This window comes from Corvus kubaryi, unplaced genomic scaffold, assembly GCF_017639235.1.
Source record: "Corvus kubaryi isolate FWS band 111438036 unplaced genomic scaffold, C.kubaryi_AGA036_p1.0 137, whole genome shotgun sequence".
In the NCBI taxonomy this organism is placed as follows: Eukaryota; Metazoa; Chordata; class Aves; order Passeriformes; family Corvidae; genus Corvus; species Corvus kubaryi.
In genome coordinates, this window is record NW_024580671.1 from 24310793 (window position 1) to 24382881 (window position 72089).

The 72089-nt window shown below is 37.3% G+C and overlaps 2 long non-coding RNA genes across 2 annotated transcripts; both read left to right on the top strand.

The window, feature by feature from the left end:
• The first annotated feature begins 2111 nt into the window (after positions 1-2111).
• On the top strand, positions 2112-31823 carry LOC121659755. The gene is made up of 8 exons (XR_006014435.1): positions 2112-2259; positions 3742-3837; positions 7013-7087; positions 14880-14983; positions 15692-15778; positions 22345-22598; positions 23009-23206; positions 30241-31823. It is a non-coding gene; the product is annotated as an uncharacterized LOC121659755 (long non-coding RNA).
• An 8797-nt stretch (positions 31824-40620) lies between these two features.
• Positions 40621-50150, top strand: LOC121659756. Its single transcript, XR_006014436.1, has 3 exons — positions 40621-40700; positions 46407-46474; positions 46565-50150. It is a non-coding gene; the product is annotated as an uncharacterized LOC121659756 (long non-coding RNA).
• The last annotated feature ends 21939 nt before the right edge of the window (positions 50151-72089 follow it).

The window sequence follows — 72089 nt, forward strand, 5'->3', positions numbered from 1 at the left end:
TCTGACAAACTACTTCATCAATTATCAGTCTTCATTTAAAAATATCTGCAGAAAAGTGAAGCAAACTCCCCAAGTCTGACTGGATGTGCAAATGGTTTTAATCCAAGTATACTCTCTATATATATTTATGCACTTTCTGCTTTGCAAAAATGAAATTTTCCAATTTTCATCTTTGCCACTAACCCTTCAGCTTTTAAAAATTAGCTGCTCTTTCAGTAAATATTTAATCTGTTCAGTTTTTTCCCAAGTATTTTAAATATTCCAAGTATCCATAAAAATTACTGAAGTTTCAAGGTAAGAAATTGGTTGCAAGTATTTCAAAGCAAATTTTAAAACATAAAAGAAATGAAATAACATCCCCAGTTCTTCAGCTCAAGACTCGACACATCTTTGAAAGATAAGTGTTAGGTAGAACAGAAATTGTTGAAAACTGTACAAGAATAAGGATTTGTAATTCAAAGATGTGTTTCATGCAAGGCATCTAATGGGGCCTTCTGGCCTTGAAAATATGAATCCATGAGTATAAATCTCTGAAACATAAAATGAAATGTTATCAAGATTTTGTCAGGCAAAATATTTTGTCACTTTTGCACAATGTCAGCTGCAGCATTTTCCTAGGATATAATTCTCAAGAAGATGCCACTTTATTTGCAGAAAGAAGTTTTCATTTTAGCTGGTTAATGAAGCATTGTGTTTAGAAGCGCTTCTTTTTGAGTAAGCTGTCAATCTGCTTTGCTTAAAGGGATATAAAAGCATTTATCCCGTGTGTGAATTCACACTTCCAGGTTTTTTCAAAATCTGTTTTCCTCATCACCATCTAGGAGAAAAAAGAGGAAGGGAAGGCCTTAGGGACATCACAGACACTCTGTGGTATGATTATTTGAAGTGTGAATGGACCTTGGCATGCCCTGGCCCTTCTCCTGTATCTCATTTGCCTTTTTGACAATACAAGGGAGGAAAGAAAGCCAGAAATCTTGTCTGTCAATGCACATTACCCGGTCTGAATTCTTACTGGAACAATGTGGAGAGGTGTAACTAGATTTTGGAAAGAGCTCTGGCTTAGACTACAGCTGAAACTAAGCAATATACCTAAAAGAGAGAATGTGGCAAGTTGGGACGCAGCTATAATAACAATACATTTATTCAAGATATATGAGATCTCCAATTTAATACCATAAGGCCTGTGTAGTCTAAGAACCCTCAAGTAAGAATTTGCTGTAGTGCCTGTCCAAAATATCTTGTACTTCACGCCAAGATTTATATTTCTAGACATATGTTCATCTAGTTCAGCCCTCTTGATCAAGGTCTTTTCCCGCCTGGTGGATTCTGCATTAGGAGGTGCCAGTCATCTCCTTTTGTGCCCCTGAATCCTATCTGAAGTCTTGCATTTCTTTCTGCAGTGATGCCAGTGGTGAGTGGCATCGAACCTTTCAGTTCAAGAGGCAAGCAGTGCCACCTCCCCCAGCTTCCCCTTGGACACCTAACAGTGAGAAGGGAGCTGGTCATCCCCTGCCTGATGATGGGCTAGAAGACTCATGTTCAAGAAAGGCAGTCAGACAGAAAGCCCAGTCTAGTATGTAAGGAAAACTTCAGGGGACAGGCAGAATCGCATTGGTGATACTCTTCAGTAATTTTTCTGACCAGCTTGATCCTCTGCTCTTTGCACTAGCTGTGGTGGTCCTGTTCCCAGTTTGTGTCCCACCCCAGTCTTCATGGTGTGTTGTAGCGGTGCAGGTGGCGGCAGATACTCTGTCTCCTGAGAAGAACTCAGACAACCAGCTGTGGTGGTCAGCAACCCAAGTCTAGCACGTAACTTTCAGTCATGGTGAGAACCCATGATTCCCTTGTTCTATCTTTTGCATGTTTTCCCCTGATTGGTTAATATTTTGTCTCCTAGTTTTATGTATGAAGTTATGTATATTCATTTCCCTTCTTTAATATGTATTAGTTCTAGAAAGTTCTTTGTTCCTCAATGCCCCATTGGATCCTTCCCTGAGTCCCTCCTATGTGTTGTTCCCATTGGTTCCCTTCCTGTCAACCCCACCTGCTTGTCTCTATCCCATTGGCTGAGATCCCTTTCCCCACCTATTCTGTACCCAGTATAAGATCCCTGGACCCTCCCCCCAATTGGCCTCTTTGTCCCTGTCATTTCATGGGAATAAACCTGCGTGGAACACATACGGAGAGTCCCCTCTCTTTTCTTCTTTGCCTTCGCCTGCGTGCCTGCAGAACAGCGACAGAAGGATGCAGCCCCTTTGGGTGAGGAGCTCTGCCCCGTTTTCACTGTGTGTTGGGCACTGAGTGCCGCCTTCCAGAGGGGTTTCAGCGTTGACCTCCAGGCTTCTTTGTGTCGGCATGCGAGGGGTAAAACCCCCTTCTGCCAGCTCCCAGTGGCTGAAAACCCTTCCAGTGTGTGTTGTACAGTCTTCGTGAGGTGGATTCCAGGACCAGAGCCACGAACCCAAATCCAGACATGGCAAGGCTTCAGGTCTTGAGTCATGGTGCAGCCCAAAATCTTTCTGAGACTAATTTGAGTACCATTTGAGTGGTATTTTAATGACAGTTGGTATCTAGATCACGAGTGTTAAAGGCCTTGGCTTTACAATATAGCTGGTTTAAATCACACATTTGTGTACTTGTACTATTTAAAGTATACCATACTTAAATTGTTAAATATGACACGAACATTACTTTCTAGAAGTACTGTCCTTTTAGGAAAACCTTAAACATTACAAAAAAAAAAAAATAGTACTGGAAAGGGCATGACAGATTAGAGTTACATAGATATATATATATATATGTGTGAAAATTCCCTCCCACTAAGGCAAGAGGAGTCTGTTCCAGACAACTACATGGGAAAACCATGCTATTATTTGAAGCTATACAGTTTTATTAATGAAAAACTGAGGTTATAATGTCATGTCTTTTAAGAATAATATGTAGAGGTCTTCTAAATCAGGGAATATAATGAAAATATAAGCCTGATAATGGACCAGTGCCTTTCTTTTGTCTACCAACAATCTCTGATCTCCAATATAAGAGGCTTCAGATGTTTCTTTTTACTGAAAAATGATTTAAGACCTGTACCTTTTTAAGCGTAACACTGAAAACAATGTTAAAAATAGCAGTTCAGTTACCACAGGACAATAGATTTTTGTGGTTGGGTGATGTAAAAGCCCTGGGGCACTGAGAGCAGGCATTTTAACAGTTTAAAGCAAAAAGGAAACACTAGATCATGCATTTTACCTTGATATGTCAGATGGAGAGATTTCATCCGGTAGGGCATGCTCTGGGCTGAATCAGGGATGATGCTGATCTATAACTTGCTTTTTTGAGTCAAACTTTCCATCCAGACACATCAACAGTTAGGGAATAAACGTTTTCTCTTGATAGTTTCCTCCATTAACTTATCCCTGCCAATTTCAGAAGAGTGCTCATAATTTCTCATTTGAATTTGTCTGGTTTCAGTTTTTTGCCACTGGATTAGACACTCTTCAGAGAATTTGTCCACAGGAAGGTTTTATACAATACATTCAAATCCCCTTTCTGTCTGCATTTTTATAAAGTAAACAGAAGGACTTGTTACAGCCTCTCACAGATATTTCTTTCCACCTTTAAATATATTTATGGCTTGTTTTCTGAATGATTAGTCAATGTCATTTTTAAAACATAACAATAAGAAAATGCTAGCCTTAACCGATTCTGCAGTGTTATAAGCATGCTTTTTTTTTGCCATTGCAGTAGACTGTTATGCAAACCACTGAGAATGAATATCAAATTTCTCATCCAGCACTTCCCAGCCGAATCTCAGCTTTCCAGGATATAGTCCATCATCCTGTAAGTATAGTCTGCATCTTTCTAGATTTTTTACCTCGCGTTCAGTGGTGTTTAAATTAATTCTGTGAATTTACTAAGCAATGCAAGAATTCTTTATGTGATTGTCTTGATCCACTAATTATCCATTCTTTCTGAATGACTTTGCAAAATACACTGGAATCAATACTATGTTTAATTCCTGATCAATGACAGAGGTGCTCAATAACGTAGAGTACTGATCACCATTAAACTGAGTTCCCACACTGAAAGCTGCCCATGGCCAATTCATAATCTGTTCAATGTACATCTTGCTTATTTAGTATAGACCTTTTTTTCTAAAGGAAAAGTGTGTTATGCAGTACAGAGTTAAACCCCAATACTCCTGACAGCTTATGTTATGCAATGCAGAGGCAGATGGAAATAAAAAACTGAATGGAAAAAACCTTCGTCAGGCACTTCACAATGAACAGCTGAGAAATCATGCTGGTTTGACAAGACATTTGAAACAAGCATTCTGACCAGCCTTAAGTATATCCTTATCTTTCCTGACTTTTTAGTCGATTCTCAGGTCAGATTTTTCCATTAGTCTTATAGAATATAGTAAAACACCTTAAATGAGAATTAAGGACCCTAAATTAGGATTAAATTCATGTTTACTTTCTGCAATGCTTGGTATACTTTTTGATCCCCATCGGTATAAAGAAATCTATAGGATGATTGACACTTTCAGTCATATGCTAATGATTTGAATTAGAAGTTTTTAAAAGAAATCCTGGAAAAAATTAAAATTTATATTAAACATTTTTTTTTCCCTGTAAGAAGGGATCTTCAATGTATTTCACTTAACTTTTTAAAATTAGGGGCTTTTTGTTTTGCAGTTTATTACCAGTTGTTTGCTATGGGCAGTGCAAATCTGGTTCCCATTGGCTACAATGGCAAAAAATTTAGTTTTGCTGGAGATTCAGGATATTTAATGTGGTACAATATCAGTTTCATATGGGAAAATACCCTATGCTGATCTCCTCAAATTGTAGTTTCACAGTATGTCAGCTTCCATGACGACAGCAGTTTAATGCATTTCCAACCTCTTCATCTCTGCTGTGCTAACATGAGCTTTCATGAAGTTGGGGTCTTGACTGAAACAATGAAGCGATGCAGGTCAAAGATACCCCAAGGGGTATTATAATAAAAAACCATTTTATTTTCAAACCAGGTGAGTTCAGTGATCTTGGTGACAGTGAAGCCCCACAAAGAATTGTGTCAGCTCAGCTGTGCCTGGAAATGGTGTGAGGGCACACACACAAGAAGCTGGGACAGGGATGCACACAGGGAACTTCTTGCTCTTCCAATCTGGTTATACAAAACTGGCAATGTTAAAGTAGTGTGAGTTTTAGTTAAAGTTAGTTATTAGCCAGCATCAGGCCAACTGTCAAGTACAAACATTTAAGATCAAGATTTGCCTCAATTCCTGGGAGGGGAATTTGTGTTTAAATTACTATCTTAGATGAGCTGCCGTGCCTGAATGCGATACATTTGTGTCCAGTCGTGACAACCAAAAGTGGCAGCACAGGTCTTCCATTCGTATGTGTTGTTTAAATCATTCAGGTCATATAAAAGATCCTGAGATCTATTCTTCTAATGTAAAGGAACCTTCCCTGTCCAATCATCCACTCTGGTAGTCACTCTTGCACTGCTTCAAGGCAGTGGTATGGGATCAAACCCCCTTTGCACCTACACACCCCATACATACTCAGACCAGGTCTCGTTACTGGCTCCACCCTAGGTTTCCCAGAGCAGAGTCTCAGATGATTGAATCTAAAACGATTTAGTCATTGTGCAATAACTAAATAACAAAATAACAGCTTGAGCTGGGTGACTTTGAGAAGGGGCCCTGAACAAAGGAACCCCCATGGGCTTTTATACCCTTACAGTGCAAGGGTGAGAAAGCCTGTGCTCAGGCCTAGGCTTCTGCCCCCAGAGCTCAGCCTGCATCTCTCACTGCAGCTGCACACAGGAGTTCCTGCACCAAGGGTATTCCTCCACGCCAAACAGCATCATGCAGTGTAAATTCTAAGTGCAGTGAATGTGGCAGCATTGAATAAATGTAGCTTAAAATGCATATATAAAGAATTCAAGATCTGATACCATCTTTCTGAATTTCTGTATAGCTGTAAAAAGCAAAACTTCTTCATTTAACTAAAGTTATTTGTGTTTGCCTAAAAACTACCGCAAGATATATAACTTGTATGGCCAGTGGACATATGCATGCATCATTTCTGCTGTTTTCTGTCTATTTTTGTTTGTTTAAAAGATGATGATGTAGATTTCAAAACGTAAAACCCCAGGCTCAGAATTTATATTGGATCATATCCAAGTTATCCATCCCTATTTCAAAGCATCCAAATTTTATATAATGTGTTTTCCAATTAGATAGCTTTTTGAATTCTTTTTCAGATTTCAGTAATGTAAAATCCTTGTCCAGAATATGCCATACTAATTCCATGTAATCAGATTACATGTGTGTGGCAAAATAGGTTTTTATTCCCTTCTATCACCTAACTAACAAGATAAGGAATTCATCTAGTAGGTGGTATAGCCACCAGTTTATAATATTCTAATCACCCTGTTAATTGCTGAGGGTTTTTTTACTTTTCATTTGCTCAAAACACTTGTGTGTGAATGAACATAAATATATTTTCCCTTTATTTTGCAAGGCTTAATTGCATAATTCTTCAGAGTGATGTTAACTAGTGTCAGAATGATTTTTATAACTATTCTTCTACCTGTCTGTCTTGGTTTTTATGTGTTACTGTTATGATGCCCTTTACCATAACGAAATAGCTTTGTCTTGCCTTATATGAATTTAGCCACCCATTCTTCTCTCAGTCTCTCTCTGTAAATACTGAAAATAAAACCGGATGTTTGAAACAATTTTTAAACAATGCATATTGCATATATTTATGCAGAAAATAGAGCCACTTAAGTAATAACTGGCAGAGAAACATATCATGAGCAAATTTTAGTGGCATAATTTTCCCCTCCGTTATATGTTTGGCTTTTCTCTTCAGTTGATTTCAGGTAATTTAATGTCCGTTTTCTTCCTATTGTTTGTTAACCTGTTTGTTTGTGTGAAACACTATAAATACTGTCTCAGCATGTTGCCGTAACAATTGTTTTATTTTCACGCATGTGGCAGAATCCTGATGACATTGTGAAACTACCATATAAACACTTTGAAGGACAAGTGTCTGAGATGTATGATCACAAAGAAGTAAGGGTCCATGTTTTCTATATTTTCTATGCTGTTTTATTACAAGACTGATACTAATTTGAACCATCTTTAAGCTTACTAATAACTTCACTATAATGCTGTTCATTAGAAGAAACAGAAAGCAGGCTAAATTTCATAGTGGGCCAGTCTGACATATATGATGGTTTACTTTCTCTTCCCACCCTTCTTCAAGCCTCTGATGAGAGTATGGCATCTGTGGGTTCAAAAGTGCCATATGTAAATGACTGAATTCTTCTGCAGATGTAGCTAGACATGGTGGTTGCTGTTTAAAGGTCTGGCTGACACTGTGATGACTTATGTATGTGACAGCTCCATTGATTTCAAGGCCAGTTGAAGTCAGTGGAAATACTCAAAATGTGTAAAGGCAAAATGCAAATTCTTCCTCCATCTCAAAGAAGTTTCGCATGAAGAAAGGGCTGCACTGTCAAATGGCAAACACAAGCTTTAAAATGGTAGTGTTCTAGAAAGAGAGTATCTGAAACCAGAAATTATTCATTCAGTGCAGCTGATCATTGTTTGAATAGTTTTTCTAAGTGAAAAGAATTTCTGCTAGTGGTCAGTATGGAAATCCTAAGCAGAAATGTTAAACTGTGTGCATATTTATCATGTGAATTTTGTGGTTGAATTTCTTTTTGTGCTTTTGTGTATTTTCTAGTTAGGTGTTTTTAGGGCAATATCATACTCTTCCTAGACAAAGTGAGGCATTGAGTTAGTGTTTGCTATTGACCTAGGAAAGGTCTACACCCATCTAGAGAAACAATTCTGTGGGCTGTCACTGTGTCTGGACTGAAATCAATTACGCATTAATATATTTTGAGACAATACTAAAGACAAAAGCACCTGCTGCAAAATCACACTTGCTCAAAGGAAGTGATAATGGTGAACCTTAATCCAGCAGTTTATTGGCCAGTTCAGCATGAATTTTTATCTCCGTGTTGGTGCTGTGGATTGGAGAAGGGATTTGGAGATTTTGCCATTCACACAATCATAATTACTTCCTTGGACTTTAACATCAGAAGAGACCAATTCATGTAGTCATTGCTGCCCACACAAACCCCTAGTATTTCCTCTGAATCTGCCTTCAAGAATAATAGTGATGGGTTATCTAGCAAACACCTTTTGGAATTGCAGGCAATCTTGGTACTTAAAATTTGCATAGAGAAAAATGCACACATCTACTGGTGAACTATTAATTTTAAATATTTCTTTCATCTTTCTATTGATGGAATCTTAACTAAGCTTCTCTCTACCAGATCTTTTTCTGAGGAGCTGGAGGGTCACACTTGAGATCCCCTTGAGATCCCCTTCAATCCTTCAGTGGGCTTCACCAAGACTAGAGGCTTCTGCTGCACCTCCACATCAGCTTTCTGTAACTCATAATTTTGTGTCACTACTTTATTTCTTCCTCTTGATCAGCAATGTTTCAGGTTGCAAATCTGCTATATCTCTCTGAAAATGAAATTCCTTAAAATAATGTGTATATGGGTTTTTTTTCCATTTTACATGTACTTCATATAAGTGTGTACAGATGTGGTCATCCTGATTTCTTATGTAAATGAACAAGAAAAACCAGCACTAGATCTGAGCCCATTTAATGTTCTACCTATATGAACATGACCTGTAAGCACTGCTTATGAGTTGTCAGTGACAACTAATACCTCTTCATTTTCCTTCCTCCTTTTGTCATCTGATCCCTTCTAAATGGTTGAAGCAGTGGTTTCTAAATTTTTTAATCACATAAAACTTCCCAGCAGAATTAAGTAGTATTTTGTAGAATTTACAGAAATGAGTGAACAATTCTACTTTCTGTCCTGTTTATTATATTGGTGGACAGGCAGCTAGAACTGCTGGGGGATTTTGTTTACTTGCTGGCATGTTTTTGAGGTTCCTCTCAATGAAACCAACATTCGGGTAAAAAGATTAATGATTTCTTAACCTAAGAAACTGACTGTACACTGAAGTGGAGACCTGACAATGAGGGCACAGCAGCTAATGTGCTATGTGTTGGTGTCACTCACCTTCCAGGGAGTCTGGACATATGCCAGAGATGCTAGAATTGCAATATTTTCCCGAAGTTGTTACTGAAACTCAATAATGCAAGCCAACACCTAGTATCACCTGCTTCAAGCAGTTCTTTGCCTTGCAGATGCACCTAAAGTCAGCCATGGGAGGCACAAGTTAGTTTAATATACAGTCAATGCATTGAAATGTGACAGCTGTGAAATTGGGAAATATGAAAACCAAGAGCAAATGGATCAACAGCAGCATAGAAGCATAAATGCCTGATTAACTGCAGGCATTTTGATGATCATGTTCAGGACAGGTTTCTGGAATCTTCCCTCAGCAGCAAAAGCAGAAGTCTTGAGGGAATAGTTCTCAAATGGTAGTTTCATAATGGTAAGGTATTTTACAGCAGGAGAACTTTCTGAATGTAGTAACCTTGCTGAAAACTACATAATTGTGGACTGGAAAATGATGCTTAAGGGTTTTTATTGTCTTTCACTCACTAATGTGACATACCTGTATAAGACATTTACAGAGTAAAATATATTAAAAATCAGAAAACAGGATATTATCCTCATTATGCCATTACTTTAAAATATTCTAAAACAGAAAATAAATCTGGAAAGAAAAAAGTATTCTGCTTAAAACTGTTGAGGCTTTTTTGTTTTTACTCTCCACCTTCACTTAGAGGTCAGCATTTATAAATGTTTAAGAAGTCAGGTTTAAGACTTGTTTCATGTAAAAATAGAATTAATTTCAAGGTCATGAAACGAGAGAGAGTTTTAACTGTTACTTATCCCAGCTGTTTACAAACTTACTGAAAGGGTTAAGTAGCATACTATCAGTCATGCATATGAAATTCGGAGTGAGAGGAAGCAAGTGGATTTGAGGTTGTTCTCCTTCAGTTCATTCAAGGTTCACTGAACAGGAAAGTGAATTTTTATTATCACTTCCTGTGAAAGAGCAGTTGACAGGACCCATCAGGGAACTGCCAGAAACCTCAAGAGTTTTGAGTATGAAGCCCAGAGTCCATTGCAAAGTTTCCATGACAACACACTCATTAAAATAAAAGGAAATTGTGCCTGATATTTACAGCTTTCAGCATACAGTTGAAAGCCTTGTATTTCAGATTTCCAGAGTATTTACACCTGGGACCCAAGAATGCAGGCTGTCAAGAAATAAAGGGTAGTTGTAACATTTAGCTGTGAAAGTGGAAAGGTTGTTTGCAGGTTAGATTTCAGAATTCTTCAATTTCTTGAATTGGAGTGAACATTTCTTCTGTCTCTTTGTGTGGTGTGCTAAAGGGTGAAATGGACTTAATATTAGCTCAAAAACAGTCTTAAGGGAAGGTTATAGTGAGAGCAGTTTTACTGAAGACAGGGGTATTCTTCCAAGAAAAGGGACTTAGCTCTGAAAATAATAAAGTTAAATTTATTTAGCTACAAATATCTAAATTGTGAAAGATAAATCATCACTGATACTTCCTCAGGTGTGGCAGCAGTCATCAACATTGTGGTAAAGAACTGCAGGGATGAAGGGAGACAATAATAACATAGGTTGTTTATTTAAGGTACTGAAGTCCCAGTGAGTTCTTTTCTTTAGTATCCCTACTGCTTACACTGCCCTTTTACACCCTCACCCTTAACAATCATGTTGGTTCCCTCTTTGTGACTTCTATGCCAGGTTATTTTATTTTTACACAGGTGATAAAGCTCAAAATGTGGATAAAATAACTAGGTGAAAAGAGCAGGGATGCCAGGGTAAGGCCAGTAACAGAACTAGAAAGTACTGTCTGACCTGGGCCAAGAACAGCTCTTATTGTCCCTGATTCTTCCATTTCTGTGAACATACAAGAGGTCAGGCTATAAAATTACTATTGTTTATTTTGACCTCTGAATGGGTGAATCTCACACTTATCACAGTACTTATCACATTTACTTTACAGTAATCAAGTACATTGCTCTTAATAGATATTGTAACAGAGTTAAAGAAAAGAAAAACACCTTACAAATAGACACAGGCAGATGTATACTTCAAATTACATAACTGCCCAGCGTATACATTAATTGTACATTATACTGAGTCCTTTTTTTCCCTGACTACTGGCTTTATGCCGGCTGCTTGCCCAAACAGGTATCAAATTGCACTGTGTGAATAACATCTGAGATGAACAAAAACATCAGTGAGGGATGTGTGTCAGCTGCTTGGGAGGATATGTTTATGCACGCGATTTTATCAGAATTAGCCTGTTTATAGCTTCTGATTTGGTAAATTGCCTGCAAGGTCAGACAGTTGGACTCCTTGCTTTCCCTTGGTCTCAGTGCTTGGGCTTTGATGTCCTTTGGGGCTGATTCAATGCAGCAACATTTGTTGCTGCCTTTTTTGCATCTGGTCAGATGGAATAGAGACTTGGCTCAGCAAGAAAGTGCTGTCCCTGACACTGAGGTGTCAACAATTCTGTGCCTTCAAAGGAAAGGAACACATTTTGCTGTCTTCCCAATTCATCAAATTTAGCAATTTCCACAAGTAATTCTTGAAGGAAGATTGCAGTTTCTCTCTTCTCTACCCTGAGTTTGTAGTCTTCCCTTGTTAGCTATAGCTGATTGTGTTCATTTTTAGGTGGCCACTTTAATTTCTGTGGTTTTCATATTCAGTTGTCTTTCCCTTGCACACTAAGACAACACTCTTTCCACTCTGGCTTCCTAGAAATCCTTGCTCTAGTGCTTTGGTCACTGGGTTATTGCAGATAGAGTAGGAGCACTCTTTTGCCTGCTGGAGGAAGGCAGAACTCCTTCTAATCTCAGGATGGTCTTTTTCTCACCTGCATACTCTCTCTGAATGATATCCCTCTGGCAGGACCCCACTAATAAGCCCCTGAACTCTTCACCTCTCTTTGTCAAAGAGAGTGCACTCCAGTCCCATCTAATAATTTTCTTAATTTCACCACCTTCATACTGTTAGACCACAAACCACAGCCACTGTATCAACCAGACATCTAGCATATATGCAGCTCTTTCTTCCAGACATATAAGTGTGACCCTCCAGTTCCTCAGACAGAAGATATGAGACAAGAATACGCTAAACCTGTTGTGTATTAGAAAAGAGTCAGCCAGTTCATAAAACCCAGTTGTAATTTCAAACTGTTCACAAATCAGTTCTCACACATAAGCAAAGAACTTTTTTTCAGAGTAGAGGTTCTTGGCAATGTTCTTCCATTTCTAGGCCCTATACAGAACAGGCCCTATACTTGTTTCTCAAGACTTTCTGCTTCATTTCAAGGCTTGTCTGATCTCTGACAGAGCTTCTGACAATAAATCTTATTGGGGCTAAAAGCCCTGTAGCCCTTTGCATGGTGCTGGCTTTTTCCCCCCTGTCTATGAAAAGCAGCATCAATCTCTCCATCCTTCAGTCATAAGATATATATCCTTGAGATATGCTAGGAAAGAACAGGAACTGGGCTTGGAAAGACAAAACAAAGTGATGAAAGTTAGTGTGGGAAACGAGCTGGGGGGTCATCTGGAGAGCAAGGGGATCTCAATAATAAGTATCCTTTTTATAGTTCTGATTTTTTTAAGACTCAGAAGGATACTTAGAATAAATTAAATATTTGGTAGGTTGTTTCAATTATTCAAATGGCTTTGAAAATATCAGAAATGCTGACAGTGTTTCTTTAAATGTTCTTAAAATGCTTTTCAACACAGAAGCCACTGACTGTGTGGAGGCAGGTATAAAACATACAAGAAGTATATTAGTGAGAGACATGAGGTCTTTTAATACAGTTCAGCCTTTTAAAAATTACTGTTGTCAGGTGAAACCATTAGGTATCCCGTGGAAAATATTTTTACAAGTAAAATCCAGCAGAGCTAGTACTAAAAAAACAGTATTCTGTTTTTACAGTGATTTCATTGTCTTGATGGTGTAACTCAGTGCAGATTGAGTTTCTGTTTTCCCAAGATCATACATCAGTTTTGCAGAAGCACTTCACAGAGTGGAAAAAAAAGTTAGAAAGCTTTAAAATATGACACCATAGTGAAGGGATTCACTAACAGTGCCACTGTGAGTATTACAGATGTCAATAGCTCTTTGAACTCTAGTGTCATGCTTACTGTTGTGTACTGTAGCATCATCCACTCCATGGTGCTAGGGGGAAATTCAGGAATGTACACAGAGTGGCTTAATAGGTCTCTTATGGACTTGAAAGGTTAGGAGATTATAAAGATCCTGGATAAATTCTGTTCTGAGAACTCTCATGGTGCTGGGGAAGGTCAATAGATGTTGCAAATACTAGCAAATTTGTGGTGATGGACTTGCTATACTGGCTGAAGGCAGACTTACAGGATGGATGTAGTAGGTGTCTGCAAGGTCAGGTGCCCCTTTGCCAGCATCTTTGGAAGATTCCCCATTTTCTGAGCTAATACATTCATCTCACTTCTTGGGTTTTGAGCTTTCTTTTCATCACAAGCATCATCTGCCAACACTCAGCCAGTCAGCAGCTTGTAATTAGCCTCTTCCCATAATAAAGGCACCCAAATTTCAGGGAGCAGCCACAGGCCTCACAGATCCTGCTTTTCTGTCTGTGTGTAGCAGATTCTAATAAAAACAACTGCTCTTATTATTCTTTTTTCCCTTTTCTATCTGAAAGCTGTCCACAGAAGTCTGTGAGGTGATTTGAGTTTGGGATGTGGAATTTTTGGATCACAGAGTGAATAAAAACATGTGGGTGATGAGGATCAGAGGGGCCTCACCATGACTGAAGAGACATACACTTCATGCACAGAAATCCACTCATGTTGTCTTCAGTACTCTTCTAGGATGCAGTGGACAGGCACCAGCATATTCTCCTAGTATTTATGTTGTGGAGTGGTGATCAGGGTGATGGACAAATTTGCCCATTTTAAGTTGTAAATAGGTTAGAAATGCCATTTTGATGGGCTTTGGATAATGCATGATTATAAGACATAAAATCCTGATGTCACTGAGCTATTAGTAACATCAGCTAATTCTGCTAGAATTCCTAGAGACTCAGCCGCTCCTCAGGGCTGTGCATCTAAGGAGTAGGAAGCTGTGAAGGTAGGAAGTTAAGTTATAGGAAAACCAGGAGAGCTTCTCTTTGATGTCCTGTGCCCATAGCTACTCTCTGCTGCAGAAATCTTCATGCTGTCCAAAATACAGAACAGTATTTGCCATTTGATTCAGTTTACTGGTTGAGTGGGTGACCTGTCTCCTACATTGCCAGATCTGAAATGGAAAATGATGGTTGCAGGAAGGAGTGAGCTTAGTTAGCATCATCACCCTAGAAAACAAATTTTTGGGGTAATATATCCAACTCTCTAACATAAACCTTAAAAACTCTTTTTTTGCATAAACTTATTTTCAAGTATGTATTGTTCTGGATGTGTTTTCAAAAGACATTTTTGAAAGTTTTGATGAAAAATGGCTGTGTAGAAGAACTTCACAGAACCAGCCATCCAGTTCTGGCTTACACTAACCATATGCCACTACAGCTTGGAAAGAGTACTGTTCAGAGGAATTGAAAATATTGGGAACTGGATTTTAAACTCCAACACATTAATACAAAATTCTGTCATTAATATTTAGTTTAAAAATACTAAAGCTGTCAGTATTGTCTCCTGTGTTTAAATAAACCCATAGGGACAAGAGCTTTGTTTACTATTTTTGGTTTTTTTTTTTTTCACTTTTTAATTTTTTCTTTTTTTTTTTGCTAATTGTTCATGAACTTAACATCTAACTAAACCTTCATTCACAGATGGGGACTTGTGCATGTGATTTTCAACACTTACCATTGTGCAGGCTCTGTGAAGAAAAGTAGTCCTTTTCCTTACATTATTTATGGCTTTTTCTTGCAGAGAGGTGAGATACTTTAAATGGTTCAATAACTGTCTTCTATTTAATTGTGTCAGCAAGAAGAGTCTACTCTTTCCTGTACTTTCCATTCCCTGGTTCTCTGATTTTCTTCTGGCTGTCTCTGATCTGTAAAGACACAGTCCTGTCTTCCTGAAATTGTATCTTCAGCAGGGATAGCAGGTGAATTGGATCAGATAAAATAAAACCTGATCTGTACACAACCCTAAAACTCAAGCTGAATCAGAATAGTTCCAACTGGCTCCAGTGGCTATTTGACCTTCAAAATCAATGCAGCAAAGAAGTTACTACATTCCTAAATTGCATGGATGTCATTGTTAGTTAGGCACATTTCAAAATATAAACATACACAAAACAGTTTATTAAATTTCCCACAGACCTGGAAGCTCAGAGTAAAACCAGCCATGAAAAGATACTGCAGATGTATCAGAATTCTCATGGCTTGGGGGAAGATGAACAGACAAAGCAAAAGCATTAAAAATCTTCTGTGGTTCTTTTGCTACTAGGGCCACAATCTTTAAAATGCATACACAAAATAAATTTTTCTTTAGTTTCTTACTAATGAAAGAATCCGTTTCCTGGTCAGTGTCATGCTACAGTAATTAACCTACTCTTAACCCTTACCCCACCTTAAAGGATAGTACTGTAATCACTAATTTCTTTCTTTCATTTGGGCTAACATTATGTTTTTCAAAGTCCAGTGCTCTATCAGATGAGAAAACCAGCAGTGAGAAGGATGTAACTGCACCCATCCTACCCTGTGTCATGAGAAAGCCTCTGGAGGTGAGTCTGACAGGCGGTGTGACCCCAGCATGGGATTTCTTCACCATCATATATGTCCTCTTAAGTCATCAGTGTGCAGGATCCTTTTTTTTCCTCTTCATGAAAGAGAATGAATGAGAGTACAACTAATAAAACATAAGAGTAGTTAATATAGAAAAAGTGTGATTTTATGTTGCCTCATTTGAAAAATTTCTTTGAATTGTGTTTATAGAACCTGTTAACCAATCTGATGCTCACAATAATAATTGTACTAGTGATAATAACTGTAGTCATTCTACTATGAAATGAACATTGAGGAAAAAGGCTGTGCTACCAATAATCACTGGAATAGACAGCCACTGGAGCATGTAATCTAACAAATCACTGAAGAAATCACCATAACACTTCCTAGATCAATAATACAAATTGTTTGGTACTTATATAAGTGAAAAGAATGAGACCAATTAATGCTATTGTTGCAAATCACTGATCAGCTGCCTTAAAAAAAAAGTGTTAATTTAAAATCCTAAATCTAAAATATGCCTTTGTGTCACAGGTCCTGGTAACAAGCCATTGAAATTTGAAGTATGTTTTCAGCTGGTGTAAAGATATAAAACTTCATTGAAGTTAATGGTATCACGCCATTTTAGATCAAGGACTAATTACCTTTAGTTTTGATAGCGAAGCCTAAAAGAACACCACTAAGTGGGTACTTCAGTTCATCTTTGATGGCAATGAATGTCTGGATATTGTTTCACTCCTTAGCTAACAGGATGCCTTGGTAGATCTGGAAAGGCCTCTGAAATAAGGGAAAGAAAATTGCCAAATGGCTGCAACAAAGGAAAAAAAGTAGAAAAAAGTATCATAACTGAGAGAACAAGAAGGAGAGAAGGGGTAGAGAGTGAGCTCACAGGGAAGGATTTTCAAAGACACCTTGATGTATCTGCTTACCATAGAGAGCAGTGTGATTTTCAAAAATGTACATCTTTTGGGGTAGCCATGTTAACAAGAACACCTGTGTCTAAACACCATGCTTGGGCACGATGTAACAGAGGTTAAAGGTGGCTGAACTCTTGTCAGGTCACTGCAAGTCCGCTGGCAGCTCAGTTTGAAAAGATGCTGCTTCTCTTTTCTCACGTTTTTTTGTGGACAGGAAAAAGTTTGGTATCACTTGGCCTGTGTCAGGGACCTAGGCAGAATGGGAATGAGACAACACCTGGCATTTAAACAGCTGTGAAAATTAAATGCCTTCCAAGTTTAACAACACCTGACCAGTGGTCTGTGGATTTAAAATCTGGGGATATGCTCTGAAGTCCTAGCAGGGTGCACAAAGTCCCTTTGTGGATCATATCTAAAATGTCTTAGAAAATCGTGCAAAGTGTCTAATTCACTTCAGCAACGTTGTACTTAGGTTTAGTTTGGATCTTTGAAACCCACATAATAAAACAAACTTACGAACAAACAAAAACCTTAGTTGAAGATTATTTACCAACCAGTTCAATATGCTTATCTACATTCTTTGTGCAACAGGGATATTAATCCAAAATTATGAAGTGTTTTGTTTTAAAGGAACATTTGTGTTTGATGTCTTAGACAGTTGTGATATTTTCAGCTACTGGGTATAATTATATCTTTAATAAAATTATTGATGGAGCAAAATTGGTAAAAAAAGTTACAATTAAGTAGTAAGACATTCAAGACCAGTGACTGGGATGACTGATTTTTAACAAATTTTTACAATGAATTATTTTGCAGCTTATAATCACTTGTATCAGTTACAAATCAGAACTTAACATGTTTCAGTAGTTTGTATGATTTTTAGAGTTACTTAGATCCTATATAAGTCTAATCATAGATTTTCAATCTTGGAAAGCTTTGTCAAGAAGGGCAAGCTTCCCCTGATATAAAAAAAAATCTAAAATGATAGGGTCTTTCATCTATATAAAAAGACACCAAACTTTGTCACTGTCTTTCTGTGATATGAAAGACAGTTGAGGCAGAACTCAATGGTAATTTTTTGTCAGAAGGGAATTACCTGTATATACATTGCCAAGGTAGCAAGATAGAGCTGTAGAAGATTCTTTACAGTAATTGCATTAGTTGTGTAATAATAGCAACAAAGATACCATAAACAGCATTACAACAGAAACAAAAGTCCTATTCTTTCAGTTATATTGGATCCAAATCTTTAGTGAAACATTACTTTTTTTAGCAACTTTCATAAGCAAACAAGATTGACAAAGATTAGAAAGGGAAACAAAGGTAAAACAAGTTGTTCATGATTACGAAACAAACCAGTGGCACAAGACAGGAATAAGATAGCCAGTCTTCTTTCTTACAGACTTCTTTTCATATTTTCCATCATAAGAATAGCATAAAATTATTAAAATGAACTAATAGAATGCAAATTAAATTAGCATCTGTAGGATTACCATTAGCAAATCATGCATGCATTTTTGCCTAATTGCTACTTACTCTAAATGTAAAAAAGAACAATTCGTCTGCTTAATGCTCAAACCTCGATTATGTACTATTTGAAGCAGTGAAAATAAAAAAAAACATGCTAAGGGCAGTTATCAGCTGGCTAGATCAAAGATCACATTCATAGAGGTCTTAGGTATTTATTAGGTAGGTTTCTAGACTCTGATGTCCACCTCTCTCTGCTTTATTAGGGGAATGCATTTGTAAATGAAAGAGAAAACAGGGAGCAACAACAAAAGATTAAGTGACTTGCTGATTTAGGGAGAAATAAATTGTTGTGTAAGAAGTCAACCTAAAGAACTGTGGTTTCCTATTGACCTGTATGCTTTAAATTTCTGTACTGGCACTGAACTACTCAAAATCCTATTATGTTCCTATATTATCCTTTCTTAGCTCCTCTTTCTCCAGGCTCATCTAAGCTGTGCATTAGCTGATTAAACAGCTGGTTGGTGGCAAAAAAAAAGTGTGATAAGCAAGCTGAATTTACCTTTTCTCAGTAAGAGCTGAAATTGGTCTTTATTTCCCATGCTTAGTTAACAATTTCCACAAAATTTGTTGAAGTGACTTTGTTACCTTTATCCCTCTGTCAAACTTGACTAAAATTGTCCAGTGGCTTCCAAAGTCATGGTGTCCTGGGTTGCAGTGTATTCTATTGCCATCCTCATGAGCTGTTGAAATCAGGTGGGGCAGTGTTTCCTTGCCTCCTCCCCCCAGACTATCTTGCTGTTAATGGCCCATCATTGTCCTGCTGCATGACTCAGAGATAACTCCCTCCGGACTATCTTCTGTTAATGAGCCTATGAGCAATGTCAGCTGACTCTTTTACTACAGGATCACTGCTTCAGAGGACTGCAGCCACCATTCCACCAGACTGCTACCACCACCCTGCCTAACAGGGTGTCAGGTTGTACCTTGACTCTGTCAGTTTGAACCAGTGTTTTCTTTTACTTTTTTTTTCCTTTTCTTTAATTTCCATTAAATTGTTATTCTGACTTGGTGCCTCCCACTGGTTTGTTTTCAAACTTGTACACATGGGAGACAGTTGGACAGATATCTGCACAAGCAACACAAATCACATCAATATTGATTCTTTAGGAAAAAATAGGAGAAAATAAATGTAGCAGATCTTGGTTTATTTTTGCATTTTCACAATTTGCTTCTTAGTTTCATTTTGCAAATGTGAATCATAAATGGGTGGTGGTTATTGTTCTCATGGAAGACTTTGGTTTCATCTTCATGCTCTGGAAGATCAATGTGGCTTTGGTTTTTCTGACAAATATCTGGGCTGATTCAAATTCAGCTACTAGATTATACAAAGCACTGAAGTGTAATTAACTAATGATTATTGAAAAAAAATGAGAGAACTTAATAATGTTATTTTTTAGAGCCAATGTCCTAATTGTATCATTAAATAACCAAGAACTTTCATCTCAGTTTTCTGCTTATTAATTTAAAAATAAATGTGAAATTTTGCCAAATTATGGACCGAATATTTTCTTCAGTTCTTTCACTTTTATTTTTTTCTTGAATGTCTGGAATTTATCTCAAGACCAAAAGTGCTGAAATAATGAGGGATAATATTTGACATGATGAGGGGATGGTGTTCAAGCCTGAACCTTTACAAGAACGTTGCATGACAGTTCTAGCCCAAATTTGCCAAACCGACAATTATTTGTCTCAAGTTCCAAAGAACATGCAAAATGCTGTTGGTTTCCTGAGAAGGAAGGAACACTTAATGAAGGTGGTATTGAGAAATATAACTGCTTTTGAAAAAAACAGGATTCCACAGAACAAAGGGGAATGGTGAGTAAATGTCATATTTACTAACAATAGTCCTATTTGCTAACGAAATATTCTGTCTAGAAGAGCAGCAAAATTAGTCTGGATGAAACACCAAGGAAAATATCAGAGGGAACAATAATGTATCAGCAAAAAGGACAAGATGATCTACCCAGTCGGTGCTTGCAACTGTTACAATTCAAATCAGAGTAGTCTGCTGTAACTGAGAATGTCTGGAGTTGTTGTGTTTCTTTTAAAGAGGCAGAGATGCTGCCAATTATGACAATTGTCATAAAGTACTACATTCACTGAAAATCTGTCTGATATTTTTGATGTTTTTGAAGGGTAATGCAGATGTTTCTCCATTCAAGGCTTCATTTATTTTCATGTGAAAAGAAGGAAAGAAGAAGAGTGGAAGAGAGACATTTCTGTTCATGTACACTATATCCTTCAAAGGTGGAGACAAGGCAGGAAGACTCTAAAGAAAAAATTCTGGAATAAGTAGTGGAATCTGACATGTATAATCAGCAGCTGATCCTGAACCTGAGGAGGAGAGTTTCATTATTGACAAACCTTTCTTTATAATTTAAATGGTTTCACCATTGAAGAACTGAGCTGCCCAGGCTCTCCAATGGAAAGTTTTTAATAGTGATGTAAGAGCTCTATCTCATCTAAAGCCATGTTCAACTGATGTTTCTTTACCCTCCATATTGCAACAAACCTTCTTGAACGCTCCTGCCCCCAGCTCCCTAAGGCTCCTGTCCTTATGTCCTCACTTGCTGAGCAGGTCCTGGCAGGAACTGCAAAGCTTGCACAGGTGATGGGCTCACAAAAGCTGCTTTCTTACTTAACAGCAAATTAACCCCAGTATCTTTGCTCTGTAACAACTGTCCACGTGCAGGATCTTGTGATACCTGTCACCCAGTTTTCTCTGTCCATATGTCAGGCAACTAAAGTGAATAATTCTGTCTGACACTATGATCCCTAAGGATACAGAAGCCAGCAGGGGACCATTCATCACATTTGATAGTAGGTATTCAAATGCAGTGAAATGTTCTCAGTTTGTGAACAGCTCTGCTCCACTAAGTGTAGAAGATCTATATGTCTACAGATATCCATCTATATCCAACTATATCCATCTCTCTCTCCATCTCCACCATCTCCCTCTCCCTCCCTCACAGTCCTCCACCTTGTATCTTTATCATCTCTATAAGTGAATTAGATGATACAAAAAGTTTTCCAAAAGTTAAAGATCCCTGAGGTAAATTTGAGCTTCATTTGCATATTCTGCCTTCCATGTAGGATAATTTGAGATCACTCTTACAACAAATGGGGCAAAATGGTAATTAAGAAATTCTGGTACAGGAGTTTGGAAGCCCTGGTTTACCTTTTGTCTGCGACATCTGGGAAAAGGGTCACATAGTCTTTCAGGCATACAACTCCACAGGGAGTGGCAGACTGAAGAAACTGGACCATTTCCACTGCTTTATGCAACCCTTGGTTTCTAGGAACTGCATTGAAAGGCTTTCTAAAGGGCAAAATGGTGGTGAAAGGCAGGTTTGCTTTCCCACAATATTATATGCACTAGCTCCTCTCCAAGAATATCTGTGCAGGAGGACATGGAGCAGTCAACTGGGAAATGAAAAATGGGAGTACAGAATTAGATTAGCAAGGTAAAGATATTCTGATCACAAAGGGATCTTTTACTTATAAAGTAAGGGCACTGCTGAAACTTGAATCGAGGCTAAAGTAAATTTGACCAGTCTCTTGGCCACAGACATGCTAATAAAAACCTGAAAGTCTCATGTTAGCAATCAAGAGACTGTAATTTGCAGTACAAAATAAATTCATGAAATCATTATGTAACTTCAAAACAAGATCTCATTCAGAGTCTCCAAATTGCCTTCAGTAACTTTATTTCCTTTACAAGGGATAGGAAACTGTAAGGCATTGAAGCAGGATAAAAATGATGAAGGTTTTTCAATGGGCTCATTGTAGGAATAAAGAAAATAAACTATCAAACTGGCCTTTATTGTCAAGGTAAATAGACATTTTTGTGCTGAACATTTCTACAGTGATTTGTGAGACACACTGTCTCCATGTAAAGTTTACATCTATATCCTATTCACGTTTTGGTCCCGAATACAGCAAGAAAAAATAGGTTAAAATAACTGTGAATTATTCTCCAAAAAATTATGTCACCATTACCTCAGAGTAAATGTGTCTTTAGTTTTTTGTTGCTCCTTAAATAGCTTTTTTGTGCTGCTAGAGTTTAAGCACTGCTGGAACTCTGTCAATTCTTGACCTTATTTTTTTTCTTGCCTAAGTAAGGAAAACTCCCAGCTGATTGTAAGAGTGCTCTGTTGCCATTACAAAAGACCCTCTTCTTTGGGAAAAAAAAAGCTGAATTTCCGGTGTGAGATCATCAGGTTCAAGAAAAGGAGAAAAAATGCCCTTAAAAAAATAGCTGAAGCAGACAGCAGAGCAGGAATTGGTGATTGTCTGGCAGACAGTCAGATCAACAGTCATGGCAAGGAACGAGGAACACTGGCTCTGCAGCTGCAGGCTAAAAAAAAAATTGGTGAGTCTCTAAACAGTGAGCATTTATCAACAACTGGAAGCATTTAGACAAAGCAAGTAATTTTTCATTGTTCTCTTTTTATAAGCATTTTTTTGCTACATTTTTCTCCATTCAAAAAGGCAATTAACATACTGAGTTCTCATCACTCCTTCTGAGAGCTTTCTCTCCTTTCTAGGACTAACAAAGTAGTCTAGGACTGCACACAAGCAGTTTTTGGCATGACTAAAAGATCTGGGGGCAAGGCAGATAGTCTGAATAATTTATTTATTTTTAATGGGATAAAAGAGGCACTGTTCCAAACAAGCTGAATTCTGGTGGGAAAGAGCTTGTTCCTCCCCAGTTATGCTCTGTGTTCGAAGTACTCTTTAGAAGTTTAGGACCTTGGCCAAATAATACTTGGTCCCTTTCAGATGCCTTGGACTACACTGCTGAGACAGAGAGAAGCAGAGTTCATGGACTGATCACTTTGCATGGAATTTCAGTTTACTGTCATTGAAGACCTCACAAAGTTGAGAGAGGCATCACAGGCTTGCTCTCTCCTCTTACTACTGTGGCTTCTCAGAAGGATACATGCACTGCAGTTGTTAAAAACTGGGGTAGAAAGAAACGTGAGTATTAAAAGTAAGTTATGAGTGGTGGGATGTGACACTAATGACAAAGTTTTGCTTTTACTCTTACCAGAAGGATAAAGTCACAGAGCAACCACACTGTAATCATGAGATATCATTGTCTTACCCCTTATGATTTCCTTTGGCATGAGGGCCATGCTGGTACAATCTGTCCCTATCCTCAGCATGCAACAGAGGGCTTTTTCCTTTCTTCATGAATTCAAAGACTGCACATAACAGGGAGGCAAAATGCTTTGTAAAGTGCTGCAATACAGAGGGAAAGCTCAGCATACATGGGAGTGCATCCTAGGCAGGAGCATATGTTGATTGGAGGGAAAACCCTCCCTGTCAATATGCCGTCTGGGGCCTGTAAAAGAAAATTAGATAAACACAAAAAAATGTGTGTCAGAAAGCAATTTTTTCCTAGGGGAAAAGTGACTGGATGTTCTAAACATTTTTTATTATCTCCTGTGAGATACATCAACTGAGGGCTTGGCCCTTCATTTATACTAGTTGTATGTAATTCATTGCTTTGAGAATTAACTAGGTGGCAGTAATCACTCAATGATCTCAGATGTATATCATAAAACTTATGGGTTTCTTGTCAGATTAAAATTGGGGGAGGGGAAGGATGGACAAGTTTCAGGTCTTAAAAGAATATTCTGTCTTAATTGAGCTTTGCAGCAGCTTATGTAGCAGATTTATGACTAGCACAAAGAAAGCATTCATGGATCCTAGTTCATCACTGACATTGCAGATGCACAGAGCCTTTAACTCTATGTGCTGTAAGGAGCTGCTGAATTTAGAGAACTTTATGTTTAGTTCTCAAACTGTTAACAGAAAATACACACTGTGCAGAATATTATCCACTGTTGCTTCATCCTCACAGGAACATCAGTGTTCCACTATTCTTTACATGAAATGTGTGCCACATAGGAATGCACAGGGAGAGAAAAATAGGAAAAAAGAGGTGGAGCTCTGGTGGAACTGAAAAACATAGTTAAAAAAAGAATACAAAATATGGTGTAAAACTTGATACAAGCCTGTGTCTCCTATAATGCATTTATTATGAAATTACTGTAGACAAAAAAAATTTTCTTCAGTCTGTGTCAGTAGCAGCAACTGGGAGGACAAGAATAAAAGTAAATTGTAAGGTATAAGAGCCTCTCTAACTGTACAGCGTCCAGGATAGAGGCTCCACTAGAAATACAACTCTGTAAAGATCTCACTTCAAAGTCTTTTGGTGGTAAGGTGGTCAGCTTCTGCCTGTGAAAAGTCTAGAGTTAATTTTTCCCTTAGTCCATAGTTTCCTCCTGAATGTTAGGAGATTGGCTGATTTATGGACAGATTTGAGAGATTGCTTGATTTTACTTGTAAGGGTTATTTAAAGTTTTCTCAATTTTGAACTAATGTGATTCAGTCAATATCTGTCTAGTCTGGGACTAGATATTTTCAAATGGTGTCTGTGAGTTCATGCTACAAAGCTCCTATTAGTTCTGTGGTGACGCTTTAGAATATACTACTTGACAGGTATGAAAAAAGAAAATAGAAATACAGTACACCAGACAGAAATTCCTCTGAAGGAATGTGAAAAAACTACACCGATATGAGGGCATTGCCTTTTATTCATGACCACATGTATGAATGAAAGGAAGCACAACATGCACATCTCAGTAGGTCATTAAGTATGAAAATTCTCGAGTAAGTTATGATCCTATTTTGGAACTGGCTGTACTACCTCTGTACTATGAGCCCTTGAAATTCATTATTATTTTTGGAAATAAGTGTACATTTGCTCCAAATTCAATGGTAAAATTAATGATTGGTTGCATCTGTACTAATGAGTAGGAAGTTGTGCCCAGTCTTGTTAGAAGTGATTTGACAAAGTTAACTGCAGAATGAACCTCCTCAGAATTTTGACTCAGGAATGGAGAAACAAGAGGAGAGAATATTTTTTGACTCTTTGAGCAGGGGAAGAAACCACTGGCATGCATTTTTGTGGAAGAGCTATTATAACAACCAGCACTAGCAACAGAACATTCATTCAATTTGCAGCATGGAAGTGTTTTGGACTGATGCTACTAAAGAATCAAATGCGGTATTTTAGTAAATATTTATTAAAATAATTATTATTCCTGACTAAGGATTCCCTGTGAAATTCACAATAAAACTCTAGAGTCAAAAGGAAAAGAATCATGAGTAAAGACTTTCAGGAAACTTCTAAAAACTAAGGGAAAGGAAATGGTACCATTAATGTAGCAGATTCTTAAAATAGTGTGTGACTGAGTAGAAATGCTTCTATACAAGGAATGCAATATAACAAAGATACTCACATCACTGTAATGAAATTTCCCTGTCTCACATTTTCCTTGGTTGAGTTCATATTTTTTGTTTTTTTCATAATAAGATCATGAGGAATCAAAGAGTTTTTTTCTGCTTTATTCATACACATTTGTCACCTATTTTCCCACTGAATATAAATGGAGCATTGGTTGTGCTTCACTGAGTCTGCATGGTGATTGAGAGGAGGTTATTTATATTACTACCAATAAATAAATAAACAAGCAAATAAAAATGACTGTATGCCAGAGGCTGTTCCACGTATTTATTCAAGGCTCCAAATTATGAGAGAATTTACAAGGATCAGTACAACACCCAAGGGCTGTGCAGAGCTGACAGGGAAGAAGTGAATCTCAGCCAGTGTTAAAGGGAAGGGGAAGTAGGAGATGAGGGAAACACAAGCTCTGCAGTGCTCTTTGACATTACTTTCCACTTACTACACACTGACTTATTTACTCCACTGCATATCTGAAAAGTGTCGGGTACATTTGTTTTTATCCGCAGTGGGTATCACTGTGGATAGTTTACTGCACACACTGTGAAGCAATGGAGAAGATTGCTATAGTCTTTTGTCATATCCCAAATCCATGTTGTTGTGCTACAAGGTGTGACATTTTAGTCATTAGCTTTACCACAGTGAAGATAAAACATATATTTGGAGGAACATGCATAAACATACATGTATGTATACAGATATATTTGGAGGAATAGTGACTTTGGTTTTTTCAGGGTGTTGAAGTTTGAAAATATCTTTTTCTCATTTTGTCTTTGACTTTTGTGGTTCTCTCTTTACAGCACTAGATTCAGCATTTGTATTTGGAGTTTTATACTTTTTAAAAATATTGCAGTTTAAGTAATATATTTATCCACCAGATTAGTATGTTGTTACCACACAAATCCTTTATTCTAGAGAAGCATTTTCCAAAGTATGTTGCTAAATAAAAGCTGACTTACTACCCCCAACCTTAGGAAAAAAACCCCTTTTTAAAAAAAAAAAAATTGTCCTACTTCTGCTATGAATATCATATATGACTTTTAGTGTGCGTTTTCATCTTCCTTAATTTCTTAAAGTATCTCTGTAACAACCCCCTCTCTTGTTTTACTATTTACCAAGATAATAGAAACCAACCTGGTATTTTCTTGTAGGATTTCTTCTTAATCAATCCATGTGATCTTTCTTATCTATGAAAGAGAGAGAGAGATACATTCCTTTACTCATGGGATGCTGTATTGCTTAATTATATTTGAAGTATTTTGAAATTCATCAATTGTCCATGCTGCAGAATAGTTAAGAATGTTGAACTTGATGAAAATATTAGAGGGCTTTATCAATGATTCAGTGAATACAGAAGATCTGTGTTACTTTGCTAGACCTTTGAGAACATATTTTAAGTACCCCCAAATTCCTGTTTACATAAGGGCAGGTATGTAATACTTACAATATTATGCACAATTTTATGTTAAGCCTGATAATGTCTTTTTGAGAAATCCAGTAATGAGGATTGTTAAAAGCATGTTGTAACTAGCCCCTTACCAGAGAGGGAATTCAAATAGTACAGATGATTAGCATAACAGCTGAAAGAATAGAAATATATGAAGCTACCTTATGATTTGCTTTCTCTCTTCTTCACTGCAGATCATGGGTTCATTAACCTCTGATCATGTTTGGTTCCCTCAATTCAGTTTTCTCCAAATAGTTCTCATCTTTGTAAGAGAGGCCAAGTAAATGTTAATATAGAAGAAATATCTGCTCTAGATAAAACTGTAAAATATATTTCAATTGGCTAATTATTTCGGTCTTGAGTGGCCAGTGAATCAGTGAGACTGCTTCTGAACACATCTTTCTGTTTCTATGAGCACGTCAAGGACTCTTCAAATTATATGGTCCCTTTCACTATGAATAAAAGCAGTGTTATAATACAGATAAAAGAAATTAAAGAAAGTAGCCACATGATAGTGCTTCTGCAAGTTATATTACTGCAAACAAAAACTTTAATATAATGATGGGATTATCATATTAATGTCTTATGATTTAATATAATGATGGGATTGTCATATTAATGTCTTATGACACAAAGGTATTGCAATAAAAAATCTTAATTATAGTCCTTCCACTAATTGCTATTATATATTTTTAGAGCATTGGTCAATTTAGTTTTTTTTTCTTTTTTTAATTCCTGACACTCCCTGCAAGAAAGGAGAGAAAATTGGACTACATTCTAGAGTCACCTCTATTAGACCCTATTGTCTTCTGGATCTACAATTTAGTATTTTTTTGCTACAGCATTCAGAGATCACTAGAGGTTCATCCATTTAATATTAAGACTTCATAATGTCTGCAGGATTTTGATTCAATTTTATTATCAAGAAATCATTACAGGAGAGAGAAACACAACTAAGCTTAACTTTTATTTTGGCTCTTTTCTAATCTAAAATAGACACTTTCTGACTGAATGCTGAATGCCTCTTGTTGTGAAAAAATATTGCTAAGAGCTGGGGATTACCGTCTAGACTCTATGGCTTGCTGCAAGGGTGCAGTGTTTTGTGAGAAGGGGAATGTGCTGAGTCTTGAAGTCATGCTTGCAACTGATTTTATGCCTGCATTTCCCTTCATAAAAGTTATTGCTTGTTCAACTCTTAAGAGAAGTTTCCAAGTTGAAACAGGCAAACTGATGGAAGCCAAGACATCACTCAAATGTTCCAACCTTAAACATAAAGTCTAACATTTTATGTTTATAGCAGTTTGTTTGGGGTTGCTTTATTTTTTAATTCCTTATTATTTGGGGACCTTATTATATGATCCTTCATCTTGGGATTAAAATGTCATTGCTGTACCTTTGGGCATCTTTGGACCTGCACAGAATTTAATGTGCCAGGAAGACACCAGGATATACTGGATTTTTTTCTTTGGTAATATTTCCAGATGAATTTTCCAGGCTCAGGTGCTTTCACTAAAAATTATTAAGATATGTAATAATAGATTATTTTGAAGTTATGAATTATCATGAATGGATCTGAAAATTCAGAACTGTTAAAATCAGCTAGCCAAGATCCAGATTCATACTCTGTTAAAATTTCATCTGATTGAATAACAATTGCAGATATATTTGCATCAAATTTTAAAGAATTTAATGACTGCATATTGCCATTTTCAAGACAAAGAACAGTAGGGTCATAAAGGCCTCATTCTGTTAGAGGTAGCCAAGTCATTCTTTGAAAGAAAGAGTTGAATAAGTTAGAATATATAATTTTTATGTGAGAAATGATGTTTGAGGAGGGATTTGGAAGAAAAATGGCTGAATGACAGTGGCACTAGTTTGGAAGTGATTTGCATTTTATTATTCTGAACTCTCTGCACCAAGATTATAAATTGATAAGTTACTGAGACTCATATAAATTATATACAAAATCTCCAAAGAAATCCTGCCACATTAAAAAAACATGAAAATTAAAAACCGTAATTTCTGAAACAGAAGAATGTCACTACTTGAATTCTATCCCTGTGCACTTGTGTATTACAGAGCAGCCTTAAAATTGCATGACTATTCACTAGCATAGTCACAATACTTTGTGATTTTTCCATCCACTGGGTCAGACTGCTAATTTATATTCTTTATTTTCTCTCTATGCTTTTGCTCTATCTAGTTTACTTATCTGGCTCTATACTGTGCTCATCCTCTGATTAACTGATTGCTTTCACATCTCAAGTCACCATCAGTTTGGTTTTACTTCCTTTTTTGTTTTCTACTATGATTTTAGAACCATCTGCAGAAGTATTAACCATTTACTCTACAAGTGCTTATGCACAAATCAGCCCTTGAGGTAGTGGTAGGTAAGGAGCCAATCTTATCCTAATGAGTGCATTCAAAAGCCTAATTTTGTCCTTTCCTCTGAAAAATGTAGGCAGTAAAATTTTTTCTGTCTTATTATTGATAGATACTGCATCTCTGTGACCAGATCCAGTCTGGGAACCAGAAGAGACTACATGAATGCACTGGGATTGGAGAACTCTGAAACTCTTTGGACCAAAAATCCCAATCCTGTGCTGAACTGTTCCTTTACTGAGGAAAAGTCAGGAACCAGCATACTCTTTCCCTAAGCAGCAGGGCACTGTGTTCAAAAGAGTGCTTGCGAGAGTGATCCTTTATTTCAGACATCCACACACCATAGGTGCAGGTCTCTGCTGTCTGTCCTTGAGGAATGTAGTTTGCTCTCCAGCTGGTTAGCATTTATGCAGCAATCAGCAGGAAGAACTAAGTGGAGCTGCAGTGTTCCTGTGTAGCTCAGCAGAAAAAATGTTCTCTGCTCTGCATTTGTTTGGACTGCTCAGATAAATTCTAATCGACAGGCTTCAGTAGCACAGCCATTACATGTGCACTCACCACTGCATTGGCTAGGGAAAGATTGAGCTGCATGGAGTGCTGACAATGAATAGGCCAAAAGTAACTTGTGGAAATGCAGTAGTGAGATTGTAGTATTACACACTTTCATTGATTTCCACAAAGTATTTAAATGATTTCTTTTGTCAGAATAGCCAGGAATTATCATAACATAGGGTTTGCTTTTGGTTAGTTGTTTTTTTTGGAGGGGGGAAAAGCATAAATGCTATGGAAGGAGGTCTGTTAATTATTGTATATAACATTACTGAATTCATAAATGACAAGTTAACTTTTTTTCCCCTTGAAATTATTTAGGGCAGCTACACCTCCGCCACTGCAATGGCTGATGGGAGGGAGTTCATGCTCTCTGACCGTGCTCTGAGATAGCTGCATGAACCTTACGATGCCTGCCCTTTAACAGAAAAGAACAAGTTTGTAACAGGATGAGGGATCCACCCAAGAAGAATCCTTTGAGTGATCAGCAGCACTGCACTGTCTTGTTACTTCAACCTGTTCATCGTGAGACCTTTTGCTCAGTCCTTCCAGAGTGCAAAAAGCATTTCTGTCTCACCTACTTGGCTTGAAATAAAATTCTTCAATGAGCATCAAATTATCCATGGTATATTTCTATCCAGTGCAATGCATTAACTTAATCTGGATAACATGTAGTTTCATGTAATCCCTAGGTGATAATTTGACTGAAATATTCTAGGGATTCATTATAAGTGTCTTATCCACAGTATCAGAGAGGGAAATAATTGTATGCACTTGACAGAATGAAATGCTTGTAAAAAACAGTGATTTTATCTGTTACACTTGAATACAAGACAGATTTTGTTTACTTCCTCTAAATGGAAAAGAAATCTCAATGAAAAATCTTATATTGGTCTTAATTTGGTTTAGTTGCTTAAAGGCTGGGTCCCTACACTCCCCACTTAATATCTTCTTCTCTGCCAAGATAGTGTAAATTCTGCAGAAACAACCAGTATTCTGGCACAATGCCCTGTAAAATTCTTGTCTCCCAGTTTCACTTGGTGATTTTTTTTTTTTTGCCTAAGCACCTAGAAGATAACAGGTTTACTCTCAACTTCACCAATATAGTTCATGGTGACAATTTTCCTTTCTTTCACTTATGTATTGGTTTAGTTTATTCTTGCTGTCAATCTTTATTGATCACAGGAAGAAGCACTTATTATTATTGGCATTTAAGCCATTAGAATTTACTGGACAAAATTTTATTGCTTGCTCTTTCAGAATTTACAAATATTGGATGGCCTGTCCTCTACAATCATTTTATGTTCTCTGTCTCTCATAACATGTAATTATGTATAAAATGGGTTCTGTAGTGGCACAAAGAAGCTTTGTGGATATCCCTACCAACACCATAAGACAGTTTCTTTGTAGATTAACAATGCTAAGAGTGCACAGGAGTTCAGGGTTCATAGATCTAATGCCTATAAGTGGCTTTCATTTAGAAGTCTAAGTGCTAGCTACTCACATTTTTATAATGAGTCTGCAGCTCTGAAAAGGAAAGAAAATAATTATTAGCAACACTGTATCAGAGAAGAAAGAGAATTCCCTCTTTGGGAAGAATATTATTGTGCAAGTGAAAAAGAAAAAATTAAATGTTTAATAATATTCCTTGTTGAATGACTATTTCTGGAAGCCTGCAATCACAAATGTAAAAAAAAGGCTGATATAAATATTACAATGTATAATCTCAAAAATGTGTAGAAGGGAAACACTTTTATCCTGTTGAGTGGGCAATTAGACACACCTACTGAATGCACTCAGAAATTGTTCTTCACTGATTTCTCTGCTTATTATTATTTCTTGGTATCCTGATAATGCTGTGGAGTTTTCCCCTTTATTCATTCAAGAAAACATAGAAACTTCTGTTTGTAAACAATCCAAACCAAATAACTCTCACTATCCTTTCTATTATATGGAAATGTGGAAGGTATCTTTTCAGCTTTATACCGGCTAGCGCTTGTATTTCAATGCCTTAGAAAGCCTCGAGCAGCCTTGAGAGGTAGCAAGGGCGATCTAGCACTTTAGTAGCTCTAGAATCGGTACCTGAATCAGCTGCAGAGCAAATACCATCAGCAGAAGCAAAGAGGGAGAAATATAGCTCCCTGCCCGCTCAATTCCCTGCAGTTAGAAGCTTTCAAATGAGACAGACGACCAGAGATGTTTACAGGAAAGTAGCTGAGCTGAGAGAGAGCATTTGCCTCCCCTCGACCATCTTTATTAGGAGAAGGGGGAAGGGGAGAACTGGGGGCGGACCCGGGGTGACCGGCCAATCAGACACTGCTAAAGAGTCTGAGTTACATTTGGCTTTGCCCGCGCTTGGAACAAAGGAGCTCGGAGCACATGTCTTTGGGAGGGGAAGCTCGGAACAGGCAGCAACATGGAAATATTATATTGTATAGGTATTTTGCCTGAGAGGCAAAATTTTCCTAGACAGACAAAATTCCCTTACATTTATAGGCAAAAAAAATCAGAAGGGATAGATTTAGGGGCTATTTTCCTATCCCCAAGGTTTGTTTGTTTTTAGGTTTAAAACTACGTAAACTGAGATGGCTTTGCATTTAATTCCTAATAGTGTTGCTGGCTGTAATTTTTTATGATCACGACACTGTTCAGAACCCGAGGCACATTATGACCCTATGGTGTTTGTCAGTGCAGAAATACAGAGCAGATAAATGGTCTCTGAAGCACTTTTAGGGTCCCTACCTTTACATCCTATTACCTATAACAGAAAAATGGAAATACAAGTTAACAGAGAAGCAGAAAAAACCAGTGATCCGGTCTTGTCCTTGGCATATTTGGAGTTTAGCAGTTATAGGGTTTTTATATGTATTACAGTTATAGAGAGTATAAAGAGGGAAAACAAAAAAAAAAAAAAGAATGTTTGTGGAGGCTTGCAGGGAGTATGGAAGAAAGCTCAGACAAGAAAAATGATGGTGGACTCCCACAAAAAGAATAAATGGTAACAACAACAGGAGACATTACAAAGAGTGGAAACAAGTAAGTACCCTTTCTTCAATGCAGCAGAGAAGTTGTGAAGAATTTGCACCAGATGTGCAGTCTAAACTGAAGGCTGTAAGAATGTTTTTGATAGCTGCTTCATGGATGGCTGTGTGCGTGGTAAGATTGCATGCATCAGTGACAGAGTAATCAAGCCACAAAATAAGGAACAGAATTTGACATGTTTAGTTGCCCAAAAGGATAGGAAAGCCTCCAGTGTTTAGCCTTAATGAGGAGGTGAGGACTACAAAAGATCTTAATGTAAATTTTTATTTAGCTTATGATCTTCAGTGGCAGTCTCTAAAATGACATTCTATAATATATTACTAATAATACTTTTAATAATTAAGTTTAGCCATACTTTCTGTAGCAAATGTTTTTCTATATTTCATAACATTTTCTGAAATAAAAATGCTGGACATTTGTGCTGTTCCCTTCTGGTTGACTCACCAAGCTAATGAGCACAACACTTCAAGAGGTAACTATGGCTTCCAAAACTACTTTCTGAGTATAGTGCACTGCATGCACAAACTTTGTCATTAAAGAAATGCCAACTCAAATGGCATTACTGTGAGATATTTAAAAGGGTGGCTATGAAGTTCATATGACTCCCTCAAGATTTCATGTGGTATACTCTGTAATGATAATAGACTCCTTCCCACTGTGTGTTTGGTGTCACAGCTGAAGCATTTTTTTCTCAGTCAGAAAAACATGCATGTCCAGGTGGGGCCATGCCAGTTCAGTAGGAAGAAATAACCGAGAAAGTATAAAAAATTGGATTAATGTAATTTTTCTGTTATATATAGAGCTTTCATAGAAGAAAAGTGGCTATTCTGGGGCGTCATTGATAAAGAGACATAAACAGCTTTCTTTTTGCAAGATGTGCCTCAGATGTATTCGCTATGGTTTCTACCGGTGCCTGGCAATTTCTTTGTGCTGGCAGGTTTTTCATTCCCAATTTCCACCCTGTTAGACAGATGTGCAACATATTTCTACTCAAATGTTTTGTCAAAATCTGTAAGCAATATAACATTAAAATTCAGCAAAATAATATGCATTTAGACATTAGATCTGCTAATGTTTTGCTATTATCCCCCTGTACACTGAAAGTATTGGCCTACATGTACAGAAGTTATGTTTATGCATCTTGAGTTTTGTTCATGAAAAGGTAATGGGCTTAATTCTGTAAGGTAACGGTAGCTTTACTTCTGGCTGAAACCAAAATCAAAGCAAGATACGAATGAAACATGCTGAAAAAACATGAAAATCCTAAGACAAACCATCAAGAGGAATAAGTTTTTAAGCAAAGTTCAAGACATAAACAAAAATCTTAGCACTTCACAACAGTCCAAGAAGGTTGTAAATTCAGAAATCAATGTATAGATTACACTGATCTTTACATGACAGTAATATTGATACCATTCTCCCTGCTACATAAACATTGCAGAATATTTTAATGAAGTCAGCAACTTTTTTCTACTGCATTTCTTAATTGGTAAATCCTTTTTAACAAAATAAGCAATTAATCTAAACCAGCATCATCTTGGAGACTACGGGAAGGACAAGCATTTATTTTGATCAAAGAATTGCTAACAGGAATATTTATAAAAATTAATAATGAAACAGAGTATCTTAATTAATTACTCTGTGGAAACTTCAGATGATCATACCATATGCACTGGGGAAAAAGAGTGTCTTGGTAACTTGTCATTATAACAGGCAGAAAAATATAGAACAATTATGAATATGGTTCACTTCATTTATATCCCCACTCTTGCATCTTAACTGTTACAACCAGTTTATAAAATTTCAAACTTTAAATTCTATTTATCGCAATTAAATTATTGCTCTCTACCATGGCTTGGGCCTTTTATACACATTATGTGCACATATAGATCATGAGTGAGGGATAGAATATTGGGATCATCTATCAGGAATAGCTGGGTTATATAGGAAATGGGAAAGTAGATTAATCTGTCCTAATTCAGGCATTTAGAGAACTCACTCTTTGGTCCGTGGAGAGAAATAAGGGTATAGAGCCAATGATTCATTTCTTCCTAAGTCTGAAACAGATCAAACTTATCACTCTCTCATGAAACCTATTTCTCTTCATTGACTATCACAGGAGTCCAGGATGCCTGGTTGCTCCTTAAACACCTAGTATGAGGTGAGAGAAACCCATACCTTGGGACTCTTTCCTAGTCAAATCACCTTAGCAGTAAGGTTGTGTTTCTATTTCAGCTCTGAAATTGGAACTAGCTCTAATCCCTAGACCCATCATTACTTAAAATATTTCTTAGAAATTTCAATAAATTACAAATTATCAGTGTGGAACAAGAGAATTGAAATGAGGACTAGGAAGGTAGAGCCATAAATCAAGTCACGACATTATATCAAGTTCAGATGTTACGGTATTGATGTGTGGACAACCATACGGGTAAAAAACTCTTTCCATGATTGGGCTCAGAGGACAGTGGTTAATGGTTGATTATCTACCTGGAGTTTGGTAACAAGTGGGGGATCTCAAAGAGTCCACTATAATCTTTTATCAGTGACCTGGAGGAAGCATTATGTGCAATTTTATTAAGTCTGTAGATGACACCAAACTGTGGAGGACCAGTCAAGATGCTCAAGTGCAGGAGCACTCTCTGAGGGACCTAGATAGGCTGGAGCAATGGACTGATGGGAATCTTATGAAATTCATAGAGGGCACATGCAAATTCCTGTACCTAGGGAGGAAGATGATACAGGCTAAGGACAGAGATCTGGGGAGAAGCTCTGTGGAAAGGGAACTTACGATCTGCTGGACAGCAAGGGGAGCATGAGCCAGCAGTACCCTGGCACAACAGCCTCTTGGACTGCATTAACAGGATCAAAAACAGTACATAAAAAGGAGGGATTAGCCCCTCTGCTTAGTTCTCATCGGTTTTAGTCCCCCCAGTACAAGATAGTCATCAATATCTGGAGTCAGTTCAGCTCCTGGCCACCATGATGGCTCAGGCCTAGAGCACTTGTCCTGTGAAGAGAGGCTGAGGGAGAGGGGTTGTCCACCCTGAAGAATAGCTAACTTTGAGGAAACAGAATCCCATCACTAAATACCTATGGGGAGGCTATTAAAAAGATGGACCCAAGCTTTTCCAGAAGTGTATAGAATCAGAGAATCTGAAAATCATTAAAATTGGAAGAGACAAACCTCAATTATATAGGCCAGCATGTCTGCTGAAGTAGAGTCAGCTAGTGAAGCCTGCCCAAAATTATACAGTGAGAGAATGACATAAACTGAACCCAGGGAGATCCAGATGGATGTAAGGAGAAACTTTTTTCTCAAGAATACAGCCAAACATTGGAAAAAGTTACTCAGAGAGATGATGCAGTCTCTTTTCCTCTTTAAGGGTCTTCAAGACTCAACTTCATGTTGGACTTCCTGAGGTTCTTTATAATGTGAATAATCCCATAAGAAGTATCCTTTTCTGTATATACATGGTCAGAAAAAGAGCTATAGCGTGTGGTCAAGTTTTTGACTCATTAATCCCTACTTAGGCACATCATAAATTTGTCAGGGTATGTAAATTTATCAGGTTCTACTTAAAAAGGTGTTAATTCTCTTATTAAAAGGCTGTTATTGCTGAACATCTGTGCTTTAATTGTTAGAAATCTCTTTCTAATTTGTAGCCAAAATATTTGAATGCTTTTTGTGTTTTGTTTTTGTGCCAACTTAATGCTTAGACTTAAGTGACTTTTGTTCATCCCAGGCATTTGCCTGCTTGGTGCCTTTATAGGCAGCAGTGATGTTACTTTTGGTTTTTATTTTGTTAGGCTACATAAAGGAGACTATTATATATCCCTCTCAGGAGAAATGTTCTCCATTCCCTTCTTCATGCTAGCTGCTTATTTCAGTACCTGCCCCATTCATTTTTCCTGAACATGCAGCCAGGATTTGGTGCTGGTCTGTGCTCCCAGAAAGATTTTAGTAGTACAGGATGACACATGCTACCTTCTCAGACAGACAATCTCTTCCTCCTTGAACAGTGGCTTACAGTTTTGTACAGACATTGCATAATGCTGGGTGAAACTAATCAGATTTTGGCTCCCCTGTTCTGCCCCCTTGCTTAGCCTTGTGTGCTGCGCTAACAAGAGGGTGCTTGAGTATGTGGAGCCTTAGGGCCTGTTCCAATCTGTGAATTTGCGTGCATCAATATTTACATGTTCAGTATATGAACTCACAAAAGAAATAAGCTAACTTGTAAACGTGTCATCTCACAACAGAGCAGTCGCTATTTCGAACATTTTCGTCTGTATTGAAAATATTAAACTTTCTCCAAAGCCAGCAGTGGCTGGGAAAGAAAATTACTGAAGGCACTCACAAATCAGCAGGCATCCAGATTTTCTGGCCTCCTCAGTGAGTTTTGACAATCTGGAATACCTTTGAATAATGAAACATCTATTGTGCAAGCATGACAAACCCAGTGACCAAAACACTTATGACACAGATCCCAGTTAGCAATGTTTTTTATTGCATTGGCAAAATGCTAACATATAGAGTCTCTTCTCCTCTTAAAAATGTGTAAGAACTGGATAAATTATTCATGTTGAACTTTTGTGAATTGCTTCTGATTCAATTCTTTAAAGTCTGAAAAGCACATCTAGACATGCACCAGTAAATAAACAGGCTAGGCTTCCCTTGAAACAGCTTGTACTTTGGAAATATCCACATAATTTGAGATCAGGATGACCCTGGTATTTAGTTGAATAGTGTTAAAGTATTCCATCAACAGGAATTAAAAGATCCAAGCTGAGATCAATTTGCTGACCTGATGAAAACTGGGATTTGCTATGCCGATTGGCTATAATGGCAACAGCCTTATCCAGTTAATTGCATGAATAAAATTATCAGTGTTCCCCTTCAATATTACAGTTTTCCTTAAAAATTCTCAAAATCAGGGCATTTGCAAGGCATTCTGGAGAAAATAATAGCTTACAGTGTTCAAGTGTGTCAGCATATCTAGACTCATATTAGTATGTCCAACAACAAAGGATTCCAATGGAAATTGTAATGATTATAATCCTACAGCACTCACATTAGATATGCTTCCTATATGTAAAGTTTAGATTTTTTTTCACAATTTTTATTTTATTAAGATGAAATAGAACATAGGTTTAAGAAGGAAAAAAAAAAAAAAACAACCTGAGGTGACACTAAAAATAATAAGGATTTGCAACTACTTATACATTATTTGAAATTTTCAACATTAACTTACATATATTCTCATTTATATGCAAAAGGGGGGAATTAAGAAGTCACTTTGTTAGTTTTTTTTAGGACTAAATATTAACATATCTTTTTAGAAATAATATGGTTTTTCTGTATGCCTTAGGTTTCCTCCTACCCACAATTTAATTTAATTTAGTTTAATTTAAGACAATTTAAGACAATTTCATTTTTAATTAAAAATAAAAACTAAGGATTTCAATATGGTTTGGCTCTGAAGGTAATGCACACTAAAGGCCAATTAGGCCTAAAATGATGCAGAAACCGCACATGAATTGCTAAAATCACAATCATGATTCTAAAAGTTGTTGCTCAGTTGTCTTTTACTGTGGTGATCCTCTAATTTCTTCAGGACTTCTAATTTCTTCAGGCACAGAAGAGTCTGAAGCTTACAGCATTCGTTCACATCTGAGCCTTGGTGGAAAGGACAGGCTGGATTCTTCCTCGCATAACTCCAATCCTCCTGTAACTCTAACATCAGTGCTTGGCTGCTGGCTCATGTGTGCTTAGTGTCATCTGAAGAACCCTGAGGTATCCAAGGCACCCATGAAGTACTAGAGGGATTCTTCCCCCTTTCTGGGACACTATAGGGAAATCAGGAATGATGTTTTAGGGCTTAAAAAACACACTTACATGTAGAATAATGTGCAGATGCTGCATTTTGTTCAGATCCTATGGGTGATTTGCAGTCTCTGGATCACTGGATGAAAGCCAGCTTGGAGACCTCGCATTAGCTAACATGGAGCTAGAACTTTATGTTTAAACAAATGAATACTACCATAATTTCCTAAAAGATGGGCATCTAATGCTATTTACTGTACCATAGGGTGTTCTACCAGGCCTCTATCCACCACTTGAGGAGGGCATGGGTTTTTCCCAAGTCCCATGTCACAGCATCAGACCAATGGGGCTGTCTTGGACAGCCTGTATCTCAAATAGCAGTGGCTGCTTATGTTCAAGTAGCTAGATCAAGCCCAAAATGTGGATACCCTATGGTTAGTGTGCAGATTAACACTGAGCTGCATGCATCTATATGTTAGTGTCAGCCTGTGACATGGCTATCTGGTTTTGGTCTATAATTACAGTCAAAGGAAGTCTATGAGTCAATGAGGAAATCTAAAGCATAGAGAACTCTTTGGCTGACCACAAGTAAGGACAGCTTCTTACCTAAATGGCTAGTGACTTTTGAAATGTCCCAGGATATAAGAGACATCTACATGGGGTTTGGAGATCTGAAACAGGATGTATGGGAGGTCCTTGCCTTTATGGAACAAGGTGAATACCCCATGGGGTAGCTTAATGTATTTGGTGTTTCAGTTAAGAGCTGATTCCTGTGCCTGAGGACAAAGTCCAAGCTGGTGATTTTAAGCTTTTCTCACAGTTAGTGGGGAAAAGGAGACACTTGTAGGGCTTGACCTGACTGTTTTATGTATCTCCCAAGACGAGATAAATTACATTGTAAAAGTGACAGACAGTATGAAAGGACTTTAGACAACTGTCTTACTTGTATATGTCTTCATTATAACCACGTACCTTTTGTCATGTTGAGGAATACCCCCAGTACAGTAGCGTGGTATCCAAGCTGCACTTTGTGCCCTGGGTGGTGAGGAATGCCTGAGGCCCCTGAAATGAGCTGTGAACTGGTGCTGATCTTTGGCCATAACAAAGGGCAAACAGAGCTGCATCACTGGCTGGACAGGGGACTGGTCACCAGAGACTCTGCAGGGCCCAACTGAAAATGAGAAGAGCCCAGACCAAAATGCGCAATTGGACCAAGAGGCTAATGCAAGGCACATGAAGAATGTGTGCATAGACTGTAAGGGTATAAAAGCCTAGAGATAACTTTTTGTGGTTTCCTCCCTGGAGACACCAGCTTGAGTTGTTATATTGCTGCACCATGATTCCATTACTTGAGGGAAACAGATGAGAGACTGAGACTCTGCTGCGGGAAACCTGGGGCTGAAGCAGCAGGGAAACCTGGTCTGATTGTGTGAGGGTGGGTTGTGTAGGGAATCAAGCACGACACCCACTTACTCACTGGAGCCTCCCACTATAAAGGGGCTTCAGACCCACAGTTAAAGTCTTGGATGGAGTGACTGTAAATCAGAGAGTGGATCCTGAATGCACAGTAAAGAAAGTTCTTTAAAAAACAGATGTTTGAAAATTCTTCAATAGATTTTGAGCTCCCCTGTAAACTTTTCAGATGTCTGTATCACTCATAAAGCTCCCTTGTCTTCCTCTAAAGTCATTCCAGTCTGTCAGAAAGCGCAAAGTTCTTAGCCAAACTTAGCCTGAGGCAATTTCCCCCATAGCTCCTACACCTGAGCAGATGACTAACATAGCTGTTGTGACATGGGCAATGTAGGTTGGCATGCAGGACTCATAGACCCAGCAGAAAACCACAAAAAACCCACTAATTCTGATCAGCTATGGTTCCAAGCACTGCAGCCTGGATGGCTCAGAGATTTTTCTCTAGGTATGGTGGTTTTTATTTTTAATTTGTTTTGTTATGTTTTGTTTTGTTTGTTTGTTTTGTTTCTTGTTTTTTTTTTCATAAAACAGATAGTCAATAAGCTTATTAATAAGTTGGGCTTATTTCTGTTTGTTAGAATGAGCTGATGTATTCATAATGCTATTTTAATACATTTTCTTTCAAAACAGTGAGACTAAGAGACATTCTCAAACACATGCATTGTGAGCAAGGCAAATTAGTTCAACACTGATTTAGAATCACTGAGTTGTGTTTGTGCAAGCTAAAGTGCAATTTGCTTTCTTGTCTATATTCAGCAATTTAAGAGACTGCTTCAGGACACTAATCAATAGTGCAATAGGCACATTGATTACATCAGCTGCAGCTTCAAGACCAGCTGTTCAATTTAGCCCATGGAACTATGGTCCAGCATATATGTTATTCACATATATAACTATAGATACGGGGTTTTTTTAAATGAAGGAAGAAATTTTGAGGCAGTTGTAAAATATGCAAAATTATAGACATCTGTTGATAGACAAAGGAATCAGTGCTTGCAGCTGTTCTACATTTATTAATTTTCTTTCCATTAAATCTTTTATTTTCTGAATAATTGCCAGGGTACAGCTAAAGGCAATACAAGTTTTCACCTCTCATAAAAGACTTCTAATGTACATTTTTGCTACCATACTACTCTTACTCTTCCTAAATATTTTAGATTTAGTCTTCAGACCAGTAGCAAACTAGCTTGCTTGTTGGAGATAGGAATGCCTTTTTTTATATCCACTTATGTAGTTTTCTTTTGTTTCTATTAGATAGAAATAGGAACCACAGTGTTGAAATTTACATTTTTGAAATGTTGAGAGTTTGCAAGCATGTATAACCAGATGTAATGGAATGAGGGATTTACTGACAGGTAGAGTAGCATTAGAATACCTGTTTTTGTAATATGACATTGCTAGTACCACAGAATACATAACACCCTGTTTTCATTTTAAATTTATTTGCATTTCCCCTTGTTTTCTAAAAAAAAAAAAAAAAAAAGTAAGTCATAACCAGCTGTAGATATCAAAGAGTAGAAGAGAGTTATGGAAAGTTTGTAACAGAGACTACCCTCTGAGCTTTTTCGATTTGCCCCCATCTCTCAGCGTTAGGCAGACCACCACTGAGAATAACCATTGTCAGTGTCTGTACTTTGCTTATTGTGTGCTGGAATCCATCCCTAACATGTTGCTATAACTAAACAATGTTTACCCTCTAATTAGTGAAGATGAATTATAATAAAATTGTTGGGAAGACAGTTGCAAGATCTAGGATTTGACTTGAATATTCATGGTTCAATGTACATTGTGGTAGGCTGACCTCACCTGGCTCCCAGCTGCCCCCTTCAGCCACACTCTTCCCCCCTCATTAAGAGGATGGGAGGAAATAAGATCAAAAAGCTCATGGGGTGAGATGAGCACAGGGAGGTCCCTTACCAAGTTACTGTCATGACCACAACAGGCTCAATTGGAGAAAAAAAAAATTGCCAATTAAAACAGATTTGGATAGGGATAAATGAAATAAAAACTGAAAACACCTCCCCCACCCTGCTTCCCAGGTCCAGCTTGACTCCTCCACCTCCTTTTCTCACCTTCATGTCTGCAGGTCTGTTGATCACAGTTTTTTCCTCACTTGTCTTTCAAAACTGCCATGGAGCATTTTTTACCCTTTCTTAAGTACAATTTCTCCCCAATATCATCATCTTGGCTGAGGACCTCAGTCACGTCCTGCAGTAGGTCTGTTCTGGAACTGTCTGGAGCCATCAGGGACTGGGTGTGTTTGGTCTGGGTAAGCCCTGCCCCCTCATCACAGAGCTCACCCCAGAGCCCCACAGCAACGCCTGGACACTGGCACCCAGTACACACACAGGGAAGCATGAACAAGAAATGTCATTCAAAAAGGTGCTGAAAAAACCATCAGCTGCAGCTTCACATAACTTGCAGCAGCCAAGGTTGATCTGATTTAAACTAGTTTAATGCATCCTCAAGAGATTAATGGGACCTGTTTTTTCTAGGAACCTTTAGTGATGTCTGTGCCAGGTCTCTCTGAAGGAAAGTTTCTCTGGGCTCTTCACTGTGTGGGTTTACAAATGGAACATGTTCTCAGCACAGCTTTAGAGGTGCTTGCAGTATCTCTCTCAGCTACTTACATACTTCCCCATAGTCACACTGAGGTTCTGAAACCTTCCTAAAACAAAGCAAGCAGAAGTGGGTGATGAACACTTAACAGATTTTGCTTTCTGCAGAGTGGAAGTCAGGGGTGCTGCGCTCAACACATATTTTAAAATGTTTGCTTAAAACCCTCATAATTTCAGTTCCAGCCATAGGTGAAGACTGATACTTTGGTTTTATTTGCATATCTTAGCCTTTTATCTCCTCAGTTTTATTTCATCTTAAATGTCAAAAAGTTATAATACCTCTCAGAGGTGTTTGGACAGAAATTAGAAGTATCAGCATTCTGGGGAGTCTAAATATTTTATCCCTTCAGTTTCTAAGGGTAAAAATACATAAAATTTATTCAAAATGAATGAATATTAAACTTTGGAAAAGCAAGATCTGTGGAGCACAAAACAAGAGAGTGTCCAAACATTAAATTTGTATAAATATTGCAATATATTCATGCAACATTTTGTAAAATTGTGTGCCAAACCTTTGAAAAATGCAATGAACTTTTGGATGAGAAAAAAAATTAAGTTCCTGAGTTGCATGCAATTTCTCATTACTTTAATATGCCATTAAAGCTTAGACATACATTTAGAACAGTGACATCTCTTTGAAGTAATTGGAAGTGTGGCATTCATAACACAATAATGATTTTTCTTTTTCTTAAGATTTAATTTGGTGAGCAAATGCAGTGTCGCACAAATGTAAGTTTTGGGGTTGGATCAAACAGCAGCTGTAAACCTTTCCAAGTAGATGCAGCTCCATTCAGAGCTTAATGGAATATGATTCACAGCCTGCCATTTGAGCCTCTCCCACAGCAGAGATGCAAAAGAACAGCATGGCACTGGAGTCTGGGATAAAAAAGACATTAGGATAGTTGAAGAGAGCAATTACACATATCAATGAAATTATCCTTTGTGCTTTGGATACTTGGGTTCAAAGGTTGCAGCCATAATCACCTCATTCTTCTAAACCACTGCTGAATCGGTGTAAAATTATCATATTTTTCTATATGCAATAGTCTACCAGTGCCCTGCACAAAGGCAGGGGCAGGCTGTCAGTGACACTAATACGGTTCAAGACCAACATGCACTGAAAGCATTTCTCAGAATGCCCATGAACTACATCTCTTTCTTTAGCTCTCAAAGCTTTTTTCATGCATGTCTGTTACATTCATTGCTGTTTGTGGCTTTTTAGCAAAACTGATGAAAATAACACAGAAATCTATCAAATAGGGAAATGTCTTCACAAGAAATGTTTCTAAAAAATGTTAGCAAGGTCTAGTAAAAAAAAATATCATGGTAGTAAACTCCTAGGCCAGATCTACTCCTCCTAAATCCCACAAAAGTTTATAATCCACAAAGTATCACACAACAATATAGACTGGCTTGATTTCAGATTTGCTTAAGTCCCTAAGACTTTCCAGCAATTTCCCTAAATGCCTAAATTTAGGTGCTTAAGAAAGCACAGAAATATTATCCCTATCTCTAATATACCTTTGCAATGATACAGTTTGAAGTACAACATTGTCTGTAGTCTGCCTAATTACCTTGAAAAAAAAGTTTTATTATGTACTTTCTGCCTATATTTTCTAGAATGTCCTTAATTAGGACACATACAGAATATGGAAGAGAACTAGATTATACAATCTTTACAGCTTGTTTATTCCTATTAGTATATTCCTATTAGTATATATATATATATATAAAATATATATATTTTATATATATATATATATATAAAATATATATATATATTTTGACCTATATATATATAGGTCAAATCAAATTCAATTCTTTTGAAGGTTTCTTAATGCTTTAGTTAAATTCATTTAAAGACCCCCTCTGTATCTACTGACTGTTGGAGACGTAGAAATGAGAAATGATGGCTGGACAGCAGTCAGATAACTCATCCTCAGAAGCCTGGATAATTTGTAGAGCATGGGGAGGTTAAGAAAGGAAATGGACACTCTCTAGGGGTGTTATAGATGAACATATATTCAATCCAGTATAAGAGCTGTGGTAGCATCTGGATTCCCATGTTTGGGTTTTTTAGTTGCCTGTTCCTCTCAGAGCTCTTTGGTACTGATTGCAGGGAGGATGGTCTCAGTAGCTGAGATGTAGAATCTCACTTTTCCTGGAAATGCTTACATCACTTTGACAGAAACAGACTGGTATGCAGAAGGTATATTGTCTCTACATCGTCACTGGAAACAGATTATAGGCTGATTACATCTACTTTAGCAAACAGTATAATTCAAAGCAATTGTATTTGAGCAGCGAAACAGCTGGTGATAAGGTCCCAACATCCAATCCTATGTGTTTCAGGATTTCTTGCTTAGGCAAAGCTCTACTGTGATTCCACAGACTGGATGCTCATTAGCAGCTGGGTTGCATTGGGCTGCACTCCAGGAATGTGTCATTTGTCTTAATTTCCTCCACACAGAATCCAGGTAGCACTCTCAAAATCTGCTCTGCCATGCAATCAGTGTACAGTCAGTGCAGATGACTGAGAGATTTTCTCTGAACACAATAACTCCTGCTTTAAAATTTGAGCTAATGTAATACCTTAATTGGTTGTGAAGAGCTAGGATAGGTGACTTTCATTTTCTCAAAAGGGTTTCAGGCTATTAGCCTGGTGTGGTTCAGTTGCCAAGGGACAGGCATCTAATGCCTTTTAATTTGCCCTAGGATATCCTCTCTTTTCTTCAAATGCCTGTTCCTTGTGCCACAGATGTGCCATAAGTCCTGCATCACAGTGGTCAGTTCCACCTGGGTTTTTCAGGGACTGCAGGGCTTTTCAGATGCCGGCAGATACTTGCCTTTAGGCAACTGAATGAAGTCCTTAAATGCTTACTTTAGGGTGTTTTGACTGCCTTTCCCTTCTTGTTTCACAGACGTGGGAGGCACAGCTGTGTGTGTTAGTCATGTTTTGTCTCAGACCTTACTTATAAAGATACCTAAGTGCTGGAGGCATAGCTCAGCATCTTCCTCTCGCTGTTATAGATTATGTGCAGGGACATGGAGGTCCCATTCTTCTGAAAGAGTTCTCCATTAAATAGGCTAAAGTCTGCTGTACTCACGTGCTTATATATGATAAAAAAGACTGTAGGAGTGGCTCAAAATTTTTCCATCTGCATATGGAAAAACTAAGTGTTTTGAACAGAAATAGCAATTTCCTATATACCTCCCAACCCAACAGGAGCTCTAATTAGTGAGATCTTGATTTTGTTGTTGATGAGCAGTAAATATTTTGAAATCTTGCTTTCAACTTGTATAACAAAAAAAAAATTAAATAAGTTAATATTTACATTTGTTTTTTCATGACGATGGTATCAGCCCTCTTCATGGAAAGGAGTTTCCCACAGCCAAATTAACACAGCCAATCTATGCTACAAAGCAAAAAAAAAAACCAACCCAGAAAACCAAAACCAACAAAAAAGTGCATCAATGTCTGTGCCTGCATGTAAAGGAAAGACATGCAACTTCAATATTTCATTCTCCCTCAGATATCTAAAGCTCGAAGGTTTGAAATTATAGACAATCACTGCCATTCTTCAGGCCAGAAAAATGAAAGGTAAGAACTACTTAATGCAGAAATGAAGACCATAAAATGTGAATATTTTTCATTTTTCCTGACAGTAGTCATGTGCCTTTGTGCTTGCAGCTGCGTTATGGAATTTACATTCTTTTCAGAGATAATTCTGCTGGTGCCAGACTACAGCTATGAAGGGACAGATGGATTTGAAGAGCATCCACATAAAATACAAAAGCAGCATTGGAGCACACCATGCATTACAAAATCATAAATGTATGACTTTTCCCTTATTGTTAGATTAGAGCAAAAGCTTGAACTCTTAGGTGAGATTATTTCAAGAGTTAGCGACTTAATCCTCTAGAATTATTTGGAAAACACTATTTTGCTTGTGGCAGAGGGCTTTTGTGTTATGTTGTTTTGTGGTGTTTTAACAGAATGTATAATATTCATTTCATCACACAGTGAAATAATTTCATTAAAAAAGGAATTTTAAAAATACGTATTCAGATTTGGCTGAAGTTTTGATTTGTTAGATGATTATTCTCACTCAGCAGTTTATCTTTGAGGAGAAACATAGAATCAGTGTACACATAGTATATATGATCAACAACTGTTAGGTTTTATGCATAAAGCACAAGCTTCCTTGGTATCTGTGAGTTTTACTTTACCTTGAACTGTCACATTCAGTTTCCCCTAACAACCACAAAGGGTTGCTTTTTCTAATTCTGAGCTGTGGTGGTCACAACACAGATAAGTTCATTAATTCAGTGAGGATTGAGACAAGATAACACAATTGCTGAGACCTCTGCAACCCTACATAATTCCTGTTGTTAATACCTAGTGATGGTTCTCTCTGTCAAAAGGTTGGTAAATACCAATTTTTATGGGACCATTTTTTTTCTCAGATGTATTTCAGAGATTATAAAACATATTTACTGGTATTAAATTTCAAGTATGAAACTTTTTATTATCCTCTAGGAACTAGGTACATATGTGCATTATATTAAAGTTTCACCTTTTGTGTAAAATGTCACCTAAAACATGTAAAAGGTGGGGAAAGAAGGATCTTTTCTACATTTCCCATAGCAAAATGTGAAGTAGTAAAGACTTAGAAATTCTTGCAAAAAAATCCAAGCCGAAGCAGAAAAACCCATTTCACACAGTGACAGTACACTATTTACAAACACATTTGCTGTGCTATTTGGAAATACTTTGCCCCTGTGTTCTAGATTGTTTGATTGTTAACTTCCAGGGAAGTTACAGATCTGAAAGAAATAGCTGAAAAACTTTGTGATCATTTCACATGTTCCTATGTTTCATTGTAGGGGTGTCTGATTTGATTTCATGAAGATCCATAAATTAAGTGCATACCTAAAATTAAAATGTCATTTTTATCTTTGTTGTGTCTTTGGTTTTGATTATTGCTACTTTATTTATATAGGTCATTTTTATCTCCTCAGAGTTTAATAAAAGCCTTTAAGTGTTTTCCTTTTACAGCCTGGACAAGCAAAATCTTTGTTAAAATAATGTGTTATTTCAAATTTAAAGAGTCCATTGTTTGTGGTGTTTTACTGCCTGTTACTTGTAATGGATGGAAAATTGCTTCCAGTAGCCTCATTTGAGACCAGAGAGCTTTTTGAAGCCTCACATTTCTTTGGAATTCTTCTACAAAAAGTATATTAAAACCAAAGAATTATGCTTACCAGATGCTTTGAAAGATGATTTTTTAAATTTAATTGATGTTGTGGAATAGAGCAGCAAGACTGTTTTTATTTATTTAATTTTTGGGAAGATTATCTGTCCAATTTTTCAAGAAATGAATAGAATATGGAAAGAAAGACTTTTCTGTTCTCCAAAAATAATATGACTTAGAAACTTTTATATTAAATAATTACATGCTCAGCCAAAGTATTATGGACATTTTCACTTGTATTCACCACAGTTTTTAGAATTGGGATTCTAATCAGTCATTAGAATCACCAATATGAAATAAAGAAACCAAGGAAGAAATCCTTTTTGCTGTCACGTACCTGCAGAATCATCAGTCTGGAAATGATCATCTAAGCGCGTCAGCAAACATCTACTGCCAGTTCTCTACTGTGACAAACAGAAACCTGTGTCCAGGAGAGTGCTCACAGATACACTTGGATTTAGAACAAAAGGATAAATGAAAGACCTTCTACAAGGCCCCCACATATATTATAGAATAACTTACCATTTAAAATATAACCCGTTTCTAAAACAGTTTAAAAAAAGTATAAGTTTGGTTTATTTATTTTCATTTTCCTAAATTTTGCCTATCAAAACCATAGGCAAAACTTCTACTGATGTTTGCATAATGTATGAGGGCAGATATGTTGCACAGAAGCCTCAGTGACAGACATTCTGGAGAACTCATTAGGAAACCTTGTTAAGCATAGTAGACTCAAAAAGAAATAACGCAGTATTACCAAGATCTTAGTTGATACCATACATCAAATGTAAGAAGATTCAGCATTTACAAATGATATGCTATTTACCCTAAACAGCAACAGTGAAATAGCAGGTGAGATCTGTATTCTGAATAAATCCCATATTGAATGTGCTTAGTTTGCCAATTACTTTTCTTCCCTAATGCTACTTCCCTGATAATGGACATTCTGGAGGATAGAGCAAACCTTTGCACTTCTATCGTTTTCAGATTATTCCTCAAGGAAAAAATCCATTAACCAGCAAGATGGACCCAGATGTTACTTTCAGATTCTCCTGTGCTGGTGACATCCATGTGGTAGAAAAAACCACAGATGTTCTGTCAGCATTTTAGCTGAATCTTTGGAATTTGTAGTTAAGGGAAGCTGAAGTATGGTAGAATTGCATTTTAAGAGGCTGGTTAGTTCCCATTTCTGCTATATTTTAAAGTTGTACGGATGCACAAACACAAAGAAGGAAAGAAGGGCAAATTTCCCTGTAAACTTGAGAAGCTTTTTTTCAGTGTATACAGATTTGAAGCAATTGCAAAACATCAAAGTAATTCACAATAAAATTTTTGCGTTAATGCTTTTTTCTTAAATTGAAGGGTTTTTTTCTTACTGCCTATGCATTTTAATATAGCTATTTCTGCAGTAACACATTACTCTGAGTTTTCAGTGACACTAATCAAAGAATATTTGTTTTAGAAATGTCATTATTTTCCTTTTCTTTTTTTTTTTGGTAAAGGCAAGTAAAAACAACTATTCAAATTTCAAGTCTGCGTTGACATCGTGGTTCATTAGATATTGCATTGCAGTGGTTATCATCAAAGTGAGTTCCACCATATTAATTTTAATGTGTTCTAAATTGGTTGTTAAAACCTTGATGTTGCAATAATTTTGCACTGAATGAGGAGGGTGTGATTTTACCTAATTGTTGTGAATTAGAAAACAAACTGGATATTATTCCAAGAAAAAATGGGGATTGAGAGTGGAGAAGTTCTCTCTTTGTAATGTTTCAGGTAATTAGCATTTATAATAGAGGAGAATGAATGACCTGGAGGAAGGAAATTTTTATGATGTACAGCTGTAACTTTGTATAGAAATAACAACATTAGCTGCAATATGAATGTCTGACAACTTTGTGTAATATAAGGAATATTTGTGGCATATCCTTGACTTGAATAAATATGTATTAATCAGAGATATAGGGATATGAGTTAAAAAAATAAAAACCTGCTTGAAATGCAAAGCTTCACTGTATTTGAGAATCTCAGTAACCTACCAATTCAATAAAATTAATGATTCTAATTTTTGTTTAGGACAGCCAGTATTCAATAATGGTGAAGGGTTTTTTCTTTATTACAACCAGTTGATTAGGCAACTTTTTATAGAGCCCAAAATTAAGGTTTTGGAAAAAACAAAAATCAAATTCAAATATGAGAATTGGTGTAGGAGACCTAACTCGGCCTCAGAGTGAACTGACAGAACAATCCATTTTGCTTGCGAAACCATGATGTGCCATGTGAGATCTTCTTATGCCTTCAGTATATAACTTTCTGTGAAAAAAAAATAAAAAAGGTACAATAGCATTTTTAAAAACAATTTGTGATAGCTGAATGATTTTGTGAACTAAATCCTATTATAGAGTCAACTCAGAACAGCAAGACTGGAAAAGAAAATCTATAAATGCAGTGGATGAATCAATAAAAATCAAAATTATTGCGCCTTCAATAGATTTTTTCATCACAGCAACAGGCCTGCTAAAACAATAGCTTCAAAAGGCCCCCACAAAACAGTATTAGTGGTGCTTATGGGTTTCCAAAGCCAAGGCCTAGATGCTACTGTTCTCCTTATGAGTGCATTTGGCTTGCTCACATGGCAGGAACAAAGCTAAAAGCTTCAAGCTCCATGAATGAATCACTCCTGGCAGTTCCAGGGCTTTCCCACCTCCTGCCTCTCTCTTGATGGACCATTGCTACTCTCTGCTAATCTGCAGATGTGTCTACAGCCATTTCTCTTCTGCCATGTGTTGGTGCCCCAGTCAGGCGTGCCTGACTGTGGGCTTGCCAGCAGTAATCCACACCAGCTGCTAACAGCCACACTGTCAAAGAAACAGTTCAACAAGCCTATGATGGAGGAACTCCTTTTTAAAGTACTTAAGAGCTTTAATGGTACAAACTCTATTTCTCACCAGTAATTTATGTCTTGTGACAATCTTGGAGCTTGCAATAGTGTCATGAAACAGAGGAAAAAAAAATCACTGTGTCTGAATGAAAGAGTGTTAAGAACATGCTTGCACAGCCTGCAGTAAAATTGTGTTGATTGAACAGCAAAAATGTAATTGACACATAAAGAATATTTTTTTCTAGAGACAAAGATCATTCTTTCACTGGAGTAGGTGTGTATACACCCCTATTGCATGAACCAGCTTGTGACTCTGACCTCACTATCTAAAATAAATGTCCTGTGGTCAAATGTCCCTTAGAATAATGAAGATTTCACAAAAAAAACCCCAAACAAACAACTATTTTTTGCCTCAGTTCTCCACTGAAACACTGTATTTACAGAAATGTAGTAACAGAAAGCTATAGGCACTCTAGGAAGATGACATGATGTTCTCATGGTAAAGTCACAGACATGTTTTAATGTTTAAATTCAGTTTAAAACTGAATTTTCTCTGTGCTCTTCTAGCTATACCAATGCAAGAGATTCTGATTCTTCTGTGACTGCTGGCAAGAAAAGCATAAATTATGTATGTTCCTTCAGTGCTTCATACCAAAAAGACAGTATTTGTTTATAGTTTGGGTTTTTGATTGTTTGTGAACAAGCAAAGATGATGAAGAGGGAGTGCCATTCAGGAAGTAGCAATTGGGAAAGACTTTAGGCTGTATTCAATAGGAGGAACTATTGCACAGACAGGAAAGCACAAAACAAAACTAAAGAAAAGAAACATTTTTCCATCATATACTTTGTCCACTTACACTGTAGAATTCATGGTTCTTAATGCTTGCACTTTGGGAAGAAGCAAGCAAGGAAGATATTTGTGTGAAAAAGAGGACTATTTAAGAGTCAGAACTATTAACAATTAAATATTTAGGAGAGTTTTTTAAAAAACCAAGTAAATTATTAGCAGCAACTCTTAGGATTCCAGGGGAAACAATTATTTTCTGTTAAGAAATCTTTTCCTTAAGTACCAAACTTTTTTATTTCCAATGAAGTAAAAATTTTAAGCCACAAACACATCTTGTTGTATCTTTTCACAAACACTTTTTGTTTTATCTTTTCTATATCTTCAAAATATAACATTTAAATGAAATGTAGTGAAAATATATTTGTTCCTATTATAAACAGACCTAGGATACCAAGTTTCATCCCATAGCCAATTTTTATGTAGAGCTAGAAAACAGTGAAAAGATAAGTTTTACACTGAAATATTGACAAAACACTAACTCCAGTGAAGTGGCAAAATAGTACTCTAATACCAGCTAGCAGAGCATTAAAAACCGCAATATGCAAAATGGAAGTAGTTATCTTATTATGACTGAATCTTATAATCTTATAATGAATATTAATCTTATAATGACTGAAAATTACTTGCCTTTTGCTAATCTTTCAAGTTTCTATTTTGAACATATTACATATATATTCATCCATTATATATTATTACATGTCTTCTAATATATATAATTAATATATATTTTATATATTGTCAAGCATACAGCCAACAAAGGAAATATTTGTCTACAGTATCAGTAAGAAAACTTTTTTAACACTAAATTAGAGAAGGTTTTTTTTTTGTTTGTTTGAATGAGTGAGAAAGTGAAGATGAGGGGAGGGTATAATTCTTGTTGCTAAAATAAATTTATTCTTTATTGTTCGGTACCACAAGCCAAACAGCAGAAAAAAATTTGCATTTGTATTATGTTCATAGAAGTATTAAGGATTTACATGCTTACTCAAATGCCTAATTTAGCTTTCCTTTTCTTAATAACATGAAATGTATTAATGTTGAAAGGCCACCAAGTATTCAGAAATAATGAGCTCTGAAGCTTCCAAAGTCATCTAACCAATACTCAGCTGAGTTTTAATGATGAATAACTAGGCCAATCTTTTTTTGGTAACAGAGCTAGGGATAAAACTTGGCCAAGCCAGAAGGAAAATGAAAGAGGAGCTTTGTGAGCCCGTTTACACTCCCTCTGCACACCATCCACTAGGTTGCTGTGTTGCTTCCAAGTCTGCTGAGCCAGGTACTCTGAGCCATCCCTCCCTCCCTGTTCTGTGCCCGTCCAATAAATTTCCTGGCCTCAGGTTGCACGTTTATGATTTCTTCCCAGAAACAAGACGTCACAGCCCAGCTGCTCTAGACTTTATAATTAAGGCTGTCTGCTCCATTTTTCTGCCACCTTAAATGTACCTTTTCCCAAAACCTTACACTCAGTTCTTCAGGGGCTTGAGTTTAATGCAAGATGCTTCCATCTGAGCACACCATTGCATATGAAATGAATAAGCATAGCCAGATGAAATGCTAAAGTGACAGGCACGTGTTTGTGTTCTTCAGATAGATTGTGTTCTGGAGCACTTTGTAGCTGGATAAAGGTAACTTGCAAATGTTCAGAAAGTGTCCTCACTTTCCCTTTTTTGCAGCTTTCAGCAATGATATCCAGCTGTGTATAACTTTTTTTTCTTTTCTTTTTCCAAATGCTTTTGCATGGTGGATATGAATTTACAGATGTACTCTTCACAGATTTGTTTCAGTACCTAAGCTGCAGCCTACCAAAACTTGCTAAGTGACGACAACTGCCTTTGCAAGAATATTTTTCTCTGTGCAGGAATGATTCTAGCACATTTTAAGGTCTCCAAACCCCATCAAAAGCAGAGTTTGACAGATAATAAATGAAAGGACTAGAGAGTCACTGGGGAAATGGATAAATGAAGTGTCATAAACCCCTTTGCTACCTCAAGTCAGCATGATGTGTGTTGATATATTTCTTTCTTTACAAACATTTGTTTCATTTCAAATTACAGTAAACTCCTCCCTACTTTTCATTGTAAAAAAGGAATTTGATTTTCTTACAGTTACTTCAGGCTTCCCCCCCTCAACTATGAAAAAAAGTAATATGAAGGGTACTCATAAGTTCCTTGGAAAATTCTAGGAGGTTTTAATGCTGTTTGTTATTACACCCTTATGCCACCATTGTTAATTCAGTGTATAGGTTTCCTTAAGCTAAAAGGAATACATATTTAAAACACAACATATGAATTTAGCTACATTAGCCCTGCTTAAGTCAGTAGAACATTTAAATCTTCACATACCTATTTGAAAATGTACCGGGTTTTGTTAGAACACAGTAGTAGCTTGATTGTTTCAATGCCTTGAAAGAGAGTATTATATGAACAGAAGACATTTTCAGTTTTGATTAACGTGATGTTTGCAAAGGCTATGCAGAGAAAGAGATATCTGTTAAGCACTTTTGACCGAGTACAAATCAAATTATATACAAGTTATTAAGAGAAATGTAATATGTAAAGTCAGAAAACCATAAAAGTACATTGGTCTTTTAGCTAATCTGTTTGAAATCAAACTGACTGAATTTTAACTAGAAGTTTTTAACTAATTATCCCTCTAATATGGACCCTGTGAGGATGTAACTCAGCCTCTAGGGTGTATGTAGTATGACAGTGAACTGGAAAAGAAATCTGGCAACTTGCAACAGGTGTGATGTTAACAATTTAAGTTAGTTTACTTTGTACTGAAGTGAAAGAGAATCAAAGATAGCTGTGCTTTGGGTTAGGAAGTTAACCCATCCTGAGATTCCACTGTAATATAAAACCAGATGCTGTAATGTCTTGGACTCTACTGTAAGAGATAAGGATGGTTCAAGTCCTGCGGACATTTTCAAAAAAGTCAGAATTTTTTGTGGCCAGTACTGCAACACAGATATGTTTGTCACCACAGTGTAGATTTTAGGTAGATTGTCAATGATGATAAGGAAGCTAGCTTAGATTTATTGTCTTGGAGTATGTCACGTAAAGGATATTGTATGCAACTTTCCCAAACAGATTTTCTCCCAGGCAGGAGAGATTCAGCTCATTCCTCTCCACAGTGAATACAAACTCAACACTTTCAGTGTGGCACGCTGAGTTTGTCTTAGAATTCTGTACAGTGATTCAGTTATAAAAGCAATGATTAGTCTGTCTCACTATAAAAATACAAATAACATTGTGAAGGTGTATTTTCCATTATATGGTCATTCTCACAGTCCTAAAACAAGATTTCATGGCATAAACACAGAGGTTTGTTTAAGAATCAGTTTTAGACTAGTCTTATTGAGCAATAAGGAATAATACATCCAGTATAAGGAGCAGAGATGTTATGACCTCAGATTTGGAATGTCAGCACATAATAACCTTGTCTAGACCTGTACCACCAGTCAGACATATAACTGATAGCCAAGTGTGACTTACAGAGGACTTTCTTTAAGCTGCCAAGTAATTTTCAGGTCCTTCTACCAGTCCTGCCAGGCTGTCTTTGCTGAGGTGAGTCAGCACAAGTTAATGCCAAAGCAAAAAAGCAACTTCTCAGGAATTCTATTTTTCAGGACAACTGAGTCAGGAAGAACTGAATAGCAAAGACATGTTTTAGTTGGAAGATGGATTTGAGTTTAAGAAAAAGAAAAGCAGAAGCAACCAAACAAAAAAAATCCAACAAATTTTCCCAATGCTTAGAATAAAGCAGACGTCTGTTAATTTGCTTAACTATACTGCATGATCTTACATCATGGTTGAAAGTTAATATCTATTTTCTAACCAAGTAGAAAATCTGGAAACAATTTCTTGGTTTCCGGCAATCTTCAAACATATTTTCTGGGGATGATATTGGTTATGATTATCTTATTTTTCTTTTCAAAATTCCCAATATCTATTTTTACTGTTTCATTTTAAGAAGACTAATATAGAACTAGTGTAGCAACAATTTCTTTTCCATAAATTGTCTTTTGCTATCTGTAGGAACCCAGAGTGCCGAGAATATTTCTCTGCCTGTGTTTAAGGGTTCTTACCCCCCTGAACAACACTGTTTTAGCTTCAAACCTTGGAAAAAATTACCAACAGTCAGACAACAACTAGAAAATACAGTGGTGTGAATTAGGTGATAGATTACTATGTAAGATTGTCACAGGGTGAAAAATTTAGAGGTTTTGGGCTTCTCTTTGTAGTAAATAGAGAAGAGTAAAAAATATCAAAATGGAGGATTGTTGTTGCTCTCTAAACTTTCTTCTCCTTCTTCTACTACTCCATATTCTGCAGTAAAAGTAGTTTGGAATGATTGGATAGAAAATTCCGCAGTTCCTAGTCATGTTACTGAATAATTGGTAGGAAAGTGAAAATAATGTATGTTTTTAGTAACTATTGGTTAAAATATCTTTAAAAGGCTGTGTAAATCTTGATAATTAGTCTCACTCCTACTTTTCTTCCTTCTATGCTGTACCTGGGTCACGCTAGTGGCTCTGTTCCTCTGATAAGACTTAATAAACAGCTATCTGGAAGCATTGTAACCCAAGGAAAAGTCTCGGTTTATCTTTGAAACTCCTTGCAAGGACTTTCAGCAAATTCTCTCCCATCAGGAGGGACTTGATTTACGGCACGGGAAAGTGTCACTATCTTACTTCAGGGAAGCATTCTGGGTGGGTACTCCATTCCAGCCAACTAAATTTCATGCTTTGAAAAATTGCCCCTTGGAGTGACATTTTCATGGGCTGGCATCACATTTGATTTTGGTGGTGTTCTGGCATGGGAGACTGATGGGCAGTTGCTGACCTTGACTGTGAAGTAACAGCTGGACGAGCCAAGGCCAGCTCACTACCCTTTCCTAGGACTACCTGCGTACCCAGGTGGTTACTGTTCCTACTGGTCAAATCTCTGAACTCCCAAAGCTCAAGAAGACCTACAAAATCACATTATGGCCTTTTTTATTTTCTACATGGATAATGCTGCTCTTAGTCATAGGATGGATCCTACTATGTCTGTCATTGATGAAGACATTAATTAATATTGGTCCCATTATGAACCCTTGAGGGACACCACTCATTATTGGGTTCCACTTGAATCTGAGCCATTGACTGTAACTCTTTGACATGCCATCCAGCCAATTCCCAACCCATCTAACAGCAAACCCATATCTTTGCAATTTAAAGGTAAGAGTGTTGGGAAGGTCTGCATCAAAGGCCTTACAGAAGTTTAGAAAGGTGACATCCATAAATCTTCCCTTGTCCACTGATGTAGTTGCTTCACCGTAAAAGGCCACTAAGCCAATCAGGTGATGAAGCCATGTGTCTGTCTCTGTTCAGCTCCATGTCTTCCATGTATTTTGTCACATCTTTCAGGAAATTCTACTTCATGAACTTATCAAGCACAGAGGTGAGGCTGACTGGCTGGAGAAGCTGCTGCTCATCAGTGAAACCTGCCACAACCCAGGTGCTCAGTCTGTTTGTCAGCTGGTTTTTAAATAAGGCAAGCCCAGTGTGAGTAAATAATTAATTAGGCTTAAACTGATGCTTCGAAACACAAATATAAAAACATAATATTTTCTCAGTTAAAGGATGAATTAAATTACATAAGCATGTACTTACTACGAATGGGCAAAGCTAGTGCTGTGCTGTGAGACTAAGATTCACTGTGGAGCAGCCTGGAACCTTGTGATTGTTTCACAGGCCCCCACTGCCTTACAAGAATGTGCTTTGGCCAGGACCACAAGGTTGTTTCTGTTGGTTCCTCCCTGCTCTCTGGCCTTACTCAATACAGACTACTATGTTCCATCTCTGCTATGCAAAATGCATTTCTTCTATCCAGTAGGGACTTTATAGTATCTTCCATGAACAGTTGATCCCCACTTTTTATTTTCTTCCAGCTGTAAAATTCTCAACTGAGAATACCTCAGTTTTGTCTCTTTGCATCATTCGCAAGTAAAGCAGCCCTTGTTCCAAGTCAGCTTTTTTTGTTTCTTGACTGGTAACTTCCTGGCCAGGTTGTTTTAGTCTCAGAAGACTTTCAGCATAACAATGGTTCTCACTAATTATATTAATTGTATGTAGTGTGTTGCAATGTGCTACAGAAAACTTTTACGAGTATCTAGTTATACTGCATCCCCTAGTGACTGCATTATCTCCACTACTCCTTTATCAAAAACCAGCCTGAACAATCATATTGTCTCTCTTTTTTCTTTAAACTCTTTTCATCTCTAGAAATGCAGAAACTTATCCTTGTGCATGTCCTCTCTGTAGAAAGTTATACATAAAACAGAAGAACATGCTCCACATCAACCCAAACAAAAATACTCACAAAAATCTTTGAATGAGGAAGCTATGTTTTGGGTTTTTTTGTTTATCTGGGATTTTTTTCTGCATATGTTACCCTGTTATAATTCAAATTTGCTGAAACTTATTAGGGAAGGGAGATTGTTTTATTATTTTTACTTTATAAATTGAGTCAATTTGGATTCATGAAACAAACTGCGGGGTAGAAGAAATAATTGAAAATAACAGGATGCCTGCCTGCCTTTCCACCTGGTCTGTCAGTGACTATCTTCCATCCTTTTTCCCTATATAATCTCTTTTGCCCATTTGAAGCTCTTAGCTTCTGGGAATCTGCCATGTCAGGTATTTGGAAAATATCTGGAAAAGTTGAACACTTCTGTGTTATCAGAAATAATTAATGCATCTGCATCTGCATGCTTTGGAACTGTATGCATGCTACAAAAGCAAACAAAAAATTACAAATGGGCACTACTTTAGCAAGGAATTGAAATCAGCATGTCTGATTTGTATAGTTTTGGTATGACAATACAAAATGCTTCTAAAAAATGGGTTATTAACTATCCACTTAGATGCTGGAAACGAATATTTCTCTCCCCATTATTAATCTCCTTCCTTCTACTCATTAAATATCTCTCTCACTGCTCTTTGTGATTCACTGAAGCAATTTATTGTGTGATAACGAGCAATGTTTGTGCTGGGGCTTTAAACAGATTGCTGTGGTAGTCCTTTGCAAGAGAAACAGGTGATTCCAATCCTAAAAAAATCTATAAGTCCATCAGCCATCCACATAGATGCAGCATGTGACTCAGCTCCTGATTGACTATATTTGCATCACATTGATATATATGTGATGCTGATAGTATTAAGGCTGTGTTCTTAGGTGATATGCAATAACTAACAGTCTATTCTCCACCATGTCTTCTAATAGTTTCAAGTGACAACTACATATTTTACTCCATTACTTTGCTTACTGCTTTATTAATTGAGGTTCCTCTACATGATAGTGTTAGCCCTTGAGATTTTCTTTGAAGTCAAGTTTATAGCTTTGGTTTCTATAAGCCTTTTTTGCTTCTAAGAGCCCCGGGCTTAATTTTCTTGAGAGAATGTAAAGAATATTTAGTCATAGAAAGTCATTCACACATATTACTTTACTGTCAATTTCCTATATCTGTTAGAAATGTTCCTTTTATTTATACAGGTTTTTTCTTATAAGCAGTCAGAACCTCTCCTGGTTCAGTCGATGTCTGTTCCTTCCCGTTCTCCCACAATACATGTTTGTGAAGAGCTTGACTCTGCCTTGGCGTCCCCTTCTAGATGCAAGGGCGCAGCTGCTTTTCCTGCCTGAGGTCACCTCTGCTTCGGGCTGAACCAGCCTTTTTCCCTCAATGTCTCCCCACGGGGTGTGTACTACAGCCTCCAGTCACCATGGTGGCTCTGTGCTGAACTTCTTTAAGTTTATCAATGTCTGTTTTGTGCTGGGGGACCCAAAACTGGGGACAGTGCTCTAGCTGTGGTCTAAGGAGTGCTGAGCAGAGGGGGATAATGCCTTTCTTCAGAATGCTGGCTCCATATCTTCTAATACCGCCCAGGAGGCTGTTGGCCATCTTTGCTGCCAGGGCACTGCTGGCTCATCTCATTGCCTGCTAGGCTCCCAGGCTGTTTTTGGCAGAGCTTCTTCCCAGCCGGTCACTCTGCAGCTTGTGTCATTGGAAGACACTTTCCTCCATTTGCAGAGATTCTTTGACCTTTCTGAATTTCATAAGGTGAAATTGGCCCATTTCTACATCAGGTGTAGGTCTATCTGGATAATGATCCTGTCCTTGAGCATATCAACTGCTCCTAGCAGGTTTTCAACATCTGCAAACTTGCAAGAGTGTGCTCCACTGTCTCTTCCAGGTCATGGGTAAACGTGTTAAACAGGATAGGTCTGAAGACCCCTGGGATGCTCCACTTGTTACTGGTCTCCAGCTAGATTAAATGATCTATTAACATCTTTTTGATCTTGATTAGCCAACAGTTTTTTTTACCAACTTGCTTTTTCACCTATCCCAACGGTAACACCCTAACTGGGATACAAGAATATTGTGGGAGACAACGTCAAAAGCCCTTCTAATGAACAGCCCTCCTCTCATCCACAAATCCTGTGGATTCATTGTACAAGGCATATAGTGGGAAAAGAAATTGTTCAGATTAATTAGTGATAAAGACAAAACTGGATGTGGAAGGTTTTTTGGAAGTTTTTTTTTTTTCAGGCCTTTAGGTGTGCCTTTGCTTGGCAAAATACTGTGACTGTTTCAACATACAAGGCTAACTTTAAGTCCCTAATTCTGTGACATGTTTCTGTGGACAGCTTTGTGAGTATGTAAAAAGCCCCTTTGAAATTGGTGGCATTTACTTCATCTGCAGAGATCTATTTGTGTGGAATGACCTTGTTAAACAGGGCCTAAATGTCCCATAATTCCATGTTGCTTTATGGGAAGTTACAGCAAACCCCTTTCTTTTTGTTTTGACATTGATTTATGTGTAGATTTGAGACACCTGCCCCTTAATGATAAAGAAAATTTGCTTGTGCTGGGAATACCTTATTTAACATGAGTAGTATAACAGGAAGAGTAGTACACTTTTAAAATAAAATAAAATAAACCAGCTGCAACTTGTTGCTCTCAAAGCTGCTGGTGACACCAAATTTCTTAACTTGGAAATTGTACAGCTTACTGCAACCAGTCACTGCTCAATGTGAACATGTATTTTATTAAAGCCAGGAAGGCTGCTACTTCTTTCTTTGTCACCAACTGTTTTTATCCAGTCTGAGAGAGCTGTTTAAAGGATTTCCACTTTCTGAGGTTTGAGTTGATTTTGTTTGTTTTGTTCTCATTCTACTACATTATGGAAAGTGGAAGTCTAGTAATATCTAACAGTCCTCAGAATACTTCACTAACTTCAGTGAATTCAGACTTCTCCAACATACCTTTCAACTTCAGCCTAGCCCTTCGCTAAGGTATTGTTCTCTTTTTTTCCTCTTGACTCTCTTTCTTCAGCTCATGATTTTCAGCTCAAACTTTCCATTCATATGTTTTTTTCATACTTGCCTTTTTGTGTGTTTTTCTTTTTTCCCACTTCTGCCCATACTCAAAGCAATTGCAATCTCTTATCCTTCTTTTAGCAAGTTGTTCTTTTGGTGTAATGCACCCAAACTCGGCTACTTATAAGCTGCAGGCTCAAGTACTGCAAGGTAACTGTATGTTCAGTAAAGATTCTGTATTGTAAGGAGTGAACTAAGCCTTCAAGGTTTTTTTTTCCATTCAATGGCATTAATACCTGTGAAAAATATAACAAAGAAACTGGAAAAATGGAAGAAATAATAATAAGAAAACTGTTTATTGTTTTCAATTGTGAAAGTAGCCATATTTTAAAAGATGAAAAGGAAACCCCATGTTGCCTATCTTAGATTAATCAATATTTCTGAAACCCATAAAGATTGACAAAAAATAAGCCTCTCACATGGGGGATTTCCTAAATCTCTTTTTTCTTAAGTTTGGTCTGCAAGTTGAAGCAATGATCCAGAGAAACCATGAAATTAGATAATAATTCATATGCACAGTACAAACAAGTAAAAAGGGATGAAAAGCATGAAAAACTTTAGATTATTTTGGCCTCTTGGAAACTAGTACATGAATCCACATATCATCACCTGAACTAGGGTGACAGGATTTGTACACTGTTACACCACCCAGCCATGAGCAACAGACACAACTTCACACAGTAAGAACAAGTATGTTGCGTAACTAATACCCTAAAACTTGATGTACCCCTCCATACCTTTTCCAGTCCTATTTTTGAAATGTTGTAATGAAATCCTTTCCATTTCAAGGAAAGCTGTGTGCTGTCATTGGCAGAAAAGTGTCTTCTTCAATATATTACTTTTCTGTCTATCTGGAATTTGGATAGAAAGCGGTACTTTCACATGCCTTATCTCTTTTTACCACTTCTGTTAACTTTACCTAAAACTTTTGCCTTTGTACCTTTATTCTGAATATTAATTATGATTAATCAAACATGTATGCACTCATAGCAATTATTCAATTTTTCAGTGCAAGTGTGTGTGCAAACACAAGACAAGCTTCAGGATTTCTCTGTCAAAGAATGATGCTTAAAATAGAATAATGTTTGAAATAGCATTGCCTTTGAGCTTGCCCAGATTTAGAGCTGCCCTTTTGACAGTACTTACAAGTTACCTGACTCTTTTCCTCCCTTTTTGCCTCAGCTAGATGTAAGCTGATTTTTTGTGTAGAATAAATAACAAAGGCATGCTTCTCTCACAGGGTCAAAAAACCTCGAGTCAAATGTATACCACATGCTGCCCTGGCCAAAAGTACATCTTACTGTAATAATAGAGTCAGCGATCTGACAGCTTGTCTCCTGGGCCCTTGCAAAGCCACCTTGGCTCTGAATGCACATACAAAGATATCTTATGCTTTCACTTTGAAAGCTCCCCAGAGAATTTTTTGGTAGGATTTTCCTTGTCAGGGATTGCTTTTGAAATGTGCAAAGGGACATGCAAAAAGACAAAAAGAAATCATTACTGTGGAAATATATGAAATATGTATTCTGCTCAAAGCTGTTGCACTTCCTGTGCTCACCAGACTGTATGTTCTTTGCAGCAAGGAGGATAAACAAACAAAACTAAAATCCAAGGGAATCAAAACAAGGGTACAAGCATTAAGCTTACATGAAAGAAGAGCTCCTTTGGAGATAACTCATCTCCTGAGCTTGATGGCAAAGCATTTCAAATTTGTATACTTAATGAGATACACTAAAATAGCATGTGTTACTGAAGAATCGTGTGTACTCAGAAAAGAATTTCAAAATCTGAATAAAAAAACTTCATTAAGTTGTAGCTCATTTATTATCATTTCCTTGAAGATTTTTTCTCCCTTGGTATTCAGAAAAATATTTCAGATGAAAAATCTTTCAAAGTATTTAAAAGAAGGAATAGCAAACCTTTGTATTTCCGCTATATACTTCAACATCCAGTGTTCAGCATTCTTCAAATGTCCTGGATACTGAAGGTTACAGAGGATTTTTTTTTGTTTCACTAATGTGTTCCAATAGCTTTAGGCTCTGAAGTCTGAAAATACTAGCCTCAGCAAGTATTCCTCATTTTTGTGGAATGTTTAATGGTATTGTCTAAAGCTCTTGCATCTGCCTGCCTGAACCTGTGGGGAATTTAGGATACAACTAGGTAAGGTCTGCATGCCATCATCCACTTCAAGTTTCATTGACTCTTATCAGTTGGTATTAAAAAAATATTTTCCTCATTGATTTTTTTTCTACTTTAATTTTAATTAGTGCTGCATCAACAGAAACAAAGGAAGAAATTGAGGGAACATTTAAAATGATTAAAAAAACCCCCACTAAATTGCAAATTTAAGTGAGTGGATTCAGTTTTCTCAAGAAAAGTGCAGATATTAATGCTAAAGCAACAAATTTCTCAGTTGTACTAATCACGTCACATTTTCCACATAGCCCATGAATGAAAAAATTAACTACATTTATTAATTTTATAATTTGGTTTAATAGTGGATTCCCCAACAGATTTGAGGTCAAGAACTGATCACATGAATAATTTGAAAATTTCCAAAGCTCTTTATAGTTGCACTTGCACTAATAACACCATGTTTTTCTCCACTTTTCAGTTAAGTAAAAGGTAAAAGCCAAGTCTGCCAAGACTAGAAGTGTAAGGACAGTGCAGTTCTTCAGCAGAATCCTAGGTTAAATCCAGTGGAGGTTATTTGATTTCATTGGAACATCTGTTCTACGAGGAAAGATCAAAAGAGTTAGGGTTGTCCAGTCTGGAGAAGGTGGCTCTTGCGAAACCTCATTGCAGCCTTTCAATATGTAAGAAAGATGGAGAGAGACTTTTTACCTCAGATCTGCAGTGCATTCCATGTAGTGCTGTAGGTGCATTCCATTTATGAAAGCCTTATAGGTCCTGATGTTACAATGAACATTAAACAATATTTTACAGAATACAGGTCATAGCTACTTGCAAATTTTTCAAGTAAGTGTTTTTTTGAGTGGGCACACATATGTGGAAAAGAAGGACCTTTTCCACATACGTATGCACACAAAAAACCACCCAAGTATAAAGTAACTGACTCACCACAAGAAGCCTAAAAGAGGGTTTTTACAACAAGCTGTGTATAATGTAGTATTTATATATTTTGTCTATATGTCTGTATTTAAACTTCCTTTCTATGTACTGTAATAGCTCTTCTTAGCAGGTCTGCTGTTTCGTGCACCATTTAAGATGTTCTCTACATCTAGAAAAAATATTTACAATGTTTGTAGAAAAAAAAGAAAAAAATAGAGCTTATGTTTACAGCACTTCCCAGAACTGCTTGACTGTGGTTCTCAGCATTGTTCAAATTGCTCATAAGAGAGGGTTTTATTTCAAGAAATAGACAGGCAAGGGAGCCATCATAAATATAGAAGTCACTAAGAAGTATGAATGCTGAGACCATCTCAATGAGCCTTTCATCCAGTTCCTCATAACGTCAGGAATGCTGCTATTTATGTTGAAGATATTCACATTTTGTTTCAGCCCAAAGACCTCTTTTTTTTTTTATATTTTCCTTCCTTTTAAGAACCATAGAGAAGAAGCAAAGGAATAATAATGTCTCCATTCACCTGTCTCTCACTCTCTGTATTTAAATAATTCCATACATAATTTTCCTAGTTCATTTGCAAACAACTATTTATGTGTTTGTCCTTGTTTGAGACAAATTAAGGGGAACACTCTGGAAGGAACATCCACTCCGAAGAAGGCAGGTTTCAGCTGCCCCTCCCCCACAAGTTAGAGAAGACATTTTCCTTGGAGGAAAGTGAAAAAACCCTATTTAATTAACAAGTAAAGTGCACGCGGGCACGGGAAAAAATGCTAAATAATAAAACCTCTTGCTGTGGAGAGAACCTGGTAAAATTCAAAGTCCTTTGTAGGTGTTGCTCTGCTCTCTCTCTCTGGAGCTGGGGGTTGGAGGAGGAGGAGGAGGAGGAGGAGAAGGAGGAGGAGAAAGGGGAAGAGGAAGAGGAAGAAGAGGAGGAAGAAGAAGAAGAGGAGGAGGAGGAAGAGGAAGAGGAAGAAGAGGAGGAAGAAGAGGAGGAAGAAGAAGAAGAGGAGGAGGAAGAAGAGGAGGAAGAAGAAGAAGAGGAGGAGGAAGAAGAGGAAAAAGAGGAAAAAGAGGAAGAGGAAGAGGAAGAGGAAGAGGAAGAGGAAGAGGAAGAGGAAGAGGAAGAAGAGGAGGAAGAAGAAGAAGAGGAGGAGGAGGAGGAGAAGGAGGAGGAAGAGGAAGAAGAGGAAGAAGAGGAAGAGGAAGAAGAAGAAGGTGAGTTAGAGTCCACTGAAGCTTCTCAGACATGTAAAGTTTAGTATAAATCTTGCAAATAAAGAAAACGAGGGGGCATGGTGAGATAACATGTCACTCTGACCCTGCTCAAGGGCAGAATCAACTGTACTTGAACTCCTTTACATGGCTATTTAACATATTCTGACAAAGCTCTAAAGAAGTAAAACAAAAGTATTTCAGTAATTTATGTAATTTTTCACCAACATTCATGATGCTGATATACAATTTTATTTGTCGTTCTTGGAATTCAACCAGCTTACCTGTCCCTTCATCAGAGTGTTCAAATTTGAACATTTATAAATCCCCACTCAAATCAAATGAGCTGTTTAATGCACTTGAGTATCAATGTCCACTACGAATTATTTTTTCTTAAGAAATTACAGGATTTTTATTTGTAACTTTGCTTTTTGCAGATCAGAAGCAAACTCTTGCTAAATATCTACATTTTGTCTGTATTTTTAAATACGATGTTACTAGTACTGTCTCTTAAAATTATTGCTGTTTTCTGCAGATTTTTCAGTTGATAGTTACCTATTTTAAAAAGAAACATAGCAGAATCCTACTTTAATCCAACTATGAGTAATCTAAATACTGCCTTCTGTTCTGTATTCCTGAAAGTTTATAGGTGAAAATAGATCCATGAAACATAATTCAGTGGAAAAAAACTGAAACAAAAAAGCAAAAATCTCAATCAATCAACAACCAACCAACCAACTAAACAAACAAAACCTTTTGGGAAGTTTAAATTTGCCATATAAAAGTCTTAATTTCTGATGAATTTTGATTTGCCGTGGTGTACATGTTCAAAAAAGGGATGGAATCCAAATGTTTTTAAATTTGAGAACTGTTAGAACATACTTCACTTATGGAACTTTCTCCCAAAATTTTGTGTAAAAATGAAGGCGATCCATCCCATGACAGTTCCTGAATGCAAGCATAGGACAAAATACTCTTTTTCTTTAGGAATGCACTACCTATGTGGATACAAAAGAACTGTAGTAAGGAAACCTGAGCCACAAAGTTAAAACACTGCATTCAGCATCTGCTTGTGCAGGAAAACAATAAATATCTGCCTGGACACTTATGTGCTCCAAGTATTCCGGTAGAACTCCTTACAGAATGAAGACTGAAAATACTAGGAAAGTCTTGTGTTAGAGGGTAACGTGAAATCAAGACTCCTTCATTATATATATAAATTACGTATACATTAAAAATAAAATCCCTTTCTCCCATCTTGTATAATGTCCTGTTTATGCCCAACACAAAACATTACATGCTGACTCAGACTTTTCCTGAGACAGGCCTCAGAAAGATTTATTTGTTTCAATTAATGCAGCAGCTTTCCCTTTCCCTTCTTATTGCTAAAAGCCACATGCACATTAATTATGTTTGCCTTGAGTTAGGTATCTAGACTGCCTTAGAAAAAGCAGGGGATGATTATATATTCCAAGCAGAGTTTCTTAAGCTCTTACCACTCTATTTCCCAGAAATATTTACCAAAGGGAGAAAAATTTTTTAAAAACTCATGCAGATGGTGAATCAATGGAAGAATGTTTCTAAAAATAGTGTGTGAAGATGGTTACAAATTGACTCTTGTTAATCAGTACACACAAAAGTGGATAAATATGTGTGTTGGCATTTTCTCTGGTTAATTCAATATTTTTCTGTTGGCAGATACCCTTGAATCCTTATGCAAATTCCAAGTATAAATGACCTCAATCCCTCATGGTAGTAATAAGAAACATAATTGTGAATGGATGTACTTATATTTTTGTTTTTTCAATTGAAGATGCAAGACGGCTAAGTTGTAGCATGATGAGAAATCAAGTGTAAATCTACCTCAAGAATCCTTCCTCATTACTTCCTAAAAAAACTTCTTTTTCTAAGCTTCAACAATCTCTTTTTACTTGAAAAATAATGTATCTTTTTGTTTCTCTTGTCTTTCTCCTTTTCACCTTCTTGCTCATAGCTCTGGCCCATAATAATATAAAAAACCCCATATGTGTCTCCTATGTCAGTAAAACAAATTGAAAATGTCATCATAAACACCATAGCTCAGACAACTAAGTAATAGTTTCAGGCCAACATTGCAAATGACCTGCTGTAATTCAGCAGAAATTGATTTCTTAAACCATGTTACGTAAACTTAAAAAAAAAAAAAAAAGATAAAATAGAATCTGAGATTAAATGAAATGCCATCCCTTTGTTATCTGATGTTTTGATGTCCATCAGTAACTTGACATGAACTGTTTTCCATAGGAAAAAAATTCTGATAGATGAGTTAAATTTTGCCACAATTGGAACCTGATGAGTGCTAGCCCAGGTGATCTACTCAGGAAGAGATTTGATCAACTGCTCAGACGCATGTCAATTAATAAACTGTGTAATGCCATTAAAGAATTTCTTTAATTCATTGGCATCCTTGTACTAAATAGCTGAGTGACTGTTCTGTTTTTTCTTGCCTTCCAGTTCTTTTTCCATTACACACATCAGCAGAGAAGAAAAGTTGAATAGATGCTTTAGAAAGATTTTTAGATTAGAGAGGTGCCAAACTATGTACAAAGCAGGGGAAAAGCCAGCAAACTGACATTCCTATTGTTTTATGAAACTGCTTCTGGTCTGTTATTTCTAAAGAGCCAGGATATCTGCAAAGATCATGCAGTGTAACAGCTGAAAGAAAAGGACTTCAATCCTTGTGCAACTCATCTGGCTCCGTGTGAGTTTGCCAACCTGGTTTGCAACTGTGACTAAATAAAACAGAAAAAATGCCATCTGAATATTTTTAAAACTTCTGCGAGTTTTGCATGTGCTCATGGGTGTATATCACAACTGGAGCCTTTGAATGCAGATCGGTAATAGTACCACTGAAGACCTGTAGGAGTCAGTCAATCTTACCTGGTTTTATATGTCCAAAAATTAGACATGTAGGTTGAAAGAAATCAGCTGGGAAATTCAGCTGTCCTGTCTTAACCATCTGCATTAGGACCAGACTGCTCGCTCTTTAAACACTTTCTCTTCACTGATAATGAGTCAAGAATGATTTACTCAGGGTTTAGATGGTTTTAGCACCCTAACTGGAGCAATGCCATTCTGAAACTCCTTATGTTTATTTCACAGATATCTGAATCAGCTATAGCTTTTAATTTTCAAGAGAATATGGGCAATAACCAGTGTTTGTAAGTGGTGTAAATTTGTGTGCTAATATATAGCTGCTGTTATTATAGATAACTTATATATGTATCAGACCTCAGTCTTAAAATTAGTTATCATCTTTCCCAGTTTTAATCCTATTCTTATGCAGTATAAAATCAATGAACCTTAAAGAAATGTTTCTATAGGTGTTGACTCCATTACCACAGACGTTGCAATTTTTAATGTAAGTATTACAACAACAGGGGACAAAGAAGAGTAGTCTTATCTTTATTTATAGATCAGGAAATGAATATATTCATGAAACAGGCATAATAACAGTGATTGAAGAAAGACTAAATAGCTTGCTTAAGGTGACATAGGAAGTCTGTGGTGGATCTGGAGCTAAACCCAGACCTTTCTCCTCAGATCTCTGTCCTGAACTTGGGACATGGGAAAAATTCCCATTGAGATGAGTAGATACATTGTCTGAATAAAGACAAGTGGAAGGAAAAATACCTTTTTATTAATGCTGTTTACTATGATAACCAACAGAGGTTAGAGGTGTGAGTATAGACTCATGTTACTTTCTGCATATAAGAAAAAATCTTCCTTAATGTAACACCATCTTCACACAGATTTGTGGGGCTCACTACACACCACACATCAGCAGAAACTTCTGAACAAATGTGATTTAAATTTAGCTGGTTTTGCCTTTCCAGTGTGGGGCATTTGCGGTAGATTTAATTTTTAAAACTTGCTATCCACAAATGTTTTTGATCACAACTGGAAACTTTTAAGGTAATTAACAGGTCACATTGCGGACATGAAATGGGTGGTTCTGCTAACCAAAGGCAGAAGCATAAAATGCTTATTCCTTTCATTATGAAACTACTAAATGTTTCCATATTTCTGAGATTAGCACCATTCAAGGCAGGACAGATGGTGGGCTGGTGGGCTGGCAATTTCTTCTGTTTGTCACCAGTTATCTTTGCCATTGATTTTGAAAACAACAAACTCAGCTCTCACATTTGTATTATCTGAGTATGTGTTGAGTATCTGTAGCACATGGGTAAAAAATTGTACTGCAGGGAGGAATCCCTACAAATGCATTCCACATACAACTACATAAAACTTGGTCCAAAAGTCAAAAACAAATTTAGAAGTTAGCTTTTGCTGAAGTGCATTCTTGTATTATTGCCTTCATGCCATATTCAATCACAATGATGTAAAGCTTGCTTTTATAAGACCAAACAAGGTGCAGTTATGCTTTTGAATGACAAGTAGCTGTATTTCTGTTAAATGTAGCCATTGTGCAGCTTTCACATTAATGAATCAGGGAGTGCCAAAATTATATTTTTACTATCTTGTCTCTTGAATGTCTAGTGCAGGCATTTCTGCACTTCAGTACAAAGTAGAACTTCTCAGGAAGATACCCAGATCAAATTCAGGCATCCTAGTCAAGGTAAATGAGGAGGTCAGTTTGGGTTTTTCAGCATGACAAAGTGATCTGAGCATTAACCAAGCATCCACCTGGAAATCGTGTGCCTGTGTGAGTTCCAAGTTGCCTGGAGCATATCTGTGCTCTATATGCATTGTCAGTGTCAATGTGATTATGGCTTGTTTTCCCCACAAGGCTCCTGTTTCATGACTACGTACACTTGCTCGTGCAGGACAAGGAACTCTGGAGAAAAGATTATGGTAAGAACTGATAGATGTTGTAGGAGAGAAAACATTCTTTTTCTGGCTTTTTCCATGTTCATTTTGCGCTCTTAGTATTTCTTTAAAATACTGAATATCCTATTCTTTTTTTTTCCTCAAAGAAAAGTTTTAAAATATATGCCTTGATATGATCCAGATGTTGTTTTGCAGTAGAAGGCTGGTTTCATGCAGGAGCTAAATTGCATTCACCCAGTAACCTGGTAGCCAAGAAAAGTACAGCAACTAGAGGATGCCTGTCATGCTTTGTTTCCAGTACCAATTCTGATTGATTGTAAAATGCATGCACAGGTCAAAGAATCTGTAGTCCTTGTAATTAGGCCTTTGCAGCTAAAGATTCACCCAAAGCTACTTTGAAGTGTAAATTCTGCTTCCATAAAGGTTTATTTTGAATTTTAATTTAATTTCAGTTTATCTTGATATATTAGCTTAAGATACATTTAAAAAAAAATACATTAATTCTTATCCCTGATAGTGAAAAACAAGTCTGCGTTCTTTTTCTGCAACACTCTCTTCAGTTTAGTATCTGTAAACCTCATAGAGGAGCCTTGGCTGCCCTGGGACACAGCTAAACTATAGGTCTGTTTTGGGTTTGAGTGGCAAGGTCCTGCTAGCAGGGAAACTATAGGGGTGACTTCACTGAGAAGCTGCTGGAAGCTTCCCATACACCATAGAGCCAATGCCAGCCAGCCATCCACATGGACCCACTGCTGTCCAATGCTGAACTAATTGGAGGTGTGCTTCTGTGATAACATATTTAAGAAGGTAAAAAGTTATTGCACAAAAGTAATTGTGGCTGGAGAAGAGAGGAGAGAGAATATGTGAGAGAAACTGCCCTGCAGACACCAAAGTCAGTGAAGGAAGATGGGGAGGGAGGAGGTGCTCCAGGCACCAGAGCTGAGATTCCCCTGCAGCCCACGGTGCAGGGCATGGTGAGGGAGCTGTGCCCCTGCAGCCCATGGAGGTCCACGGGGGAGCAGAGATCCACCTGCAGCCCCTGGAGGACCCAACACCAGAGCAGGTGGATGCCTGAAAGAAGGCTGGGACCCCATGGGAAGTCCACGCTGGACTTGTGGAGAGAGGAGCCTCTGGACCCATGGAGAGAGGAGGCTGTGCTGGAGCAGGTTTGCTGGCAGTGCTTGTGACTCTGCAGAGGACTCCCAATGGAGCAGTCTGCTCCTGAAGGACTGCACTCCATGAAAGGGACACACACTGGAGCAGTTCACAACCATAGCCTGTGGGAAGGACTCACATTGAAGTTGTTTGTGGAGAACTGTCTCCTGTGGCAGGGACCCCACATCAGGGCTGCATCAGAGGAAGGACTCCTCTCCCTGAGGAGGAAGCCGCGTCAGAAAGAACACATGATGAACTGACAGTAACCTGCATTCCCATCTTCCTGTGTTTGGGGGCAGGAGGTAGAGCCCAAGGAGGGAAAGGTGGGGAGAAGGTGGTTTTAAGATTTGTTTTACTTCTCATTATCCTGGTCTAATTTTGCTTGGTAATAAATTCAATTATTTTGCCAAGTTGAATCTGTTATGCACAGTTGTGATGGAAACTGGTGAGTGATGTCTCCCAGGCTTTATCTCATGAACCCTTTCTTATATTTTCTCTCCCCTATCCAGTTGATGATGATAAAACA